At 35.4% G+C, this 72,089-nt stretch overlaps 1 protein-coding gene and 1 pseudogene across 1 annotated transcript; both read right to left on the bottom strand.

Annotated features, from left to right (window-relative positions):
• Positions 1–38,371: 38,371 nt before the first annotated feature.
• On the bottom strand, positions 38,372–40,912 carry LOC144256475 (tRNA-splicing endonuclease subunit Sen15 pseudogene; annotated as a pseudogene).
• Positions 40,913–50,083: 9,171 nt separating this feature from the next.
• Positions 50,084–51,046, bottom strand: LOC144256664 (olfactory receptor 14J1-like). Its single transcript, XM_077802036.1, has one exon. The coding sequence runs from the start codon at positions 51,044–51,046 to the stop codon at positions 50,084–50,086; it is 963 nt and encodes a 320-aa protein (XP_077658162.1).
• Positions 51,047–72,089: the final 21,043 nt, after the last annotated feature.

Here is a 72,089-nt window from a genome sequence, read left to right as displayed (position 1 = left end):
ACAAATAAAATTAATTAATTAATTCAACTTGCAGTACTACCTTTAGCATTTTTCATAAGGAAGGTCTGGTGGTAATGAACTCCACCCACTTTTGTTTTTCTGAAGGACAGCTTTGAAGACACAGTAATCACAGTATTTTTTTTTCTGTTAGCACTTCAAATATGTTGCCACATTCTTTTTTTGACCTATAAAGCATTTATGAAAAATCCATGCTAGGATTACTCAAACTTCCTAACATGTCATTGGAGTCTTTACTCTTGCTTTTGGATCAGAATCCTCTCTTTATGCTTGATTTTTGATAATTTGATTATTACATGTCTTGGTTAGTTTTGTGTGGATTGAATCGGATTGGAGAACTTTTATCTTTATGTACTTGAATATTTATCTTTTCCCCCCAAAATTGGAACATTACTATTATTTAATTTTCTTGAGGTTCATAGAGCTTTCTTAAAGAAATTATTTCAAATTATGTGTTAGGCTGTTCATATATGTCCATGTTTTAGGGTCAGCTACTGGGAGATTACTGTAGGTTTTTTTTTTTTTGGTGGTATTTTATCTCTTTGATGTGTGTGTGTGTGTGTGTGTGTGTGTGTGTGTGTGTGTGTGTGTTTTGTTTCCTTACATTGATTTTTGCACATTTGAAGATTAAGTAACTCATTCTAGTTTTTGTAGGTTGGCTTTGTCTGGGACACCCTTTAGCAGTCAGCCTGTCCAGAGGTATTGACCCATCCTTCTGGTTTTATTCCAAGGTTGGAATTGCTTCTGGAGTCCTTGGGCAGGATGGCCTGATGCCTGGGTTCACAGGTACATGGATCCTCTGGGGTTAACCTGATATATGAGTGTGTAGGGATGGCCCTGGAGTCTGGTTTCAGGGGACCTCAGACTGAAGCCTGGTATTGAGATGGGCATTAAGACTGAGTCTTCAGAATATTGCCAAGCTGCTGGGATGGATCTGGTGCCTGAGTCCATTGAGCTGGGTCTGGACTCTGAGTTCATGAAGGCTGAATTGGCACAGGGGTAGAACTGGAGCTTGAGTCTACATGGGGTGGATGTGTTTCCTGGGCCCATGGTGGCTGGCCTGGAGACTGATCTGCTAAAACATACCTAGACTCTAATTCCTCTGGTGCCCCTGACCATGGGACCAACCTGTACCTGTTGGAGCAGGTACAGAACTTAAGATCATCAGGGTTTGATCTGGTCTTGGAATCCTCACACTGCTAAGAATGTTATACTGTGCTAAGAAAAGGCTTGATCCCAAGGCCACTGAGGTTGACTGGTAGTGGACAAGCATGGAGACTGAATTCACTGCACAATTCTGGAGGTCAGGATATGGCCTGGCACTGGTGCTTCTCTGTGGCCTCCACAGGAGTCCACAAACACTGGTCTGGAATTTGTGGCCAGATGGACCTGCCTAGTCCAGAGCAAAGTCTGGTGCTCACTTTCTTCTCTTTCGCCATATATATGGTAACTCTGTCCAGGTCTCAGGGGTGTGGTCAGCCATGTGGTGAAAATTTGTTTTTCCTACACTTTTAAAACTCATCTTTTCTTATTTTTGCACTAAACCCAAATGCTCTATTCTCTCACCCACTTTCCTTTCATGGAGGTATTTTATATATGCAAAGCTGTTTAAATTGATATTTATATGAGCATTGGAAAGTCCTGTTCTGTCATCTTGCTGACATCTCTTGATGTCCTATTTTTCTGTAGCAAAAAAACTAATTGTACTTTGTCTTTAACAATCATGCTCACTCGATCACATCTTCTATTAATGATGTGGCGCCATTAACTACTGGGGATTTAATTAGTACACTGCTTCCCTTTTCACCCCACTTTTATAACTCTGCATCATTTCTCTTCTTTAAAAAAAAATCAAGTTCATTGTGGTATCATTTGAATACCTCAAAATTCAGCATTTTAAACACATATAAAGCTGGTATTGACAAATATTTATTGGGTATTACTGCTATCATGTTACTATACCTTTCCCTAACTCAAAATGCTTTTCTCATGACTCTTCAAATAACTTCCCTTGGCATCACTCCCAGCCACTGGCAACTGTTACCTTCCTATTAGCAAGAATTATTTTTCCTACAATATTACATGAATGGAATCATGAAGTGTGTTTATTATTTGTTTCTAGATTCTTTCATTCAGTGTGACACTTTTGGAATTTATCCTAATTATGGAATATGTAAATAATTGTTGCATCTCCACTAGTGAGTACTATTTCATTGTGTGGATACATCATTATTTGTTTATCCACTCATTAATCTGTGGACATTTAGATTATTTGAATTTCAGCTATTCTAAATAAAATTGATATATTCTTGTGCAGAAATTATCTCTTTATTCCTCTTTAGTAAATATATAAAATTATGTCTCTTGGTTCAAAACTATTAGCAAACCAAATATGTTTTTGCTCTTGCTAATTTCACTTTAAACAATTGTTGTTTGATACAGAATTTAATTTAAGACAATAAGCCATACCCTACAGGACAAGTGGAAATGATGTTGATTTATAGTGCTAATACTGATCCTAATTAAATGGAAGGGATAAGTGTAAAATTATAGGCATTAAAATTAAAACCCATAGTTCACAATTCAAGACTAATGAAACTGGCCCACTAGATATTTAAACCCCAAATCTTGAGACCAAAGTCAAGGAAGTAAAAGGGATAAGGAAAAAGCATCCAGTATTTTAACACTGCTGTCTAAGATTTAGTCATGACCCAAGAAAAGACAGCATCCCTCTTAGTGTCTTGTGACTCTTGTGAGTCACCTGATCTCCCAATCACAGGGATCCCCAGGCTCCTAGAGAACAATAGGTAGAAAACCAGTACATATTCATTGACTTGTTTTTTAAAATATGAATTTGATATACTCATTCATCCATGTATTTCTGATTAATTCAGTAATTCTACAGGTGGTCATTTTTATTAACGTAATTAATTTATTTATTAGTTTGTGCCTTATGATTGTACCAGGCAGATGGTGGTTGCTTGCTTATACAAAGTGAAAAGTCATTCTGCCTGAGCACTTAAACTCAAAATCAAGTAGCTTATGACAAATGACTGCTTTACAAAATGGGGTAACTCAGGTTTAGACACAGCCTGAAAACTGCTGTTTTATACATCAAAGAGTAACTCTGAGAAGGGCATAGTCTGCTCTCCACACCTATACTGAAATTTTGAAATCTGTCTTGAGATGAAGAATGAGTAAAGCAGGATTGCCTCTTACACAGAGATATGGCACACACTATACAAAAATAACTTTAAATAATATATAAGTTATTATTATTAGAGAGCTTAGCACCCTAGCAAAACAGTTTAGTTACTTCTACAATATTCTAAGACAACAATCACGATTAACAGCATTATATCCAGACTATCAGATATTTAAAGCTTTAGAGTAAAACATATAATATCATTGCAAAACAATAGTTATTTTAACTAGAGGTGAAGAACAAAGAAGCAAACAACAACAACAACAAATCAAACAAACAAAGAAAAACAACAAAACAGACTCTAGGACAAAGGAAAAATTGAATGAGCCAGGTGGGGTGGTTCATGCCTATAATCCCAGTGACTCAGGATTCCAATTTTAAAGTTAGCTCAGTAACTTAGTGAGACCCTAAGCAACTTAGACAAACCCTGTTTTAAAATAAAAATTTAAAAGATAAAAAGAGTTGGGGATGTGGCTCAGTGGTTAAATACTCCTAGGTTTAAACCCTGGTACCAAAAAGAAAATTAATAAATCTAGTTGTTGTAGGATTTTTTTAAAACAATGAAAAATATAACCAAATCAGCAAAATGATAAAGCATAAAATCTTCATTCTTTAAACCAGTTCTTTATAAACTTTACTAAGAGCAGATCAGCCCTTGTCACTATTAGATCCTGTAACAAGGATTTACATTCTTCACTTTTGCCTGCAAATTTCCAATGGATGGCTAAAAGCAGGATTAAAAACCTGGCATTTCTTTCTCCATTTTACATCCATACCCTTTGCCACTGAGTCCTATGCCCCTTGGATTTCAGGAAGACTGTCTGATCTTGATCAACATCTTTTAATTGTGGGATTTATCTTCCAGGCAACAGCAACTTTGCTATCAGGGATAAGACCCCACCTGACCAATCCTGAGTTAAGGATGGACAGGGAATACCTGATCAAGATCATCTGCTTTGGAAGTCATGGAATGTCTCCAGCTGTGCTGTAATCAAAAGTTCTCTAAGGATCTTTAAGATGGAATTAGTGCTTTTCATTTACACAACAAATCTCCCAGACAGACATTCTATGTCTCCATGTCAAGGGAGAAGAGATGCCTCCAAAGAAGAGTTTGAGGATTTCCTGGAGAGAAGGGGAAACTCACCAGCAGGGTTCTTGGCATAAGTAATGGGAACAGAGTTGCATCTCAAGCCAGTCAAAGGCATAGACAGAGGCTTATTTAGGAAAGCAGATAAAAATTCAAATAAGAATGGAAAAAAGTAAAGATAGATTCCTTTGGGGTAAAGCAAGGGAGAATATGGGCCATATCAAGAGTGAGAGATGGTGTTTTGGGGTTCTAGTGGGTGTGGGAAAATATATAGGAATGATATAAATCTGGTGATCTCCAGATGGGTTCTGGTGGTCTGGTCAATCTCTGGATCCTCAGGCTGACATAGTCTTTATAATCCAATCAATAGATAGCACTGGAAATGATAACACAGAAAAGCAGATTCCTGAAAGAAGATCCTACTGAAGCCAGAATTAGGCAGATAGGCAAGAGTCAGACCCAGAGAAGGGAGGAAATAAAATGTTAATTCCTTCAGAGCCTTTTCTCCACTCTTATCAAGATAACCTGCTCCTGCTCCAACTTGTTGCTAAGGTATCCTGTCTCAATAATTGTCCCTTCCTATAGAGAATTGTTAATTATGCCCACTTCCTGGCCAGATCACTCCAACTTTGCCTCTCCAACCCAGCTGATTCTCTCCTCTTGGCCATCCCACCTGGGCATCTCCTGTACTTAGTTACATACAGAGGAAAAAGAGAAATAAGGGAAAGAGAGCAGAAGAACAAAGGAAGCCTAGGACATATAAGAAGGCAAAAACAGCCTCACTCCTTGGGATACCAGGATACTGAAAGTCTATAAGCTGCAAAGCCTGAGTTAAAATGTAAAAAATCGGGCATTGTAAAGTTTCTAAGCTGCAAGGCCTGAGTTAAAAAGTGAAGGACCAGGTATTGTTAAGTTCCACTGCCACACCCAGAACCTGAAATTCCTGAGGCAGCTAAGACAACGCCCTACTGGCCATTTAGCCTAGGGCCCTGTGCAGCTTGTCACATACAGGGCCTGAACCAATCAGTTTGAATATGTACACCCCCCCCCTTAGGAGGGACCAATCACTCCAGCCGACCTGTTCCCGCCAATGAATTTGCTAATCATGTATGAGAGTTGTTGTTCAATTTTCCCGCACCTCATGCTGATTTGTTCTGATGTATACAAAGCCCCCGTCCTCCCCAAAAAGTGTACTTAAGCACTGCTTAGCCTCTGCTCTGGGCTCTGGGCTGCTCTCTCTTCTTGAGTGAGCCTGGAGCCTCAGCACACTGAATTGGATCCTCAATAAATCCCCTTCTGCAATTGCATGAGTCAGTCTCTTGGTGGTCTCTTCCTCCGACTTTTCGCTGGACCCTTACAATACCAGTTATTGCCCCTCCTCCCTCCATAGGGAAGTATATGTTACCCCTTTTAATAAGTTCTACTTTATATGCTTACCTCTGCATGCTTCTCTAATGTCATACTTCAACTTATGAGGGAGTAGAACTGGTCATCACTTTGGCAGTATCACTACCAAAGACTGGGTTGTCTTTTCAGCTCCTGTGTCTTCATATGAGAGGATTTCAATGTGCACACATGCTAAGTAAAAGTATAGCAGAATTTATTAGAAGAGAAAGAAGAAGGGGGAACTCCCTCATGGGAGAGAGTGGATCCTCTCAGAAAGAAAATCAACAACTCACTTTTTTGTGTCCCAGCTTTAACTTAAGTAGAAGAGAGATTGTTAGAAACTCTGTCCAAATACCACCTCTTGACTATAAATTGAAAGACACATTAGCTAAAAACCTAAAGGCAACTCTTGGTCATTTGGCTGACAGGTCCTAATTGGAACTGGTTTTATATAATTTGTGGTCATTGAGTTCCAATATTAATCATCCTGTTTTCTTAGTTCTGGAACTCTCTGGTCCAGGTTGTTTTTTCAGAATCTTATTTAAGATGATTTAGCAATTAGGTCCTTCTGAGAAAGCATGAGCTTATCTTCCTTCAAATTTATCTATCTTCTTCCTGTTGAAAGAGGAATAGTTTATAGAGCTGACTGAGATCAGGCAAGTGTCCTAAAGTAGCTATATTGTTAAATCCTCGGGGTTTCACCGAGGCAGGGCTGTTCATTAAGTGATTCACTCAGTACTAAGAATTTTCTTAAACTTCTGACCCACTGCTCATGTCTAACAACTAGCTAACAGAAAGCTCCTTGAATTACATATTCCTTAAGATATCACACCTTCCTTTACTAAATTGATTTATTGTGGGTTTAATTAACAGTACACAGGTAGATATATGTATTTCTCAGAAATTTGTGAGCAATAGGCCTGGGGGAGAGACTGTTTGGGGGAGTTAGAGGAGTGGAAAAGTATGAAAACCTACTGAATTAGAATCTTTCCCTTCTCCTTTCCTTATGCCTCCTTTTTATCTATTTCTTTTTAAATTTCTTATACCTCATCTATTCCTCTTAATGTCTCTTCCAAACAAATTGGCACTAAATAACCCCTGTAAAGGGGAAACTTTCCTGTCAAACAAATAGTTTAAGAACTCTAAACTGATTGCAGAGAAACTCCAAGTTGGCTGAAAAGCCCTGGACAACAGCAAACAAACAGAACTTTACATTGGTTTTATAGAAATCCCAAATAGACTAAAAAGTCCCATTTGACAGGATACGAATTACAAGGGTCAACATGTGCTGCCAACGAGACTAGGGGACAACTAAACTTTGGGCTCAAGGATTTTTAAAATTTAAATTTCTCATGTTATTAAAAGTGGCAAAGGGAAGTGAATTCTGGCTTCAAGGTAAAAGGAGAGTCTTAAAGCTTAAATTCAGTTTCACTGCTGCAGGTACATTCCTCACCAGTTCCCTTTCTACAGTTATTTAGTCACAGGAAGCATCCAAGAATGTGGTTGCTCTTGTGTTATTAGAACCCAGGCAGTGTCCCTGGGCTAGGTTTATGGTGATGTTATTGAGGGTAATTGAGATAATTAGCAATTATAATTATAATTCTGAGATATTGGCTGCACCCCCAGACTTGCCATTGGAAGACATGGTTTTCAGGTTGGACATTACTGCTAAATATTAGCACAACCTTAGTCGAGTCCATTATATTTCTATTGATTGAATTTTCTCTTTTAAAATTTGTTCCACATTTTTTGGTGCATTATAGTTGTACATAATCATATGATTTTTTGCTAAGTATTTGTACATGTGCATAATGTAACAGTATAATTTGGCCAGTATCACTCCTCAGCACATCGCCTCTCCTTCCCTGCCTCTCATCCCTTGGCCTCTTTCCTCTATTGATCTCCCTTTGATTTTCATGAGATCTGCCATGCCCCAGCCTTTCTTTTCCTTTTTCTTCTCAGCTTATATCTTAAAAAAAAATATACATCCTTTGATTTTCTGAGTTTGACTTATTTCTCTTAACATGATGGTTTATAGTTGCAATCATTTTCCTGCAAATGACATAATCTCATTTTTGTTTATGTCTGAATAAAACTCCTTTGTGTATATATAGCACATTTTTTATCCATTTATCTATTGATGGACACCTAGGCTGGCTTCACAGTTTGACTATTGTTAATTGTGCTTTTATAAACATGGCTATGCGAGTATCACTGTAGTATGATGATTTTAACTCTTCAGGATAAATATTGAGGAGTGGTGTAGGTGTGTCACATGGTGGCTCCATGCCTAGTCATTGAGGAAACTCCATTCCTATTTCCATAGTAGTTTTTATCATTTACAGTCCCATCAACAGTATAAATGTGTTCTTTTTGTCCACATCCTCTAAAGCATTTATTATTATTTGTATTCCTGATGACTGCCATTCTGATTGGTGTGAGATGAAATCTCAATGTAGTTTTGATTTACATTTTCCTAATTTCCACTGATGTTGAACATTTTTCACATATTTGTTTGTCATTTGTATTTTTTCTTTTGAGAAGGGTCTGTTTAATTTATTTGACCATTTATTTACTGTTTTTAAAATTTTTTTGAGTTCTTTATTTATTCTAGATATTAATCCTCTGTCAAAAGAATAGCTAGCAAAGATTTTCTCCTATTCTGTGAGTTTTTTCTTCACATTTCTATTTTGTTTTTTTGCTGTACAAAAAACTTTTTAATTTGATACCATTTCATTTATTAATGCTTGATATTATTTTCTGTGCTTCAAGGATTCTGTTGAGAAAGTTGTTGCCTGACATATATGCTGGCATGTTTACCCTATGTTTTATTCTAGGAGTTTCATTGTTTCTGGTCTAATTTCTAGGTCTTTGGTCCATTTTGAATTGATTTTATGTTCAGGGTGAGGGATAAAGCTTTAGTTTCAGTCTTCTGTAAACAAATATAGTTCTTTCACACTGAATTTCTTTTTATTCTTATAAAATGAATGTAACTGAAAAACATAAGTGGCTGGATTCAGTGACACATACCTGTAATCCCAGCAATGAGGAGGTTGAGGCACTAAGATCTCAAGTTCAAGGCCAGCCTGGAGAAATTAGCAAGACCCTGTCTCAGAATAAATAATGGAAAAGGCTGGGGAACACTCCTGGGTTTCATCCCATGTCCCCCCCCAAAAAAAAAAGATTGTGAAAACGATATTTGAAATTACTATTGAAAAATAACACATTGTAATTAGGGTGGATGAATGATTAAAGCTATTTTTGATACTTATTACATGTGATGCTATTTGATATGCTTAATGTGTATCAGGTTGTCATGAGAGAAGAGGGACTTTGAAGAGGGTTTAAAGAGAGAAGAAGGAAGTTGACTCAAGACCAGTGGGGTTCTTAACATATGTAATAAAAAAAAATTGTAGCACAGGTCATTCAGAGGAATAGGCAGAGTTTCTTTTTAGGAAAGTAGATACCTATACAAGCGAAATTGAGTACATCTTGAAAAAGACACCTTGGGGGTAGAGTAAGGTATACACATTCAAGAGAGGATGTGGGCTATTTTGAGAGTGATATGTGGTTTCAGAGATCCCAACTCTTCTTTTTACATAAACTTGGTGAGCATTGGTTATGAAAAGGTATATGGTAATGATTTCCAGACAAATTCTGGTGGTCTGGTAAATCTCTGTATCTTCAGGATGATGTGTTTTTTTTTTTAATTATTATTATTTGACCAGTAGATAGTGCCAGAAAGTTCCCTAAATTATAGTTTATTGAAATTTTCTCTCTCTCTTACCTAGTCAGTTTAATTAACAGTGTGCAGATAAAGTTACAAATTTTCCAGTAATTTGGGAGTAAGTGACTTGAAGAAGAGACTCATTTGTGGAATGACTGACATGGAAATTTTATGGAACTTCTGAATTAAAATTGTATTTCCTTCTGAACTTCAAGAAATGAGGTTTCTGTAATTTCTTTGTTCATCTACAATCCTTGCCTGACTTGTTGAAAGTTGAGGGATTTTTCTCCAATTAAAATATGAAATAAATGCAGAAATTTCAAGAAATAAATCTTATTTCCCTCTCCTTCCTTTATATATCTTTTCTACCAGTGATTTCTTCTATCCTACCTCAAACTTATTTGACATCCACAACAGCCACATGAAAGAGGTGTTGTTGTTAATAAGGGTCTATCTATTTTACAGGTCAGCAATTGCACACCAGAATTATTTCCTCATTCTCCTAAGTCAAACATAATGTAATAATTAATGAAACATTATTCAAACTCAAATCAAATTTTAATTCTATATTCTTATCTGCCACATGTCCATATATACTACTGTATATTGCAAATCAGCAGCAGACTTTACCATTTTCATGGACTATTTAAAAAGAATAAAGGACTGAATCAGTCTCTTTAAAATATTTTGATTATTTTTGTCCAAATAAACGCAAAACAAGAAAAATTTGAAATTTTGGACTTAAGAATTCTTTCTCCCAATCTAAAGAACATAAAGTAGAATAACTTTGGAAGCCCCTACAGTATTTATTTTCTCTCCAGGATGGTGGTTTCAGCAATTCTTAATCTTCAGACATGTTGCTTATTGAGACCTTTACCAAAAAACGCTTCTCTTGTTATACACAGAGCAAACATGAGCTGATTAAAGCCATCATTTTGCATTTTAATGCAATTAAAAGTAGTCTCCTGGAAACTGGCTTTTGTTAAGAAAGTTCTTGTTCTACAATAAGTCACTTGGGGCTCATTATAAAGATTACAGATAATTACATTAGTAAAGTGTTATAAAGGTTTTTACCAAGTCAGTAACCACATAATTGTTCAGGGAGTTCAAAACTCTTTTCTCTGAAGAGCAAGATGACTCATCAGAGTGAACATACTCAATACTTTCAGAGTTGTCTCCAGAGGTGTCAGCTTTGTTAGGGAGTCACTCCTGTTTCCATCTCAATTGTGCCTCCTGACTTTTACAATTGCTTCTGAAAGAGGTCTTTTGGGGCAAGCTGTTTATACAGCACACTGAGATAAACTTTCTCCAAGTTTAAGGCATCCCCCAGGGGTGGAAGAAATAAGTGGCTGCACACAAAGCACCATTCAAGTGTCAAGTCATTACTGTTGAAAAAGAAAGACATGTTAGGAAATCTCAAGGGTTTTTACTTTTTCTCTAATAGTCACTAAGCTCAGAATAAATAAAAATTGGAAACTTATTAACAGCAACTGTAGACACATATTTCTACACACACATATACACACACACACACACTTACATATTTAATAATATATATACATATATGCACACATACTACATAGTCAATCACTTATTCATTACTCTTATGGACTTGTTATTCTGATATTCTGAAACATTGAAATAATTGTGGGGAGCTGCCACATAGGAGCTGAGTGCCCTCTAGCGTTGAACAATGAAAATGCGGAGACTGGTTTTTACTGTGCAGGAAGTAGGAGGATTCCCATCTTGGCTCAGCAGGGAAGTGGACATTACCTAATGGAAGTATTGCCTTCTTGTTCTTTTGTAATACTATTCTTTACCTTTTTTTGGATTGTATGTTCTATGGAACAGCTTCTCTCAATAAATAGAATGATTTCAGGCATGTGTGTTCTTTTTTTTTCTCCTCTCTTACTTTCCTTGTGGGAGCTGGGGCTGGGCAGCCACCGCTGAATGCCAAGAAAAAGGTATTTTCTCTGTCTCTGTGTGATTATTTAGTGCCAACTCAATCCATCTGGAGTGACCCTGACTGATTTAGTTGCCTGTTGATGTATATAATAATCTATCATATATTAAGTTTTAATTAAACTACAGAATGAATAATAATTCAGATAAATATGATTTTAAAGAAAGTTTATAATTTTGTAACATGGAATATTTTTTCCACTTGATATTTATTTTGTGGCATTTTAAATAATTTTGTTCATTTTTATAATGTAACATCATGTTTTTCTACAATTTATTATTATCCATAAATTATGACATAAATTTGTCATATATGAATGAAATTTATCGGGTATATAGACTTATGTTTAACATTTGTTACTAGATCACAATTTTTTTCATCTACCTCTGAAAAGCTTGATATATATTATTGATATATATTATATGTATATATATGATATGATATATATATATATATATATAAAGCTATGTAAAAATTATGAACTCTACAAACTCTTCAACTCCAGGGCTATAATCATACCAACATACTATTTACTAATTAAAAGAAAAGAACTTGGAGGACTCAACAGACATGGTTTTGAACATGTTATTTCTTACATGTTTTTGGCAGTGGCTGACTAGATACAATGAAAGGTCACATCATGCCTATGAGAAGTGAGGGTCATAGGATAGTGTGCATGCCCATGTGCAATTGGATTTCTTCAGATATTTTCATGAATATACTCTTACTTTACAGTCAAGCTCACTCTGCATTGATCTTCACCTGAAAATCGGAGTCAAGAAAGTGGCCTCTCCATTTCCTTTGTATCAAATTCTTATCCTCCTTATCTCACTTAGCCCAGAACAACAAGCTTTTCCTAGGCAATCACTAGTGTTTACCCCAATGCAATCAATGCAGATATAGGTAATAAAATTGTATATTTGAAATATTTTATTACGTTATTCTAGCCCATAAAACATGAATTATCACACTTTAGAACTGACAGAGAGTAAGATTCTGAACAAGAAAAGAAAAAAAAATAGATGAGAACAGGACAAAGATAATAGTTCCATGAGAAATTATCTTCCTCTTTTATTGCTGCATCTCTTCTTTATAAATTCACAACTAAGTTGCCCTGCTCTACAGAGTCTTTTATGATTGTGTTTGGAAGAAGCAAGTTAACTATGGTGATTCTCTTCTTCTGATTTTTTTTGTATCAAAAATAAATAAAAGTATTTGCATAGGGGAAATGCATGGATGTGTTAAAGTTATGAGAAGAAGATAATTCCATGACATAAATTTCATATATTTTACAAAGTATATTTTATTTTTCTTTCTAAATAATATCTAAGTACCTATTCAGTTAACCTAAATTACATATGTAAATAAATGATTGAGTGGGGCAGAGGCAGATTATGAAAGAACATTCTCATGTTACTAATATAGTCCAGGACATATGCTTTAGCACCTTTCAAAATGGCAGAGGATACATTTTAAGATAGTGTGAAATGTTATGGCTTGAATGTGAGATGTCCCCCAAAAGCTCATGCATGAGACAATGCAAGAAGATTCAGAGGAGAAATGACTGGTGTGTGTGTGAGAGTCTTAACCCAATTGGTGAATTAATCCTCTGAAAGAGGTAAACTGGGTAGTAACTGAAGTTACTAGAGGAGGTTGGAATTGGGGACATGACTTTGGGTTATATATTTAGCTATCTGGCAAGTAGAGACTCTCTTTCTCTGCTTGCTGATCAACATGTGAGCTGCTTCCCTCTGCTACACTGTTTTGCCTCACCTTGAGCTCCAAAGAATGGAGCCTGCTCCGTGAAGATTGAGATCTCTAAAAGTGAGCTCCTAAATAAACTTTTCCTCCCTTAAAATTGTTATAGTCAGATCTTTTAGTCACAGCCAAAAAAAAAACAAACAAACAAACCTAAAACAGTGCTGAAATGAGCTCATTTATAAATAAAGTTAAGTTTTTTTTTAAATTTTAATATTGTTTAGTTTAGAACTCATAAATCAAAAAAATTAGTATTATCTCATTTGTCAGTTTTATTCCCTACAACAGAACACTCTTATAGTTAAACAGATTTGATAGTAGTCTTGTTTAGTCAGTTTTTGTTTGATTTTTTGTTTATTTAAATCACTGTGAACAAAAGATTTGACAAGAACAAAGTGGAGGACAAAAAGTTTATTTGGGGCTTGTTTTCAGAAATCTCAGTCTACAGATGGCCATTTTCATAGCTCTGGGTCCAAGGTGAGGCAGAAAATTATAGTGAAAGGAAGTGCAGAGGAAAGCAGTTCAGGACATGACAATTAGGCAGGAGAGAGATAGAGATAGAGATAGAGATAGAGATAGAGATAGAGAGAGAGAGAGAGAGAGAGAGAGAGAGAGAGAGAGAGAGAGACTGTTCTACTTACCTGTGACAGAATATATACCTAAAAATATATGTCCCAATGACCTATCTCTCCCAGTTACACCCTACCTGCCTATGGTTGCCACCAAGTTATTCCTTATCAGTGGATTAATGCACCAATTAGGTCTAATATTTCACAACCAAATCGTTTCACCTGTAAAATTTCTTACATGCATATATAGTATGTATTTGTATCTATGTATTATAATATGTCTCTATATATTACCTATGTATGTAATACTTATATGAGTGTCTAAAAGATGCAGGACTTAGAGGAATTTAGGACTTAAAATAGATTGTGGCCAAAATATTACTATATAATATATATGAGATATATGTGTACATATATACCACATATACATATATGCATGTATATATGATATACATGTGTACCTATATACACACATTTATATACATATACATATATACTATATAATAGCAGAAAATGCAATAGTGGTAACCAGGGTTTGTCATGGAAGGAAATATGTAGTGGTTGTTTAATAGGTATAAAGTATCAGTGATACTAATAGAATAATTTCTGGAGATTAGCTACACAGCAAAGTGCTTGTGGTTAACAATAAAATATTTTCCACTTCAAAATTTGTTAAGAGGGAATAGGAATCAAGATGGTAGACTAGAAGTGCTTCTGCAGTTTTTAACTTCTCCATTGCTTGGAATTTAATGTTGGAGAGCAGTTACTCAGTGAGCAGGGTGACTGAGGAAATATGTTGAAATTCAATATTTAACGTTCAGAGACTTGGAGAGACTCAGAGATGCTGATTTGGAAACAGAGGACAAGAAACAGTGCATTAGCACTAATATTGAAAATCACGCTTGAACTTGCTGCTTTGGGAAACATAAGTTCCTACATTTACCTTTCCCCTGAAAATCATAGAAAATATTGTCATGTTGTCCTGGCTAGTATCTACCTTGTGACCCAGTGTGGCCCTATCAGAATGCCATTGAAACCAGTCCTTTGAAAAATATATACCATGAGATTGCCACAGCCAAAAGTGGCATCTACCAGCAGGAGCAGAGTGTCTTTTAATGCCTGGGGATGTGGTGCTTCTCCCCAAGACCAAGGACTCCCCAGGCACACAGAGAACCTGGGCAGTCCCAGAAGTAACAGAGCTGGTGAAGCATTGTGGTTGTGTAGCAAGAGAGTTCCTCTAGTCCCAGGAGCTAAGTGCCTAAGATCAAGGTCAAAGCTGACAAGACTCTTGCACAGAGCCTCCTCATGAAGGGCATTATCACAGCAGCTAAGCATTCTGTGTCCTTGCACAGAAATATTCCCAAGCACCAGGCATGCCACAGCCATGAGGTCATCAGAGACCCCAATGTCAGGCACTGCTCTCCCATTCTCTGCCACCACTCCCCACACACTCTGTTGATCTGTCTTCTATTTATTTATTTTTGAAAATTAGTTCATTATGGGTACATGTATACAGGTAACTTCACTGTGGTATATTCATATAAGTACATAGGAAAGTTTGGTTAGATTCAGTCCACTGTTTCTCCCTTTTCCCATTCTTCTTTTCACACTCTCAATCCCCTTTGCACTGCTCCACTGATCTTTCTTCTATTTCCATGTGATTCCCCCACAGCTTTTTCTTCTTTCCTCCCTTATTTTGTTCTAGTTTCTGTATAGAAGGGAAGATATATGACCCTTAATCTTTTTGGTCTGGCTTATTTCTCTTATCATGTTTTTTGGATAGACAAAACATGTTAATGTTCCCCAGTTTCATCTACTTACCAGCAAATGTCATAATTTCATTTTCTTTATGGTTAAGAAAAACTGCATTTTGTGTATGTATGTATGCAATATATATATATATATATATTTTTTTTTTCACAGTTTTTAATCCATTCACCTGCAGATGGACACTTAGGCTGCTTTCATAGCTTGGCTGTTGTGAATTGGCTACTACAAATGGATGTGGCTGCATTCTGATGGTATGCTGATTTTGAGTGTTTTGGAAATATATCAAGGGATAGAATAATAGCTGGGTTACAGGGTAGTCCATTTCTAGTTTTTTGTTTGTTTGTTTGTTTTTTGAGGGCTCTCCATACTTCTTTCCAGAATGGTTGCATTAATTTGTAGCCCTTTCAATAAAGTACAAGTGTGCCTTTCCCCCACATCCTTTCCAACATTTATTATTATGTGTGTTCTTGATACTTGCCATTCTAACTATATTGAGATAAAATCTCAGTGTAAGGTTTTGGTTTGTTAATGATATTGAACATTTTTTCACATATTTGTTGGCCATTTGTGTTTCCTCTTTTGAGAAGTGTCTATTTAGTTTATTTGCCAATTTATTAATTGGTTTGTAGTGTTCAGTTTTTGAGGTTCTTTCTATATTCTGGATATTAATGACTTATCTAAGGAGCAGGTAGCAAAGTTCTTCCATTGTGTAGGCTCTCTCTTCATGCTTTAAATTATTTGCTTTTATGTGAAGAACATTTTTAATTTGGGCCTATCTAACTTACTGATTTTTAGGTTCATTTCTTGCCCTTTAGGAGACTTGTTAAGGAACATGATATTTGTGCCAATGTGTTGGGAGTGTTGAACCTAGTTTTCTTCTAACTGTTGTAGGGCTTATGGTTTAATTACTAAATTTCATCCTCTTTAATTTTGTGCAGGGTGTAAATGTAGGGTCTAGTTTTGTTCTTCTACATATGCGTACTCAGAACTATTTGTTAAAAAAGCTATATTTTCTCCAATATAAGTTTTTGGCACCTTTGTTGAGTATTTGATGACTGTAATCCATGTGGGTTTGTCACTGTGTCTATTCTATTCCATTATTCTTCATGTCTGTTTTGGGTGCCAATACTATGCTAACTTTGTTACTATAGTTCTTATATAGTTTGAAGTCAGGTATTGTTATTTCTCCAGCATTGCTTGCCTTGCTCAAGATTATTTTGTTTATTCTGGGTCTCTTATGCTTCCAAATGAATTTTAGAACTGTCTTTTTTAGTTCTGTCGTGAATGTCATTGGTAATTCTATGGGGGTTGCATTGAATCTGTATGACATTTTAGGTAGTATAGTCATTTTGACAATATTAATTCTGTCTATCCAAAAACATGGGAGATCTTTCTGTCTTCTAAGATATTCATAAATTTACTTTGTCCATGTTGTATAGTTTTTACTATACCTGCCATTCACCTCCTTGGTTGAATTAATTTCCAAGTATTTTTTTCTGAGGTTATAGTGAATAGAATAGTTTTCTTAATTCCTTTTTTTTTTATCAGATTCATTATTAGAGTACAGGAAAGTGGTTGATTTACATATGTTCATTTTGTGTACTGCTACTTTGCTAAATTTACCTAGTACTTCTAGAATTCTTCAGATGGAGTTTTGAGTCTTCTAAATATAAGATGAAGTAATCAGCAGAGATAATTTGATCTCCTGTTTTTCCATTTTATTTCTTTAATTTTCCTTCCACAACCCCATCTCTCTCTCTCTCTCTCTCTCTCTCTCTCTCTCTCTCTCTCTCTCTCTCTCTCTCTCTCTCTCTTTTTCTCTCTCTCTCTTTTTCCTGATTGTGTTAGCTAGAGTTTCAGTGTCTATGTTGAATAGTAGTGGTAGGAGTGAACATCCTTATCTTGTTCTTGTTTTAGAGGAAATGCTTTTCATTTTTCTCTATTCAGTATGATATTGGCCTTCTGTTTGTCATATATAGCTTTTACAATGTTGAGGTAATTTTTAAAATATGAATGGGTACTGTATTTAGTCAAATGCTTTTATTTTATTTTATTATTTTTGCATCTATTGATATAATCATGTGATTATTTTTCTTAACCTAATTTATGTGGTGAATTTTATTTATTGATTTGTGTACATTGAACCAATCTTGCATCTCTAGGATAAAACCCTCTTGATCATCATGTATTATCACTTAATGTGTTTGTGAATTTGGTTTTCCAATATTTTATTAATTTTTTTGCATTTGTGTTCATTAGGGATATTGGTTTGAAGTTTTATTTCCTTGATGTGTCTTTATCTGGCCTTGGTATTAGGGTGATACTGGCTTCATAGAGTAATTTGGCAGTATTCCCTCATTTTCTACTTCATGGAATAATTTGAGGAGGATTGGTATTAGATTTTCTTCAAAGGTCTGTTAGAGCTCAGCTCAGCTTTTCTTTGTTCAAAAGCTTTTGCAGCTGCTTCAATTTTATTACTTGATATTGGTCTGTTTAACTTTTCTATATTCTCATGATTCAATTTGGGAAGGTCATATGTCTCTGGGAATGGGTCAATATCTTTGTGATAACCTAGATTATTGGAGTATAATTCTTAAAAATAATTTCTAAAGATATTCAGAATTAGTGTCTTGCCGCGTCCCCTCGCCAGCAAAGGAAACACGACACAGGATTCTTCCTTCAGCAGTTTATTCAGGCCTTTATTTTGACATGTCTTCTAGCTTCTACTGCTACTTCTACTCCTACTGCTACTTCTACTGCTACTACTACTACTACTACTACTACTACTACTACTACTACTACTACTCCTGCTACGTGCCCCAGCCCTAATAAAGCAGATAAAGCCCCAATGCACAACTGCCACGTGGATCTTTCTCATAGGGTGTTTTACAGCTACGTGCCAACTCTCCCAAAATAAGGAGTTGTTTATCACAGGCCACGGCGCTTATCAGCGCCATCTTGTAATGGCGGCCACAGTACACAGAAACGGCTCACTACAGTGTCTGTGGTGATATCTCCTTTTGCATCTCTAATCTTGTTAATTTGAGTCTTCTTTCTCTTTCTTTTTGTGAGTTTGGCTAAAGGTTTATCAATCTTGTTCATCCTTTCAAAGAACCAACTCTTTGTTTCATTGATTTTTTTAATTCTCAATTTTATTGATTTCAGCTTTGATTTTAATTTTTTCCTGTCTTCTACTGATTTTGGTATTAGTTTGTTCTTATTTTTAATAGCTTTGTTATATTATTTATTTGGTATATTTTTATATTTTAATATAGTAACTCAGTGATATAGACATTCCTTTTATAAATACCTTCATATTGTCCCAGAGATTTTGATATGATTTGATATCTCTATTTTCATTTGTTTCTAATATTATTTTTTCTTCCCTGATTTATTCTGATTTAGTCCTCATTCAAAATTATATTTAATCTTCAGGTGTTAGAATGGTTTCTTTTTTATCTTGTTGCCAAATTCAAGTTTTATTCCATTATGATCTGATAGTATACAAGGTATTATCTCAATTTTTGTGCTTCCTGAGATTTGCTTTGGGACCTAGACAATGACCTACTTATAAAATATTCCATGTGCCACTGAGAGAAAAGTGAATCCAGTTTATGTATGAAATTTTCTATGTTCTCTATATATCATATATATTATTCTACATTTCACATTCTGATGTACAGATATATTATACATTTCCATATTATATATTCCATATTTTTATACTATGTCCATTTGATTAATGGAAATTTTAGTTCTGAATAATCTTTACTTAGTTTGTGTCTAGAGACCTATCTAGTGTTGATAGAAGTGTGTTAAAATTACCCAGTATTATTGTATTGTGGTCTATTTGATTACTTATATTGGAAAGTTTTATTTTATGTTTGTAGATGGACTGTTGTTTGGAACATAAATATTTGTAAGCATTACAAATATGCTGTTGGATGATTCCCTTAACTACTCTGAAGTGACCTTCTTTGTCTCTTCTAATTAATTTTGGCTAGAAGTCTACTTTGCCTGATGAGAGTATTTACCCATATATACTTTTGGTTTTTGTTTGCAATAGCATATTTTTTTCTTATCCTTTCACCCTTGGTTGGTGTATGTATTTGTGTATAAGATTAGTCTCTTGTAAACAACATATGGCTATGTCTTGCTGTTTAATCAAATGTGTCAATCTATGTCTTCTAATTAATGAGTTTAGACCATTTTCATTCAATTTATTATTAAGAGCTCATTTTTTGTTTCCTGCTATTCTGATTTGTTTCTAATGCTTGATTCTCCTTTAATTGATGGTTCTTCCAGTGCTATCCTTCCCTATGCTGGTTTTCAAAGTGGCATAGAGCCTAGTAGGCTATTGAAAGCTTAGGACCTGTGGTTGTGATTCTTCATGGGTGGTCCATGGTGCAGAAGTGTTGGAATAACTTTCAGTTGCAGCTAGCAGCTCCAAGAAGCTCCAAAGTGCTTGAAATATCCACATTAGTTCAGGCCTGACAGGAGTGCATGCAGGATGAGGTGAAACCACATCCTCAGCACTTGTGGTTAGCATTGTGAAACTACCAGGCCAGGAAAATGAGAGTGAGGGGCTTCAGGGCATGAAATCCCTGACTCAGTAAGCTCCCACCCTTAGGGACAAAGACCCTTTCAGATTGCTTTCCACCAGGACAGTAATATTTAGAGTTTCCTCCACAGTGCAGTTACATTAGGCAGAAGATGATTGGCTTATGGCTATTGTCTTGCTTATGTATGATTAACGGGCATGCCCACTCCAACCCTATAACAGTTGTGTGCATTCCAAAAATAAACTGAGCTACTGGATGACTACTTGAGGCTTGTCTCCAGCCAGTTCTCTCACCAGCTCCCAGAGTCTGTGTGTTGATTCCACTTCTCTACCCCTGTGACTGAGGTAGCTGAGCAACTAATTGACCACACCAGTGACAGGAACATATGCACTGAAGCATTCCCCTTGATTGACACAGATCAACAAGTCACTGTCTCTGCTACCCTGAGATTCAGTTTGTTCATGGCTTCTAGTTCTCATTACCCAAGATTGAAAACTGTGGGTGTTGCTGCCCTCTGCTGACTGGAACAGAGACAACCATCCCATCCATGTCCCAGCTTCTGCTGGCTGCTGCTGCAGCTGTAAATAACACCAATTCAACACAGTGAATTGCAGACTTCCACTAAGTGTTTGCAGGCTGTGTGGAGTGCTGGGTCTAGCTAGCACTTCCTGCAAGTTCACTGATGTTTGGTCTGATCCACACCATTTCCCATGTTTGTGGAAAGGGGGAGGGGCTTCATCAAATTTAATTTAGTAGCAGTCACTCTACAAGTTCCTTTTAAATAACTTATTGAATACCCCTTGGTTTTATTTCTTGCTATCTTAATGTGTGAAGATGGCATTTTGATTTAATTTCTTCTAGGTTGGCTGGCCACTTGTGGGCTCCAGGAAATGTCTGCCATGCCTAACACAGCTTTCTTTTCACAGCCTGGGTTCAGTTTTTAATTTTTTTTCAATGAACCTGTCACTCCAGTGCATTTTAATTTGGTCTGCTTTCCTAAGCTGTTGCTAAGGGCGTGAGCTTATGTCCTCCTCACCTCTATATGTATGTGTGTGTGTGTGTGTGTGTGTGTGTGTGTGTGTGTTTGCTCAAGGTCATCTGCAGACTGTGTGGAGTGTTGCGTTTGGCTAGCACTTCCTGTGAGTGCACTTATGTTTGTTCTGATCCACACTACTTCCTGTGTTTGTGGAAAGGGGGAGAGGCTTCAGCAACTTTAATTTAGTAGTGATTATATATATCTTATCTTCCCCCTCCAACATCATGGTGAAGCCAAAATTAAACAGTCAGTATAGATAGGTAAATTGAATCAGGTCAGGTCAAGGAGGCCCATTTGAGTGAGTCCAGGAAGTTGAAGACTGCCTCCTGAGGGACTGAATGACTTCAGAGATCTTCCTCTACCCTATCAAGATAACCTGCCCTACTTCAACCTGTTGCTAAGGTAACCCATCCAGGGAATTGCTCCTCCCTACATTGAGTTGTAAAAGTTGAAAATTAATGTGTCTTGGGCTGCTCCTTCCTGCCCTTCCCCCTTTAGCCCACCTGCTTTCCCACCTTTTGGCCATCCCACTGAGCATTCCTGGACATAGTCACTTATGCAGGACGAAGGAAGGGGAAGAGGAAGAGAGCCAAGAAGAGAGGAAGCCTAGGACATATAAAAAAGGGCAGAATGCCAGGATACCAGCTATGGCCCTCTTCTCCCTCCCAGGAGAAGTCTATGTGACCCCTTTTTAAATAAACCCTGCTTTATATGCTTGCCTCAGGGTGCTTCTCTAATGTTATACTTCAACATGTGAAGAAGCAGGACCCATCACTGGTAACCAGTGGTATCAATGGCACAGGTTCAGGGATGAGGACTTTGTCCTTATTTTCTACTCTGGTAGCCAAACTTGAAGTCTTTCCAGGGCTCAAACTATCTTACATTGGTCTCCCTCCTGCCCTTCCCCCTTCAGCCTACCTAAAGCATTTATTCTATCAACGACCTCTCCAAAAAGCTGTTCTTTATGGATTTCTTTCTCTGCTTTGGAGGGGAGAGGGGTCACTGCCTGTCTCTGCTTCACCACCTTCTCCAGTCCTGTATATATCTCTCTAAAATAACCATTGATTGAAATGGTCTTAATGATGCAATTAAGGCACATGTTAGAAAACTTAATTAAACAAAAAACCTCAAATATATGTTGCTTACACAACACAAACATAACTATCAAAAATACTGATTAAAAGTGAAGGAATAAAAAAATGATGTTCTATGCAAGTAGGATTAGTAACACTCATATTCAACAAAGCAGACTTCAGGCCAAAATTAATCAGGAGAGGCAAAGAAGGACACTGTAATGGCACCCCCCCCACACACACACACACACACAGAGAAAATCTTACTTAAGCTTCTCCAGAAATATTCATCATAATTAATTTTAGAACTATCGGAATCTCTACAAAAAAGTTCATTGTAGCTAAACTTCCTATTTTCCTGTTGCTCTAGTTTACTTGGCCACTATCCTAGAAGAGATCAGCACTCCAAGTGCCAAATGCCCCTTTTCCTAGTTTTTCACAAACATTTATCCATTATAGTAGTTTGTAAAATATGTGTTTATTAATTGCAAAATGTGATTTAAAAAGATAGATCCTTTAATAAGGCCTCTGGCATTTTGCTGGAGCTTCATAGAGATGTCTACATTTCTAAGAGAAGAGAAGTTACCAATTGGGCTCCATGGCAACAGCTGACAGGGGGAGGGTAAAAAAGGGGAGAAGAAGCTCTCCCCTTCTCAGGCACTATCCTTGAAGGGTTAACTTGCCCAGAACAGTGAAAGAAAAAGCTGATTTTATGTGAACTTCTGCAGACTGTGAACTTCTGAGCCCCCTCCTTTCTTCTCCCACCCCTCTGCCCTATCTAGAGTTTATATATTCCTCCCATGCTCCTCCTCCCTACCCCCTATGAATCAGCCTGGGTATAAGTTTCTGAAACTACCTGAACTCAGGGTTCAAGGGATTAATTGATTTCAGTGAAAGCTGTACCCTCTGAACCTGGCTGCAACCAAATAATACTGTTTCCTGCTATCATAGTGCCCTGCCTCATTTGTCCCCTAAAACAGTACTACCTATTGCTAAAAAGAATAATTCACCAAGAATATATGACAAATGTAAATATATATGTACTGAACATAAGCTCACCCAATTTCTTTCTTTTTTTAAGGTCATCAGTCATATTGGATTGTGATTATCCTAGTGACTTAACTTTATTACCCTAGTGACTTAACTTTATTGCCTCTTTAATTTATTTTTGTTCTTTTTAGTTATACATCACAGTAGAATGTATTCTGATGTATTATACATATGTGAAGTCAAAGCTTATAGCAGCTCAAACAACAGCTAAGCTATGGAATCAACCTAAGTGCCCTTCAAAAAATGAAGGGATTAAAAAACATGTGAGATATACACACACACACACAGACACACACACACACACACACACACACAATAGAATATTACTCCATCATAAAGAAGAATGAAATTATAGCATTTGCCGGCAAATAGATAAAACTGGAGACTATCATGCTAAGTGAAATAAACCAATCCCCAAAAACCAAAGGCTGAATATTCTCTCTGATATGTGGCTGCTGACTCACAATAAGGGGTATGGAGGGAAGAATAGAATTACTTTATATTAGACAAATGGTAATGAAGGAAAGGGAGGATGAATGGAAATAAGAAGCACACCCAATTTCTTTTTTTAATAATTTTTATATATGACAGTGAAATGCATTACAATTCATATTACACATATTGAGCACAATTTTTCATATCTCTGGTTTTATACAATGTATATTCACACCAATTTGTGTTTTCATATATGTCCTTTGAATAATAATATCCATCACATTCCACCATCATTTCTTTCCCTATGCCCCCTCCCTTCCCTTCCCACCTCTCTGCCCTATCTAGAGTTCATCTATTTCTCCCATGCTTCCCCTCCCTACCTCACTATGAATCAGCTTCCTTGTATCAGAGAAAATATTTGCCATTTGTTTTTTGGGGATTGGCTAACTTCACTTAGCATTATCTTCTCCAACTCTGCCTATTTGCCTGCAAATGCCATGATTTTATTCTTTTTTGATGTTGAGAAATAGTCCATTGTATATATGCCACATTTTTTAATCAATTCATCTACTGAAAGGCATCTAGGTTGGTTCCACAGTGTAGCTATTGTGAATTGTGCTGCTATAAACATTGATGGAAGCACACCCAATTTCATTGAACAATGAATACTCAGCATAAAGGGATTAGTAGGCCCCAATACAATAATAATGGATGAATTCACTACCTCACTCATGATAATATAAAAGTCATCTAGTTAAAATATCAATGAAACATATCAGAGTTAAAACTACACTATAGATCAAATAGATGTAAATATTTTATTTACAGAATATTCTATCCAACAGCAGCATAATACACATTATTTTCAGCTACTCATGAAACATTCTCAAAAGTAGACCATATTTTAGGCAATGAAAGAAATCTTAACAAATACAAAAAATGATTTTTTTGCATTTGTCAGATCATAATGGAATGAAACTATAAATCAATAGCAAGTGACACTATAGGAACTATGCAAACAAATAGTAGAGATTGGACAATAAACTTTTGAATAACCCGTGGGTTATTGAAGAAATCAGGGAAATTTTAAAAATTCATAGAATTAAGTAAAAATAAAAGCACAACATACCAGAATCTGTGGGATACAGTGAAGGCAGTTCAAAGAGGAAATTATACATCCCAAGGTCTTAGAAATAACAGGAACAAATATCGATGTATTAGGTACACTCATACATAGTTGGTGGGACTGCAAATTAGTATGACCTTCTGGAAAGCATTATGGAGATTCTTCAAAAAATCTAGGATAGAACTACCATATGACCCACCTATCCCAGTCCTCAATATATATACAAAAGACTTAAAATCAGCATACTTTAATGATGCTGTCACATCAATGTTTTATAGTAGCCAATTCACAATAACCAAGCTATGCAATCAGCCTAGGTGCCCTTCAAAAGATGAATGAACAAAGGAAATGTGGTATATATACACAATTAAGTCCTACTCAGTCATACAGAAGAATAAAATTATGGCATTTGCTGATAAGTGAATGGAACTGGTGACCATCATCCTAAGTGACATAAGCCAGACACAAAAAGTCAAAGCTTGAAAATTTTCTCTGATATACAGATGTTAGTTCAAAATAAGAAAAAAAAAAGAAAGAAAATGAGGGGGAATAAAATGAAAATAAAAGAGAGATCAGTGGAGTAGAGGAAGGAGATTGAAGGGGAGGGTGGAGGGGGATGGAATAAGGGAAGAAAGAGGAGTGGAATGAATGGACCTATCTTTTCTATGTACATCTTTAGATATTTCAAAAAACTATAAGTAAATAGTAGAAAGATCAATAGAGGGAAGGAAACAGAAGAGGGTAAAGGGTAGTACTGGGAACTGAATTAGAGCAAATTATATTATATGCTTCTAAAATTGTGCCCAAATGAATCCTAATGTTATGTATAAGTAAAATTAATTAATAAAAAGTGATATACAGATTCAATGCAATCCTCAACAAATTACCAATGACATTCTTTACAGATAGTAAAAACAATCCTAAATACACAAGAAATACCAAAGAACCAGAATAACCAAAGAAATCCTGAGCAATAAAAGAATAAATCTAGAGATTTCACAATAGCCAATTTCAAAATATAACACAGAGCCATAATAGCAAAAACTGTATGGTACTGGCATAATAGGAGACAAGTAGACCAGTGGAATAGAATAGAGAACACAGAAATGAACCCACACAACTAGATGTCATCTGACTCTGAATGAAGATATTAAATGCATACATTGGAAAAAAAGATAGCCTCTTAAACAAATAGTACTGGGAAAACTGGATACCTGTTTGTAGAAACCTAAAACTATCCCTATATCTCAAAATACAACTCAAAATAGATCAAAGACATAAGATCCATCAATTTGAAACTCCTAGAGGATAACATGGGGGGAACAGTTTAAGATATAGGCATAGGCAAAGATTTTCTGAATAGGACCCATATAGTCCAGGAAATAATAGGAAGAATAAAAAATATATTGCATAAAATTAAGAACTTCTACAAAGCAGAAAAAACAATTAACAGATTGAAGAGGGAGCCTACAGAATTGGAAAAAAATATTTACCACTTACTCTTCTGAACCAGAACTGATATCCAGAATATAGAAAGAACTTAAAAAAAAAAAAAAAAAAACCGAGCAGCCTGCAGCAGGGCCCCGGAGACCCAGGCCAACGGATTCGCGTGGCCTGCCCTGCGGCTACAGAAGGCGTGGCGCCTCAGTGAAGCCATTAATTGGCAAGCAGGGAGGTTAGGGAAGGCCATTAGGTGGAATCCCACCAGCCAAGCCCACACGGACCCTTGGGCCGAGCACGGGTTCTCAGAAGGGGAAGGAAGCGGTACAGTCCCATCCCCCACAGCGGACACTCCGCCGAGGCAGTCAGCGGCCACCATCCGGGAAAGCTGAAGGATACACCGCCACTCTCCTTCAGAGTGCGACATCAAAACAGGTCGGTGTCATTCAGCTCACCCCCCAGACAGCGGGAATTCGCATAAAATCTCTCCTAGGCTTGCCGGGAGAGGGAGTATCAAGCTGAGCCTCCATACAGGCTAGGGGGAAACCAGAGACACCTGACCTCCAACCCCTCCTCCCAGTAGCAGCCAAAAGGAAACCTGGCTAGCCAGCGCTGGGGGAGGGGCAAGCAGAAAAAATCAAAGTGATAGAGTGCCCGGGATCCCAGCAGCCTGCAGCAGGGCCCCGGAGACCCAGGCCAACGGATTCGCGTGGCCTGCCCTGCGGCTACAGAAGGCGTGGCGCCTCAGTGAAGCCATTAATTGGCAAGCAGGGAGGTTAGGGAAGGCCATTAGGTGGAATCCCACCAGCCAAGCCCACACGGACCCTTGGGCCGAGCACGGGTTCTCAGAAGGGGAAGGAAGCGGTACAGTCCCATCCCCCACAGCGGACACTCCGCCGAGGCAGTCAGCGGCCACCATCCGGGAAAGCTGAAGGATACACCACCACTCTCCTTCAGAGTGCAACATCAAAACAGCGGACACTCCATCCAGGCAGTCAGCGGCCACCATCCGGGAAAGCTGAAGGATACACCACCACTCTCCTTCAGAGTGCAACATCAAAACAGCGGACACTCCATCCAGGCAGTCAGCGGCCACCATCCGGGAAAGCTGAAGAATACACCACCACTCTCCAACAGCTTGCAACATCAAAACAGCCAGCAGCAGGACCCCGGAGATCCAGGCCAACTGATTCGCGCGGCCTTCCCCGCAGCTACAGAAGGCGTGGCGCCTCAGAGAAACCATTAATTAGCAAGCAGGGAGGTTAGGGACTGCCATTAGGTGGAATCCCGCCAGCCAAGCCCACCTCCCACGCCCGGAACAGGCCCAGCGTCCTGCCAGCATTGTAGTCACGACACCCCAATTGGAATAGGGACAGAGCAGAGCCGCCTTCCACTCCCGGAACAGGCCCAGAGAGCCGCCAGCGTGGTAGACACGTCACCCCAATAGGAGTAGGGGCACAGCCGCCGCCCGCACCTGCAAGGGAGACTTTTCAAGTATACAAGAGCAACATAAATAAATAGGGGGTAAATTTCAAAACACAACAGTTGCACCAAGCAGAAAGAAACGCGAGCAGTATGAAAAGACAAGGAAAGAAAGGACCACAAGCAATGCAGGTCAACTCAACTTTAGAAGAGGTAATAGCTGCAACAGATGGAATATCAGATAAAGAGTTCAGGATATATATGCTTCAGATGATCTGGAGTCTCAAGGAAGACATGAGACAGCAAAATCAGACAATGAAAGATCACATTGACAAACAAATCCAGGAAGTAAAAGATCAATTTCACAGGGAGATAGAGGTAATAAAAAACAAACAAATTGAAATTCTAGAAATGCAGGAAACAATAAACCAACTTAAAAACTCAATTGAGAATACTACCAGCAGAGTAGATCACTTAGAAGAGAGAACATCAGACAATGAAGACAAAGTATTTCAACTGGAAAAGAACATAGACAGCTCAGCAAGTCTGCTAAGAAACCATGAGCAGAACATCCAAGAATTATGGGACAATATCAAAAGACCAAATTTAAGAGTCATTGGGATACAGGAAGGCACAGAGCTCCATTCCAAAGGAATAAACAGTCTATTCAGTGAAATAATACGAGAAAACTTCCCAGAATTGAAGATTGAGACAGAATCCCAAATCCTAGAAGCCTACAGGACGCCGAATGTGCAAAATCATAAGAGATCCACACCTAGACACATTATAATGAAGATGTCCAACATACAGAATAAGGAGAGAATTTTAAAAGCTGCAAGAGAAAGAAAGCAGATTACATTTAGGGGTAAACCAATCAGGATAACAGCTGATCTCTCAACACAGACTCTGAAAGCTAGAAGATCCTGGAATAACATATTTCAAACACTGAAAGACAATGGGCTCCAACCAAGAATCGTGTATCCGGCGAAATTAAGCTTCAGGTTAGAAGATGAAATTAAAACCTTCCACAATAAACAAAAGTTAAAAGAATTCGCAGCTAGAAAACCATCTCTTCAAAAAATCCTTGGCAAAACTATACAGGAAGAGGAAATGGAAAACAACATTGAAAACCAACAATGGGAGGTAGGACAGTAAAGGGGGGAAAGTAGTCAAAGAGGATAACAAATCAGGTTTAGTAACATCAATAAACAAATATGGATAGAAGAACAAACCATATCTCAATAATAACCCTAAATGTTAATGGCTTAAACTCACCAACTAAGAGACACAGGCTAGTAGAATGGATCAAAAAACAAGACCCAACAATATGCTGTCTACAGGAGACGCATTTGATAGGAAAAGATATACATAGACTGAAGGTGAAAGGTTGGGAAAAATCATATCACTCATATGGACCGCGGAAACAAGCAGGAGTGTCCATACTCATATCTAATAAAATAGATTTCAAGCCAAAGCTAATCAAAAGGGATATAGAAGGACACTTCATACTGCTCAAGGGAACCATACACCAACAAGACATAACAATCATAAATATATATGCCCCAAATAATGGTGCAGCTGTATTCATCAAGCAAACAATTCTCAATTTCAAGAGTCTAATAGACCAACATACAATAATCATGGGAGACTTCAACACACCTCTCTCACCACTGGACAGATCTTCCAAACAAAAGTTAAATAAGGAAACTATAGAACTCAATAACACAATTAACAACCTAGACTTAATTGACATATATAGACTATACCACCCAACATCAAGTAGCTATACTTTTTTCTCAGCAGCACATGGAACCTTCTCAAAAATAGACCATATACTATGTCACAGGGCAACTCTTAGACAATACAAAGGGGTAGAGATAATACCATGCATCTTATCTGATCATAATGGAATGAAACTGAAAATCAATGATAAAAGAAGAAAGGAAAAAGCAAGCATCACCTGGAGAATGAACAATAGGTTGCTGAGTGATCAATGGGTTTTAGAAGACATCAAGGAGGAAATTAAAAAATTCCTAGAGTTAAATGAAAACACAGACACAACATATCGGAATCTATGGGACACATTGAAAGCAGTTCTAAGAGGAAAATTCATTGCTTGGAGTTCATTCCTCAAAAAAAGAAAAAACCAACAAATAAATGATCTCATACTTCATCTCAAAATCCTAGAAAAAGAAGAGCAAAACAACAGCAAAAGAAGTAGAAGGCAAGAAATAATTAAAATCAGAGCTGAAATTAATGAAATTGAAACAAAAGAAACAATTGAAAAAATTGACAAAACTAAAAGCTGGTTCTTTGAAAAAATAAATAAAATTGACAGACCCTTAGCCATGCTAACGAAGAGAAGAAGAGAGAGAACCCAAATTACTAGCATACGGGATGAAAAAGGCAATATCACAACAGACACTTCAGAAATACAGAAGATAATCAGAAATTACTTTGAATCCTTATACTCCAATAAAATAGAAGATAGTGAAGGCATAGATAAATTCCTTGAGTCTTATGATCTGCCCAGATTGAGCCAGGAGGATATAGACAACCTAAACAGACCAATAACAATAGAGGAAATAGAAGAAACCATCAAAAGACTACCAACTAAGAAAAGCCCAGGACCGGATGGGTATACAGCAGAGTTTTACAAAACCTTTAAAGAGGAACTAACACCAATACTTTTCAAGCTATTTCAGGAAATAGAAAAAGAGGGAGAACTTCCAAATTCATTCTACGAGGCCAACATCACCCTGATTCCGAAACCAGACAAAGACACATCAAAGAAGGAAAACTACAGACCAATATCTCTAATGAACCTTGACGCAAAAATCCTCAATAAAATTCTGGCGAATCGGATTCAAATACATATCAAAAAAATTATACATCATGATCAAGTAGGATTCATCCCTGGGATGCAAGGCTGGTTCAATATACGGAAATCAATAAATGTTATTCACCACATCAATAGACTTAAAAATAAGAACCATATGATCATCTCAATAGATGCAGAAAAAGCATTCGACAAAGTACAGCATCCCTTTATGTTCAAAACGCTAGAAAAATTAGGGATAACAGGATCATACCTCAACATTGTAAAAGCAATCTATGATAAGCCACAGGCCAGCATCATTCTGAATGGAGAAAAATTGAAGGCATTCCCTCTAAGATCTGGTACAAGACAGGGATGCCCTCTCTCACCACTTCTGTTCAACATAGTCCTCGAAACACTGGCCAGAGCAATTAGACAGTCAAAAGAAATTAAAGGCATAAAAATAGGAAAAGAAGAACTTAAATTATCACTATTTGCAGATGATATGATTCTATACCTAGCAGACCCAAAAGGGTCTACAAAGAAGCTATTAGAGCTAATAGATGAATTCAGCAAAGTGGCAGGATATAAGATCAACACACATAAATCAAAGGCATTCCTGTATATCAGCGACAAATCCTCTGAAACGGAAATGAGGACAACTACTCCATTCACAATATCCCCCCAAAAAATAAAATACTTGGGAATCAACCTAACAAAAGAGGTGAAAGATTTATACAATGAAAATTACAGAACCCTAAAGAAAGACATAGAAGAAGACCTTAGAAGATGGAAAAACATACCCTGCTCATGGATAGGCAGAACTAACATCATCAAAATGGCGATATTACCAAAAGTTCTCTATAAGTTCAATGCAATGCCAATCAAAATCCCAACAGCATATCTTGTAGAAATAGATAAAAGAATCATGAAATTCATATGGAATAATAAAAGACCCAGAATAGCAAAAACAATACTAAGCAGGAAGTGTGAATCAGGTGGTATAGCGATACCAGACTTCAAACTATACTACAGAGCAATAGTAACAAAAACAGCATGGTACTGGTACCAAAACAGGCGGGTGGACCAATGGTACAGAATAGAGAACACAGTAACCAATCCACAAAACTACAACTATCTTATTTTTGATAAAGGGGCTAAAAGCATGCAATGGAGGAAGGATAGCATCTTCAACAAATGGTGCTGGGAAAACTGGAAATCCATTTGCACCAAAATGAATCTGAATCCCTATCTCTCGCCGTGCACAAAAGTTAACTCAAAATGGATCAAGGAGCTTGATATTAAATCAGAGACACGGCATCTGATAGAAGAAAAAGTTGGTTATGATCTACACGCTGTGGGATCGGGCTCCAAATTCCTCAATAGGACACCCATAGCGCTAGAGTTAACAAATAGAATCAACAAATGGGACTTACTCAAACTAAAAAGTTTTTTCTCAGCAAAAGAAACAATAAGAGAGATAAATAGGGAGCCTACATCCTGGGAACAAATCTTTACTCCACACACTTCAGATAGAGCCCTAATAACCAGAATATACAAAGAACTCAAAAAATTAGACAATAAGATAACAAATAACCCAATCAATAAATGGGCCAAGGACCTGAACAGACACTTTTCAGAGGAGGACATACAATCAATCAACAAGTACATGAAAAAATGCTCACCATCGCTAGCAGTCAGAGAAATGCAAATCAAAACTACCCTAAGATACCATCTCACTCCAGTAAGACTGGCAGCCATTAGGAAGTCAAACAACAATAAGTGCTGGAGAGGATGCGGGGAAAAGGGCACTCTTGTTCATTGCTGGTGGGACTGCAAATTGGTGCAGCCAATTTGGAAAGCAGTATGGAGATTTCTCGGAAAGCTGGGAATGGAACCACCATTTGACCCAGCTATTCCCCTTCTCGGTCTATTCCCTAAAGCCCTAACAAGAGCATGCTACAGGGACACTGCTACATCGATGTTCATAGCAGCTCAATTCACGATAGCAAGACTGTGGAACCAGCCTAGATACCCTTCAATAGATGAATGGATAAAAAAAATGTGGCATTTATACACTATGGAGTATTACTCTGCATTAAAAAATGACAAAATTATAGAATTTGGAGGGAAATGGATGGCATTAGAGCAGATTATGCTAAGTGAAGCTAGTCAATCTTTAAAAAACAAATACCAAATGACTCCTTTGATATAAGGGGTGTAAACAAGGACAGGGTAGGGACGAAGAGCTTGAGAAGAATATTTACAGTAAACAGGGAGGAGAGGTGGGAGGGAAAGGGAGTGAGAAGGGAAATTGCATGGAAATGGAAGGCGATCCTCAGGGTTATACAAAATGTCATATAAGAGGTAAGGAGGGGTAAGTCAAGAGAATACAAATGGAAGACATGACTTACAGTAGAAGGGGTAGAGAGAGAAAAGGGGAGGGGAGGGGAGGGGAGGGGAGGGGGGATAGTAGAGAATAGGACAGACAGCAGAATACATCAGACACTAGAAAGGCAATATGTCAATTAATGGAAGGGTAACTGATGTGATACAGCAATTTGTATACGGGGTAAAAGCGGGAGTTCATAATCCACTTGAATCAAACCGTGTAATATGATGTATTAAGAACTATGTAATGTTATGAACGACCAATAAAAAAAAAAAAGAGCTAGTAGAAAACAAATCAAAATATAATAATTATTCAAGATGGTAGGAAATAAAGTTGGATTTTTATAATGAAAAAAAAAAAAAAAAAATTTCCCCAGACCTCATCAAACCAGTCCCATGGGCATTAAATTACAAAGTACTTCCAAAAGTACTTCCTTGGCCCATTTCTTCACACTGTTTTCCTTCAATATCCTAGGGTAGGAAACAACTGACCATGGAAGAGTTGGGGACACCATCTCCCTCAGTTTGTGGGGTCTGTTCTTGTTCTCATGGGGTTCTATCCACCTTAGGGTCCCTCCTCTGTCCTATTCCTCTCCTGGATCCTAATAGGAAATTTGGACTTTCCATTGAAATTTGCATTCTTTCTCCCTCTTTCTTGCTGGATCAACCTGACTCTTTTCTCTAACTATTTTACCTATTTAATACTGGTACCTACTAACACAGAGGAGAGAATTAAAGGTCTGACACATTCCAGAAAGTTCTCAAGATATGGACCTACCTTAAGTTTTTTCCATGTGACTTATATTCTTTCCTCTCGTGTCTCACCTTCTGACTGTGACATGTTTTTTTTTTTTTAAAGAGAGAGTGAGAGAGGAGAGAGAGAGAGAGAGAGAGAATTTTTTAATATTTATTTTTTAGTTCTCAGCAGATACAACATCTTTGTTGGTATGTGGTGCTGAGGATCGAACCCGGGTCGCACGCATGCCAGGCGAGCGCGCTACCGCTTGAGCCACATCCCCAGCCCTGTGACACTTTTTTATGAGCACTCTAGCTTTTGTTGTATATACTCAGATATGACACTTAAAATATATAGCTATCATGTAGACAGAATAATAGCCCCGAGGATATCCTTATCTTAATCGTAAAATCTTGAAAACAAGACACTTTACATGGCTAAAGGGACCTTAGAAATGTGATTACAGATTTATACAGATAACAGGTGTAAAGCAATACAATCACAGGAGTCTTTAAAAGAGGGAGGCAGAAGTGTGAGAACAGGAGAGAGATTAGAAGACATTATGTTGTTGGCTTAAAGAAGGAAGATGCCAGGAGTCAACAGAAGTGGGCAGTTTTTACCAGCTGAATGGGTAGGAATTGTGTCCTCAATCCTCCAGAAGGACTATGGATACCTTGATTTTGATTCACTAAGACCTCTTTCAGACTTCTGACCACTAGAAAAATATGGTTACAAATCTGTACTATTTGAAGCCATTTAATTTTGTGATGACTTTTTTTATAGTAGTCATAAGGCACTGAACAATCAGAACTAACATTGATCAGGATCCTCATCAGCTAAGCCAGGTGCTAACTAGTTACATGCCGGTTTGTGGGTAAATCTGCATGGTGTAGAGATGGAGAGCAGAGGTGACGGGGTTGACAAGGAGGCTAGGGCAGTGATTTCAATATATTTATAGTCAAAATGGGTATGCCGGTGAATGTCTACTGGCTATACACTTAAGGACAAATAAATCTAAAGAGTGTAAAGTGGATTCAGGCATGACTCTTAAATTTTTCTTCCCTAACGCTTTGATATTAATCCTTAACAAAGTATCCAAGACAATGATTCTAATACATTTCTTGATTCTTTTCTGTGTGTCCTACAAACTGAAAATTTCATCTACAGGTTGTTTACTTCCCCTCTCCTGTTTCCTCCCTTTCTTCTACTCTGCCTCTCCTATCCCCATTTGAAATTCAGTGAAATAAAGGGGAAAGAGAATCAAGGACTCACTCAAGGTCACACAGAAAGTTATCAGCCAAACTGAGCCCTGGATGTGGGTCAATCCTGTCCGTGATGATGTGTTGTTAATCCTTCACCAAGTGAGCAGCACTTTGTTGTCATCGTATTCTTGAAATGCCATTATTGCTCTGCCTGCCTCTGTGGGGTCTTCCTCTGAATTTTGAATAAAATCCAAGATTCCTTCCATTGCCTTCAGGGCCTGCATGATTGGACCCTGACCCTTTTGACAATCCATCTGTGCACTGATCCCGATGGCTTTCTCTCTGTTCTGCAGATGCCAAGTTCTGCCCAGGCTGCGGTACCATTGGAACACAAATGTATTGTTCATACTGTCTACAGCAGGTCCCTATCCCACACTAGTTTGTGGAATACACTTTCTGGGTTTGCATTGATTTAGTGCATATGTGCACCTTGTTTGAGTTGTCTCTGTAGGATCCGTTAGTGCCAAGCTCATTTATCTTATTCACTGTTGTGGCATGGAGTCTGGCACATAGTAGGCCTTTAATAAATGCTCACTGAAGATGTCTGTGGTCATTCTTCATGGACTCACCCTGAGGCTGTACCATCATCCTCAGGGCACAGAATTGCTAATTCGTCATATACACCACTGAGACAGGCTGTCAATCAGATGCTGGGACTGAATAAAAGAAAGAAAGGTGTTTGGTCAGTTACATAAAATATCACACCCGGCACTTAAAGGAAGTGGAAAGTAGCTTTGTGACCTCTGTGGTAATCAGCTCACACTGTGAAGCAGGAGATTTGAATCTCCTTATCTACTTCTAGATGAGAATATTATGTTTCATTTACAGTTACAGCCTTCTGGACTGAAATATCATATTTTATGAGTAATAGCATCTGTAAGTAAGATAAAAGACATCACAAAAGAAAATGAAAGCATTTAAAATACAACAATTACTGAAATAAAAATCATCTTTATGACAAAAAAAAAAAACAAAAAAAAAAACCTCCAAACCCCAAATAACACAGTCAGTAAATCGGCAAATGAATCAAATAGTCACTTCTCAAAAGAAATATAAATAGCTAAAAATTACATAAAAACTCTTCAATAATTTTAGCAATCAGGGATATGCAAATCAAAACAACATTGAGATTCCATCTCACCCCAATCAATGACAATCATCAAGAATGTGAATAAAAGTAAATGCTGATGAGAATGCAGAGAAAAAGGAACTATTATACACTGTTGATGGTAACATGAAGTAGTACAAACACTATGGAAATCAGTATGGACTTTCCTCAAAAAGCTAACGAAACAAGTACAGAACTACAATATGATCTAGCTATACCACTACTTGGTATTTATCCATAAGAATAAAAGTCAGCATACTTTAGTATTATATATAAATCCATGCTGATAACAGCACAATTCAAAATAGCTAAGTTATAGAACTAGCCTAGGTATCTGTTAACAAATGAATGGATAAAGAAAATATTATATGTATGAACATAATATTATATATATGGAGTCTTATTCAGCCATAAATAAGAACAAAATTAAAACATCTGCAGGAAAATGGATGGAATTAGCTAGCATTATGTTAAATGAAATAAAGCAGACTACAAAAGACAGGTATTTCATGTTCTCTTTCATATGTGGAAGAAAAAGATGATCTGAAAGTGTAGGGAGTCTATGAGAGAAGAGAAAGTGAATCAGGGAAGAAGAAAGGGGGTGGAAAGGGAGGGTAATGGAGGGAAGTAAATGACCAAAATATGTTATATGCATGTACAAATATGCTGCAAGAAACTCATTATTCTGTATTATTAACATGCACTAATACAAATACTAAAAAAATTAAGAGGTCCAATCTCACATTAAGTACTCACACATACATATACACACACAAAAAAAACAAGCAAACACAAAAATCTAAAGGGACATAGGAAACTTCTGAAAGTAATGGATATATCTATTAACTTAATTATGGTGATGATACCATAGGTATTTATATATGTGCAGTTGCATCAAATTGTGCACATGAAATATGTGTGTTTCTTTATATTTTAATTGTACTTCAATAAAACTGTGATCAAATTAAATTCAAGAGAAGACTGTCAAAATATCAGGTTATATATCCCTAATATTTCTGTTTAGTCATGTTTATAGATAACCTCCAGAAAAATCAGATTAACTCACATTTAGAATAAGTATATTAACATGGAAACACACATCCTAGTGACCTGTGTTTGAATTGATCCTGTTATTTTTGTATTCTTTGTAATCATAGTATTTTTCATGTGACAATTAGTCTCACAATTATATCAAATATCTGAGGGGTAAAATTATTTTATTTTTATCCATGGAAAACAGTCAATACAAACATATTTCCTTTATCCACTTTACAAAATAATTTATGACAAAAGAGTTGCTTTTATTTTATTTTTTTACAGATTTTGAGGTTTTTTTATTTTAAAATATTTCATTATAAAAGTAACATAAGTAAAAGCTAAAATATTGAGGAAAGATAAAGTTTTCCATTCATTGCTCTGCCATCCTACTATAACCAGTTAGTAATTTCATCCACTTTGTCAGATTCTAACATGTACTTGGTGTGTTACTTGCAGCCAGGATCACATAATTTTAATGAGTACATAATATACCCTTCATAGATCTGTTTATTGACTATTTACCTTGACCAAGGGATGACAAAGTACAGCCCCACATTTGACTTCTGCTCTAAACTTCAAGTGATTCATAATTTAAGTTACAAAACAATACTGTTTTGAAAGTCTTTGTGCATATTATTTTCATATTTGGACAAGTCAATAGGAGGATATTAACAAAAGAGGAATAACTGGGTCTAATTAACAAAGATATTTTTAATCCTGAAACTGTCCCTCACTCTCTTATAATATTCCAGCTATGATATAATAAGGATGGTGGTGACAGGATGGAAAGGAAGGCCCAACACTCTCGAAAGCACTTCTCTGGCCCCTATTAATGCTGACATATGAATTTACACTCATGACAAGCATATTTTCAATTCTGATTTAAAGTCAAACCAAAAGGAAAATAACAGTAAGTGCAACAGAAAAACAAACCCACTCAAATAAATCTTTTACTTTATACAAAAGATGGAAAAGCAGGCAGAAATAAACTCTCCACATTTCACAATGTACATGAAGTACCAGCTCAAGCTAGCTACAGAGGTCAGAAGGCCCTGGAAGAGCAGAATAAGGGAAGAGGTGGTGGTTTCAACAAGGAGCCAGCAGCAGCAGGTGAGTGTGGGTGATGAAGAGGTACAGCGCTTCCACCCCTCTGAACACATCCTCAATATAAAAGTGAGTAAAACTGTCTCTAAACTGTCTCTTATAATTAAGAGTTCTAGAGCAACAACTCTATGGTTTTAAGCAATACAAATTCTTTTAACTGAAAAAGTTTTATTCTTCAGAAAGAAAACTTATGGTATGAGAAAAGCTAAATTGACTCTGACTATCTCTGAGATAAAAGATAAAGCAGAACCAATCTTTTATGAATAAAGTGCTGAGAAGTACAGATGTCATCTTCTAAGGGTAATATTCTGAGGGTCTGGCAGCATAAACCCTTCAATGACTTTATAATAGACTATTGTAGAATCGGACTCCAGGATGGCCAGAGTGAAAGACATCGGTAAATCCGGATTCCCTCGTAGTTTTTGAAATGCCTTCAAGATGTCCCTTATCCTTTGATAGCTGAGGGAAGCAGAGATGGGTGTAGGCAACACAGTCTGTAACCCTATCTCAGTATCAATCAGGCACATGATCCCACACAAATTACATCATACCAACTTTTACTCTCCATGAGGTCCATTTAAACCAAGAATGCTATATAAACTTGAGTGGCATCTCCAATATTTAATTCCATCATTTCTAAATACCTAGGGTGGGTGCTCATCCAGGCCTATGCCAGAGTCCACTTGTGAGCGCCGCCGCCATCGCGAACACCGCCCAAGTCCAGACCCCACTACAGCCTGGGGTCAGCTCAGAATCACCACTCTCCTCCAAGCCCGCCCACGCGGCCTCCCTTGGTGCACCAAGAGTTGCTTTTAATGTATAATGTTATAGTAGTGCATGGTGACCATAATTTGGTTTTTTAAATAATTCAAACACCACTTTCCAAGACTATTTTGCAAAATAAAACAAGGTGAAGTTTTACATTCTTAATTTAAAAATAGCTTTTTTATTTTTGGATCTTGCCAGGTTCTCCCCTTCATGAATAAATAGTACTAGTTTGCATAAAACTCAACCTAAAATGTTAGTTAATCTTAAAAAAGACATTCCTTCTTCTCTAGGACCAATATGTACATATTTAAAGATAGGCAAAAAGTAGGCAAATTATAATGGGAAACAGTGTATTTTTTTCTCTTCATCTTAGGATAGGTTACTTCTTCTATGCCATGCTGTTATTCTAATTCTATTGTGGGGGAATGCTTCTCTTTGAATCATCTCCTCACTAATAAAATTCCTTAGCACCTTTGAAATATTTTTGAAAAGATCTCTTATACCACTACAAGTGTTGATTCACTGCATTGATTGACACAGAACACTCTGTGTCAAGGTTTTCTCCCAACACTTTCTCTTATCATTCTTCACTTCAAAGCTGCTCCTTCTTTCCCAGTTTGGAGTGGCAGGTGAGGGACAATGTCTGTATTCTAAGTTCCTTATTTTTCTTCTGAACTTTTATTTCTCCCCTATTATAGAAAAATTACTTTGCTCTTTGTGGTCTAAATCTCCTTTACTGAAAAATTATCTACATATTGTTTTTCTCCTCTATTTGTTTTCCAGGCAAGTTCTTAAGTATTGGACAGATACATCTGTGTTTTCTTCCCAGCACCAAATTTGGTTGTCATCAGGGATCTATGTCCAGATGACCCAGTTTTTATACTGGTTTTCATATTGGAATAATCAATACCAGGTGGATATCTCTTCTGCCACATTGGCCTTAGACCTCCATGATTTTACTCATTAATTATTGTCCTTAAATTACTGTTGATCACCAACCTATTATGAGACATTTTGGTGTTATCTGGAACTCAGAAAATACAAATGTGTGTAAGGTCAAGTCTCATTCTTCCACCTTCAAATAATTTATCATACAAGGAGAGAAACAAGCAAGTAGGAGACAATTAACACAGAATGTAGTAAGTACAACCATTGTTCTGAAAAAGACTTCCAAAAACAGTGGAGATTTTGTTCACAGCATGAATGCCACCTATACTTCTACTATGAGACTCTATCCCACTTTCACAGATGTTTGATCTTGGAGTGCACTTATATAATTCTCTGTTTCAAATTCTCCCACTATGTCTCCTCTTTCCAATTTATTTCTTAATGTAACATTCTATCTTTTGATATATAATTATGTGGATTTTTTGTCAAACACAGTCACATAACCATAGCCATTGCCTTCAAAGTTCTCTTATGCTTCTTTCTAATGAAACCCTCCTTCTGCCGAGCTTCTAGTGACAATGGATCATTTTTTTTTCCCTTCAGTTTTCCTTTTCTAGAAAGTGTATTTAGGTAGAATCATATAATATGTAGCCTTTTTCTTTAATTTCTTTGGCTTCAAAGAAGGTCTATCTTGGTGCTGGGGATGTGGCTCAAGCAGTAGCATGCTCGATTGGCATACTCTCAGCACTGGGTTCGATCCTCAGCACTACAAACAAATAAAGATGTTGTGTCTGCCGAAAACTAAAAAATAAAATAAGTATTAAAAACTCTCTCTCTCTCTCTCTTTTTCTTTAAAAATAAAAAAAGGTCTCTCAAAGGTATTCTTCCATATATTTGTTGGACATTTGTACTTCTTCTTTTGAGAAATGTATGTTTAGTTTATTTGTTCATTTATTGCTTAGATTGTAATTGTGGTGCTAATTTTGTTTAGTTTCTTTTATATTCTGAATAATAATCCCCTGTTGCAAGAACATTTGGCAAAAATGTTTCTCCCATTTTTAAGGTTCATTCTTCATGCTCTTAATTATTGCCTTTGCTGTATAGAAGCTTTTTAATTTGATGTTATCACACTTAGTGATTTTTCGTTTTATTTCTTGAGCTTTAGGAGTCATATCGCCAAGTTGATGCCTGCACCAATAAGTTGGATTGTTGACCCTGTGTTTTCTTCTAGTAGTTACATAATTTCTCATCTAAGTCCTCTGTCTTTGACCTATTTTGAGCTGATTTTTGTGCAAGATGAGAGATAGGAATCTAGTTTCATTCTTCTACATATGGATCTCCAGTTTTCCCAGTTCCATTGTTAGAAAGGCTGTCTTTTCTTCAACATATGTCTTTGTCAGCTTTTCAAGGATCAGATGACTCCATCTATGTGGATTTGTCTCTGTCTGCATCATCAATTCTATTCCATTGGTCTTCATGTCTAATCATCCTACTATAGTTCTGTAGTATAATTTGAGATAAGATATTGTGATGCCTCCAGCATTACTTGTATTGCTCAGAATTTCTTTGGTTATTATGGGGTTTTTATTGTTCCATAAGAATTTTAGGACTGTTTTTTCCTAGTTTTGTGAGAATGTCATTTGCATGTTGATGGGGATCACATTGAATATATTGATTGCTTTTGGAAATATTAGCCATTTTAACAATATTAATTCTGCCTACTCAAGAACATGTGGGGCCTTCCAACTTTGTAAAGTCTATTTTCTTTCTTGACTGTTGTATAGTTTTAATTGTAGAGATTTTTCAATTTATTGGTTACATTTATTCTTAGGCATTTTATGTTTGGGGAGATTAGAAAACATTATCAACAACCATAGCAATTAGGAAAAAGCAAATCAAATCTACACTAAGATTTTATCTCACTCCAGTTAGAATGAAAATCATCAGGAAAAAATAACAGTAAGTGCTCTCAAGGATGTGGGGGCCAAGGTACATTTATACATTGTTAGTCAGACTAAAAATTAATATAACCACTTTGAAAATCAGTATGGAGATTCTTCAAAAGTGTGGAATGAAACCACCATATATCCCACCTATTCCACTCCTTGGTGTTTGTCCAAAATAGCTAAAATTAGCATGCTTTATTGATACATAGATACCAATGTTTATAGCAGCCAAGATGTGAAACCAGCCAACCCATCCATGTATCCACAGAAGAATGAATAAAGAAAATGTAGCATATAAACACAAAGGAGTTTAACTCAATTATAAAGAAGAATAAAATAATGTTATTTGGGTAGAACAGGAAAATATAATGCTAAGTGAGAGTGATGGGACAAATGTTTTCTCTCGTATGTGTGCCTATGTGCATGAGAGAGATTAGAATGAAAAAGAGATCTCATTGAAATAAAAGGGAGACCAATAGGGTAGAGGAAGGGAATTGAGAAGGAGGGCGAAGGGGCAACAGGATAAGGTACTGGGAAATAAAATTGACCAAACTATACTCTGTTGTATCTCCTTGTATGACCATACCTCAAAACTCCAACTTTTATATATAATTATAATATACTGATTAAAAAATAATGCTAGAAGAGGATCCAATAAAGTACGGGAGAGAAATTAGGTATAGGGTGAAGGAGAGGGGAACAGGAAGTACTGGGAAATGAGTTTGATCAGATTTTGTCATGTGCATGTAGAAATATGTCACAATGAATTTCAGTATTATGTATAATAATAATCTTCAAAGTGTTTGTGCATGTTTTTAATTCTTAAAATAACTTGGCAAATATTTTATGTGTAAGAAAACAGGAAACTAGAAAAACTAATTTAAAGAGCTAGTAAAGAATTAGGAAATTTGAACAAAAAGCTAGAGTGGATCTTATTATTATTGTTATTTTTATAGTTTATTATTTTGGGAGAAGGAAGGATAAACAACTTGAAACCTAGGGATAGCCAACATTTAAGTTAACTTTTATTCTTTCTAATTAATTCTCATGACTTATTTAATACTGAATACATTCATCTATTTGGACTGATTTTTATTTTTCATTTTAATATTAATAGTAAAATACACTTAAAATAATGTACATTGTTAATTTTATCTTTTCTAAATGTATAATTTTTTTTTCCCTGTAAATGAACTCACAAATCAGGAAATCTTGAGTACAGAAAAACTAGCAATGAGTTTTGGCCTTTTCCATGGCAAAGAGTTGGAAAGAATTTTCTGTCCTCATGTGTTTAACTCAGTGGATCTAAGAAACTTAAATCAAAGAACAAATCCTGGGAAGAAAGTGGTTGGTTTCTAGTTGGGATGTATATGGGCGATGGGAACAGCAATGAGTGACATTTTATGGAAAATAGTCCAAGTAGTATATCTGAGGTCCCTCTTGATTGGGGCTAAGCTTTTAGTTATGCTTTAAAAATACTTTTAAAAAATAAATTTGCCTGTTTATTGTCTGTTCCCCAACTGTAAGACAGAACAAGGGATGTCAAGCTCTGGTAAGATTAGTGGAATGAAATCAGGGAATACCTACACTTGTGTGTTGATGTTGGTATCAGCAGTAGCCTGGTGCAGTAGCCCTGGATTTTTGTTTTTACTTTTCTTTCACAAATGCTATGGTATAGGTAATAGAAATTAAGGAAGGAACCTCTAAAAAGAAAAAAGAGCAATGGACCTTTGGAGGTACTGAACCAGTTTAGTGTAACTACTCTATCCCAGGCAGATTGATGATTTAGGCAGATTGAAGAAGATACACCAGGCTGTAGGAAGATATGAAATATCTTTATTGATGGATAGGAGAGCATAAAGTCCTGTTCATCTTATGTACAGGATTGTAACAAAGTCTGCAGCATGCAGACTTCATGGGTTATATAAGACTACATAGGGACTGTTGCTTCTGACTTCCATAAGACAGTGCTCCCTAGACATCTGGGTAAGGGAGCCTGATAAACTCCAATTTCTTTATAGCCAATGTTTCTTGAATCCAGAGTTCCCAGGGTCAGCATTACCTGGTAAGAGGAATTAAATGGAATGTGATTAGGTTCAAGTTTTAGCAGCAGCAATTCTCTTCTCTGCATTGTGTAATCCCTATCACTCCCTAAAATCAGCAAGAGGCAGAAAAGAGGGGTACTTTTGGTCCCTGTTTTAAATATCTGAGTAGTCAAAATAACTAATCCTTCCAGAGTAGTATGAATTTACTTAAAGCAATGATATATTTGATAAATGAAGCCATTAATAAAAAGAAAATAAGTTGACTTGATTATAAAAGTTGAGGCAGAATCAATGCACTAGAAAATGAAAATGACTTAAAATAAGCTTGATACATATATACCCAGTGGGTGAGATAATGTGAAATAAGGAAAACATTTATAACTAATAACAATAGACGAAGGCAATCAAGAGAAAAATCTACTCATCTGGAATATATGTTCACTCTCAGAAAATGTTTAAAAACAAATGAAGAAGTGGAAAATGTGAAGACCAACACTAAGAGATATGTTGTGAGAAGAAACAATGATAGTATATAATAATAGAAAAATCTAGAAAGAAGACAAAACAGTAGACAGTATTCAAAGAAACAATTGAGAATTCACAGAATAAATGTAGTGCAAGATATGTTCCCTGAGAAGACTATAACCTGAAATTTAGATTGAAGGATGTTTACTAGAGCATGACTGATGTACTGTAGAAGTGAGGATCAGAAAGCAGGACTGGGAGGGAATGAGCCGCAGTCCGCTCAGTATCAGTCTCAGGGAGTTCTGGAGCTATATGGGTAATTCGGCATTGTCTTCAGTTATTCTGCCTGTGGTTAGACCTTTATAGTGGCATTGGTTGGCACTGGGTGAAGGCACCCATGAGATGAGTATGGTCATAAGTGAGACAGCTTTCTGGAGCTGAGGTAATCCCCAATGCAGACTGGAAGCTGAGGACTTTTTATCAACAGCATTTCCAAATTCCTTCATAAAATGCTCTTGGAATGGATTCATGGACCCAGTGGTCTCACAGCAAACAGAACCAATCCAGATTCCCATTCCAAAAGAGAGAGCTTACTTGTGTGTTAATTACGTAGCACACTGGCTTTCAAATTAGCTTTCAATAAACCTTTGTAACTTCCAATTTTATTAAACAAAATGTATTTTCATTAGTAATGGAGACACAATTTCATTTTCTGTTTTGTTATTATTTGTTCCTATAACCATCTGTCAGATGAGGAGGTGAGGAAAGCTCACACAGTAATTTTATTTTAACAGGGAAATTTTAACATAAAGAATTATAAAACAATCATGATAAACTAGAATACTGACAGATTGGATAGAAGTAAGTTAAGAACTCTAAGGAATATAGGGATAACCAAAATAAGAAAAAACCACAAATAACAGGGAATAGAGTACTCAAGAATACGCATTCCCTCCTGAAGCTGAGATAGAGCACTCAAGGTGTTGTGACCACTGCTGAATCCGACTGTCTGATAAAGTATCCCCAGGAGGCAGATTTTGCGATGAAGATTAGGATGCAGAATACTTATTAAGGAATACCTTCTGGGTAAAATTTGTATAGGCAAGGGAAGTAAATAGTAGGACTGGGCAGAGAAAAAATTTGCGTTGTGATGCATTACTGATGACTGCTAAATGGATTTTTGAGGCTAGAACTGTCCAAATTTGGGCTGAGATGGCAGGCTGTTTTAGTTCTGCAAGCAGTCATTGGATGAAGGTAGCTCCAAGAAGAAGTTGGCCTTGAGCCAGGAAACTCTGTAGTCAAGACAAATCCCTGAAGTGCCAATGTTTCTCATTATTGTGATCTGGCCATTGCACACCCATAACTTTGTGATTTCTTTCTTACATGTGTATTCAGGAGCTTTCACAATAGAATTTTGCACAATTGCTATGAATCTGAAAGAATATAAATGTCACTCAACCACCTATTTGATACAGCTATTTCTTGTATTTGTTTATTGGAATACTATACAATAATGAAAATAAATAAATGATAGCTAATGATAGGAAGCTAATTAAAGTGTACAAACAATATTGAGCTAAAGATACATAATAGAATAGAAAGCACACAGTATGTTTTCTTTTATATAAATTTCAAAATCAAATAATAATTATATATTTAAGGGATATACATTAGTAGCTTAATACATTCAGGAAGAGCAAGGGATAGAAAAACTAAAAGGTCAGATTAGTGATGATGTTTTAAGAAGAGATTAGGAGGACTGAGATTAGAAATAGACATTCAGAGGATTCCGGGAAGGGCTAGGCTTTAATTCATCCTCTTCTTTATTTTTTTGTTTTTTGAGGAAAAAAATATCTTAGACTCAATTCCATTTTATTAATCATATGTTTCTATAATCTCTTAACACTCAAGCAGTTTTTACAGTTAAATTTCACATTGAAGATAAACACTATTTGGCTTAGGAACAGAAAGCTGAGTCACTTGTATCCTTCATATCAGATACTATATTTTCAACAGTTTCTAGTAGGCTCTACTTCTTGACCGGAATGTTGGTGAATTGCCTTGGTCCATAGTTTTATTATGAACAATTATATGTCCCTAAATTGAATAACCTAGAAAAAAATGAATAAATTCCTTGACCCATTCAACTTATAACATTAAATAATGAAGAAACAGGCAAGGTAAATATAGCAATAAGCACTTAGGGGATAGAATCAGTGTTAAAAAGCCTCCCACCAAGGAAAAGCCCAGGATCTGATGGCTTCACTGCTGAGTTCTGTAAAACATTTTAAAATATTAATTCTTTTCTAACTTATCTAAAAAACTGAACAGAAAGGAACACCTTCAAACTCATTTTAGAAGGACAGGATTAGCATGATACAGAGCCAGATGAAGGAGGAGGAAGAGAAGAAGGAAGAGGAGGAGAAGGATGAGGAGGAGGAGAAGGAGAAGGAGGGCAGGGGGAAGAGCAAGGGGAGAAGAGCGAGGGGGAAGAGGGGGAAACAAGAAGACAAAAACAACTGTGTAGGCCCATTTCCCAGATGAACATAGACACAAAAATCTTCTACAAAATAATAGAAAACTAAAGTTAACAGCACATTAAAGATCATTCAAGCCCCACGTGGTAGTGAATGCTGGTAATCCCAGAGACTTGGGAGACTGAGGCTGGAGGATCAAAAGTTCCAGGCCAGCCTCAGTGACTTAGAGAGGCCTCAAAATAAATTTAAAAAAAAAAAGGAGAGCTGGTAATGCATCTGAGTGGTAAAGCACCCCTGAGTTCAATCTCCAGTATAAAAAAATCATTCACCAACCTCTATTCAATATAGTTCTGGAAATCCTAACCAGAGCAATTAGGCAAAAGAAGGAAACAAGAGACATCCATATATGAAATGCAGTTAAATTGACTCTGTTTCATAAGTTGAATTGATTGTGTCCAATAGAAGTAACATTTCTTTTTATATGAGAATAAAATATTTTATTTAATGCTATAGCTACAGCTGCCTAACAAAACAAATATTTGTTAAATGAATAAATTAACAAATGAATGAAGGAATGTGGAGTTCTCAGTTCTCTCAAAACCCAATTATGTTATTTTTTCATCTTAACCAATTAGGGGAAGGGACTTTTAATATAATAATACAACAAAACTGTTCATGTGATGTTGCCAAAGAACAATGGAGCTCTGTGGCAGAACACAAGTAAACCTGGTAGTAAAATGTATATTCTTACCTAAGAAACTGAAAACAGAGAAGAAAATGTGGGGAAAAATTGCTTCTTCCTTTCCTTAACTATAATATAAGAAAGGTAAGACTGAGCTAATTGAAATGTAACATGTAAAAAGTGAATTTAAGACATTTTATTTGGGACTCCAGTTGTTCTCACCTCCTGCTTGGCCATAAATGGCAACCCCAAATCCTCAAATTATAAGGTTATACAATTCAATCCTACCTTTTTGGCCTCTTCTTTCTATCTCCATCAAATTTTTTAAAAAAAGTAACAGGGCTGGGGTTGTGGCTCAGTGGTAGAGTGTTTGACTGACATGTATGAGGCCCTGGGTTCCGTTCTCAGCATCGCTTGTTGTGCCTATCTACAATTAAAAGTTCTTGAGAAACAAAAAAGTATATTTATAATTATAAGACCTTATTTCCTTTCCCTATTTTTAATTTAAAAAATGAGCTTATTGCAGAAATTTGGGTAAATCCCAAGCCTCTTGGAAGGGTAGATGATTAAGCTTGTGAGCCCAGATCTATGTTTTGAGGTCTGGATTTTCTCCTGCTGATGCTGAGACTGGATTCCAGGCCCTATTGTGATTGCTCCCCAAAGCTGAATAACTTGGCCACTAACTTGGGTAGAAAAGGATGCCACAAAATGCAAGCTTGCTCAGACTGCTCTTGTGTAAGGTGAACTTTCAAGTTGGAGCATCTAGTGCTACAACCAGGTTCATTGCTTGCATTCTAGGTGTAAGGGAGCCTGAGGAAGTGGGCTTTTGTATTCTCACTTGGGAGGTAGCAGTAGCAATGAAGAAATCCTCATAGTTCAAAGACCCTTGGTAGTTGCATTGTATGCTTATCTTGAATAGAAAGTGAGTCAGTCAGGTTTTGGAAATCACACAAATTAGAGAATGTTTTATTTTCATAAAGAGAATTAGCAGAAATTTTATTTAGAGAAAACAACAAAACTTTTGGTATTTATTGGAAACAAAAAACAAGTTTCACAGAGCACAATATTTTCCAAGTTAATTTGTATATTTTGAATGACTATTGGTCTCAAGACAGACAATAATTACTGAAATGAATGAAGACATTAAAAAATGTATCTACGAAAGTAATAGAAGACAAGAAAAATGTAAAGAGTAGCTCTTCTACTCAAATCATGCATTAAAATCAATACACTATTATTTAATTTACTGTATATATATATATATATATATATATATATATATATATATATAAAATAAAGAGAATTGAAAAAAATGGAATGGAAATTGAAACATATACGTATTTTATAATTCAGTGGGCTTATTAAAATAATAGGTCAGAGAAAGAAAATTTCAGAAAATTATGTTAAAATATTTCACTGGGGTGAATCTTAAAAAGAAACAAATATAATTCACATGTTATTGTTGTATGTTTGAATGGCCTGAGAACAGAGGAGGTAAAATATCTAATTATGCATCATTTATGATTATGTCTTGATTACCTGGACTGGTTAAGCTTTGTTTCCACAACATTAAAAGCTCATATTCAGCTTACTTGATATAAGGTTTGCATTTATAAAATGGCCTGAGAATTTGAAAGAAAAAGGACCTGAGAAAATGATTTTTCCATCATAAAACAGAATTGTAATACTTATAAAACTTTTCATAAAATAGGAAATGTGTAAAGCCAAAATGAATAATATGGAAAATAAGTATTGTGAATATATTTAATTTCTTGAGATATCACACATTTGAAAATAATTTCAAAAGGTAAAATATTGTTATTATTTTTAAAAGACCCCACAATTTAAATGCTGTATCTGTATTTTTGTGTTGCAGGCACCTGATATGACTTCAAACAGCTAATAGTTCTCTCTGAATATTTTTTGCATGAATTAAAAAAATCATGTAAGACATAGAGTAGAAATGACTTGGCCATATATTGCTAATTATAACATAAAATAATATTTTAGAAAGAAATATGGTCTCAATAACACTGAACAATTTGTACACTTTGACTCCACAACCAATACTTTGAAATTATGAAAACTTCAATTTTCAGCATTACCTATAAGAGATAAAAATTGAAAATAACTAGTATATGTGAAAAAGATAAATGATTATTTGTATTTTCAGATGAGTTTAATTGATTATGTTGCATTAAAGAAAATTAGCATAGTAAAACTATGTGGTTAAACATAGTAATGGCCTATAAATTTAAACCAATATGCAAAATTGGTATATATTAAGATAAAAATTAAGGTGAATATTTAAACTTAAATAGATTAAAATGAAAATAGTTGACTTGTTTGGTGGGTGAAACTGTGGGTAAATATTATCACTTTTTATTTTTATTGTTGTAATACCATTTATACAAAAGTGTTTAAAACATGCTATGATTGTTAGTGTGTCTGTGTAAGTATGTGTTTGTGTGTATATGTACTGGGATTAAAAAAAGAAGTAGTGGACCTATATTACAAGGTCATATGTGTTTACAATTTTTCTTAATTAAAAAAAAACAAAAAATTATTTCAATGAATACAATGTTCAATAAATTAGGAAAAAAGTTTCTTCAATGATGATTATTATTTTACATAGTTTATCTATAGAAAGTAATGCAATTTCTTCATTAACTTTACAAATTGATGGATCCAATTGCCAAAAAAATTCCTTGCATATAATGAAGAACCACTAACAACAGGACAAAAGTGTTTTTTTCCCAGAGAATTTTCTGTCCAAAAGTAAGTTTCTTAGCGCACCCTTCATGGCCTCATTCCTCAGACTATAGATAATAGGGTTGAGTGTTGGGGGTATCACTGTGTAAAAGATAGATACCATAAGGTCAAATGCAGATGGAGAATCTGAAGTTGGTTTTAGATATGCACAGATGCCTGTAGAGAGAAAAAATGAGACAACAAAGAGGTGGGGCAGGCAGGTGGAGAATACCTTAGAGCGGCCTTCAGCAGAGGGTATTCTTAGAACTGTGGAGAATATGTGAACATAGGAGAATGCAATGGAGACAAAGCAGGCTAAAGCTACCACAGACATAAAAGCAGCTACTCCAATTACTCCTAGGTAATCATTGGAACAGGAGAGCTTCAGTAATTGGGGGACATCACAGAAAAATTGATGTATTATTTTCACCCTACAGAATGTGATAGAAAATGTGGCTGCTGTGTATAAGATTCCTGAGATGCCTCCACTCACCCACACAGCTATCACAGCCCACCTACAATTTCTGGGATCCATGATGACCTCATAGTGCAGTGGGAAGCAAATGGCTGTATAACGGTCATAAGACATGACTGTAAGAATAGCTACCTCAGTCCAGGCCAAAGATGTGAAGAAGAAAACCTGCAGTATGCACTGGCCATATGAAACATAGTTATCATCCATCAGTGAATTGTCAATGGCCTGGGGGACTGTGACAGAAATGAAGGAGAGGTCAAGAAGGGAAAGTTGCTTCAAGAAGTAATACATTGGAGATTGGAGGTGCTGGTCCAGTGTTGTTATGGTGATAATGATGAAGTTTCCTGTCAAAGCCACTAGGTACAACACCAAGAAGAGCAAAGCATACAAGATCTGCAGTTTTCGATCATCAGAAAACCCCAAGAGTAGGAATCCATTCCTCGTGGTTATGTTTGTCATAATCATTTGGAAAATGCAAATCTGGTAGCAGCTGGAAAATAAAAGAATATGGGAAATATAATAGAAAGACACTAAAATAATTATTAATCTGTTCATCATTGTTTATTTCAATCATTTAAGGACCTGTTGTTTATCAGCTGTGTCCTAGATGCTGGGAAATTAAAGGTGATAACACATGTTTCTTAAGTAAATAGAGCTTACAGTTTACCCTAGTAAACTAGTAGTTAGAATACAAAACAGGTCCTATCAAGAAAAAGTCATTGTGTTTGCCCCAGGGATAAATGCTATTCCATTGTCACAGGTGAAAGCTTTTGCTTTGTTTTTCACCAAAAGAAACACAATAATGAGCTCTTAAGAGTTTTTGAATAGTGGATGAGTTATATTTGAGTACACTGGCTCATTTTAGTAGATGAAATGGCCCTTTTTAGAAGAAATTTTGGAAATTCAAACATGGGCTTTTTTGTAAACCGGTGATCCCTGTTTTCGTTCTAGCAAACAATATGGTCATTACAATGAGAAGCCAAGAGCCAAAATGGACAGTGTTATTGCTCTTCCAATTAACATTGTATCTAATGGACATGTTGAAATCAAGAGCAAAAATACTTTTACACAGTAAATACTTAAATACCACTCACAGATTGTCTAATTTAATTACATGAGATATTTTCTGATTCTAACAAATTCTATTTATATCTTCATTTTATTGAATTTGTTGAAGCTATCAAATAGTTATTGATCACTTACTACAAGCAAAGACACTTGTAAAGGAAAAAGACTGAATGCCCTGAGGTGGTTTTTAAACATGGAAGGAAAAATACTCTAATACACAACTTCAGAAAGAGATTTGTGGAATAAAGCAGTCTTCATTTCAGAGAAGGGATAAACCAAGTTTGGGTTCATGACCCGGGCTTTTGATCTTTATGAGATGGAACTATCCAAGCATACATTCTCCCCTTAACAAAATGCACATTGGTATGTGAGGATTAATGAGACATTAGTAATGATTCTCTTATATTCCTGCACATTTTTCCTTTCATATCTTAGTTCTATGCAACAACTGAAGAAATTGCTATATTGGCTTTTTTGGACTTTATTCTAAACCACATGAAATCTCACTGAGTGTGTGTGGTGAGCACTCCCTCCCCATTCCTTATCAGTCTTTTATTAAACCATCTAACGCCAATCTATCCTGCTCACCACCCAGACTTCTGCTGCCTCTGTTTCATGAAACTTCTCTTTCCAAAAAAATGCATCTAAGGATCATATTTCTATTTCCTGCTGCTTTTAGACTATAATAAAAATGGCTGTAAAATTAACTAAATATTTTAATCTTGTTTTAGTTGTCACAGTTGAAAGCCTCTTTTCTCTTACTCTGTGAACATGAATTCCAAATTTAATTTAATCTACCTATAGTGTCCTCAAACTTATTGATTTCTGTTAACATTTCATACCACATAATAGCAGAGAAAATTATGAGTGAAGCTATACTTCTAACAGAATTTCTCTAGTCCAAGTTCTGTTTTATTGTTCCATTTTGCCCTGTACTGATAAAATTATAAACAGCATGATTAACCATACTTAATTTTGATTAATTTAATATTTTAATCTGCCAAAAACACATATGTGGTTATCAACAGACTGGGAAGCAAAAAAATAATAACAATCTTGAGCATTCATTTTAATAAGACAGACACCATACTAGAGTACATCATAAAAATATATATCATTTAATTCACACAGGTATTTTTATCTTTTTGGAGATGAACATCTTAATCTTCATTTATACAGGAAAAACTTAATGCCCAGAATGCTTAAGTAACAGAATTGATGTTGAGTTCCAAACCCTTGAACTTTGTAGCTCATACTGCTTTCTTACATGTAAAAATCTATAAAACTTAATCAAAGGCATGAAGGAATATTGGGGAAAAAGCCACAATTACATTCAGGCTTTTTATTCCTACAGACACCAAAGATTATTTGAAGAAGTTTTTTTACAATGCTTTATTTATGTAAGCAGATAAAATATTAACCTTTCACAATTTACTGGTTTTCCTTAAGTGGCTCATTATTTTAACACACTTATGTGAATTAAATATATGGATTTTATTAATTTGCTTATTTTCTGGGAACAAAAATTTCTTCCCTGAAAGAATGAATATTCTTGCTTTTTCTAAAGTCAATTTGAAGAACATAGGTTCTGTCAAAATTTTCATAAAAGCTTACTCTCTTTTCTTACCCAAGATTGGAAAACTCACCACAGGTGTCTTTTGTATGCAGTAGCTCTTAAAACCGATCACCAACTTCTGACACTTCTCATCTGTAATCACACAGATTTTAAATATATGTCATTTCCCTCGAGAATGTGTGTGTGTGTGTGTGTGTGTGTGTGTGTGCGTGTGTGTGTGTGTGTTGTTTTTGTTTTTGGAGGGGGAGCGGGGAGCATCTTTCAAAATGGAAACTAGTACTAAATAATAAATCTTCATTTGCTCTACCCCTCTAGCACCTGGGACTTGGAGTCCTAACATTTCCACACAAAGAAATGTTTTTGTAAGTGGTGGTAGATGTTTGTTGTCCCTGCCTCAGTGGTTCTCAAACTTTAATAGGTATGTGAGTCACCTGGAGAGCTTATTAAGACACTGGAACCTAAGAACTACACTCAGAAATTCTGATTCAGAAAGGCTCAAGTGATCCCCAGGAATTTGAGTGGCTACCATGCTTCCAGGTGTTGCTGCAGATCTGAGTACCATGCATGGAGAACCACTTTACTAGCTAAATCATGTATTTCTAAGACAAACAGGAAACCTTGAACTTTAAAAAAAAATAATATTTAATGTCAGTCCTCCTGGAAAACTAAAAATAAATGTTTATGTTTGAAATTGAGACCTACCTATCGAATCTCCAGTTTTGAACAACTATTTTGGTCATTCATTATGATTAGTAACAATAGAAAAAAATAGTAAAAAAAAAAAAATTCTACAAGGCCATCCTAAAACAAATGTAGCAACTACCTGAAATCCTCTCAGGTGGCCCATTCTATTAAAATTTATTATTGAAATCTTTACAATACATCTAAAAGTAATTGAAAATAAATGTAAGCCCACAATATACTTTTGGTTTTCTCTGAGATCTCTTACCATCTTTTATGGACATCGTTATTATTTTTTAGTAATTACCATGTGACCAAAGATTTTCTCTAAAGCTATGTGGATACTTACTTGTTATATTGTAAAGGCTGCATAGCATTCTGCTCAGATTACAAATCACAGCTTGCAGGGTTTTTTTTTCATTTTTTAAAAAAGTTTTATTGAGTGCCTGTTTTGTACCATGCACTTTTCTATTTTTTGTCATTTCTATTTTGTGTCATAAATAACATTTTTCCACGTTTTTTTAATGCAACCATTATTCAATTCATGCAAACATATAAATGGCTCTGTTAAAATTTTCTTTATTATAAATAAAGAATTGTGGGCTGGGGATGTTGCTCAAGCTGTAGTGCGCTCGCCTGCCATGCGCGGCGCTGGGTTCCATCCTCAGCACCACATACAAATAAAGATGTTATGTCTGCCGGAAACTAAAAAATAAATATTAAAAAATTCTCTCTCTCTCTCTCTCTCTCTCTCTCTCTCTCTCTCTCTCTCTCTCTCTCTTTAAACCAAAATAAAGACTTGTGCTAGCATGATCAGTCTTATAAATATTATATTTTCTACAGTTGATCTTTCTTAAATTTAAATTGAGATGAGGTTATTGTTGAAAATTTAAGTTCAAATATTGAGAATTCTTTTTAAAAATTATCATGAAATGTTATATTGCTTTCAACATTATTTTCCCTGATCTCACCAACACAAGGAATTTATCATTTGTTATTTTTTGTGCTAGATTACATAAAACATATTGTGTAATAGTATTCATGTAGCAATTAACATCAGATTGCTCAAGTTTGGATTCTGGTTCTACCATTTACTTTTTATGAGGAAACTTTGAATAATTCATCTTTCTGCATCTTTGATTTCTTATCTGAAAAAAAAATGAGCATATTGATTAGATAATTAATGAAGAACATTCAGCAGAGACTCATAATTAATTAGGCACTTAAGAATAAGTATTATGACCATTGATGTTTTATTTAAAATGTTACCACCCAAAATTTTTACAAAAAAAATAAGAATATAAGAAACACTTTCTATTTTTTTTGTTTTGTTTTGAAAACAAAGTTAGACAAAAACAGTGTACACATACATATAAAAGGGAAAAATAACTTCGTATCAATGCATACAGAAAAATTTCATAAAATTCAACAGCCATCCATAATAAAATGATTAAATTACTGAAAATGAAGAGGGAAACTTTGATCTGACAAAGAGAATCCTAACAGAAGCTATGGTATTCATCATACTTAATAAGGAAATATTTAATATTTTCCTTGTGATTATAGAAATAAGAATGACCACTAACAACATTTCTACTGGACAGTTCAATAATATAAGAAAAGTCACAAAGAATTTATAAAATTTGGAAACAAATTACATAGTTTTGTACATAAAAATGCAAAAAGAAAATATATGTAAGCTATTAGAATTAATTAGTAGTACAGTATAGTCAATGAAATTATAAAATTATAAAAACCATATGTTTTGGTATCTTTAAAAAGCACCTAGTGTTAAGAATAAATCTAGGGGCTGGGGTTGTGGTTCAAGTGGTTGCGTGCTCACCTGGCATGTGCGAGGCCCTGGGTTCAATCCTCAGTACCACATAAAAATAAAATAAAGATATTGTGTCCACCTAAAATTTAAAAATGAATATTTTTAAAAAAGAATAAATCTAATTAAATATTTTGAAAGACTTTACATTATTGAAAAACCAGAAAATTTTGCTGATAAAAATTAAAGCAGACAAATAAATTTGGGGTCACAGTATTTTAATAAATTGGAAGTTTTAATAATGTTGAGATGTCAATTATTCCCAAATTGATCTGTAAATTCAATGTAGTTGTCATTAAAATTCAACTGGCTCATATGTTTATGAAAGTTGATGATTCTATAATTAATATAAAAGTACATAGAATAAAGGTCACAAAAAAGTCTAAGAACTTACATCAGTGGATATCAAAACTTACTATAAAGCTGTGATATCTAGAACAATCATTTAGAATAGAGGATCCCTGATCAAATTCATACAGCCATTCATCAGATTTAAGATAAATATTCCACTGCAATGAATTGTGAAGAGAATAGTGCTATCGTTTGGATCTTAAATATTCCTTAAAGGTCATGTGTTGAAGGATTGAATTACAGCCTGAATTCAAATTGGGAGGTGGTGGAACTTTTAAAAAGATAGGGCCTTGTGGAAGGAAGTTAAGTAATTTGTGACTTGTCCTCCCTAAAGGGGATATTGGGACTCTATCCCCTTACTCTCTTCATTAATGTTTCCTAACTGCCATAGGTGAGAAGCTCTACTCTACCACATATTCCCTGTGATGATGTTTTGCCCCACTTTAGGCCAAGAGCAATAGAGTCATTAGACTATGAAGTGAAGAAGCCTATGAAACTGTGAGCCAAAATCTTTCCTCTTCATTAGTTGATTATCTCAGGAATTATTTCACAGTGATAGAAAACTGACTAACAAAAATGTTCTTTCCAATAAACTTTGCTGGGACAACTGAATATCTATATGGAAAGAAGCCATGTTCTCTATCTCATGTTCTTCATAAAAGGCAATTTCAGTGTAGTGAGAACTAAAACAAGAAATCCTCCTAAAAAAATTATCAAACTGAATAATCATGGAGTAGAAAAAATTTGTTGAAGGCACAAAATACATGAACCAGAAAGATGAAGATAAATAAATTATATTAAATTAAAATTGAGAACTTATAATATTGAATCATAATTTTAAAATTTATTGATGATTACTAATTTTAAATGTTCAGAACTCTTTAAAGTAAACCTTAATTGCAATTAAATATTTCAAATGGTTTATCTTGCTAATCCCAATCCAATTGTATTAGCAATGAGAGATTATCAGAAAACAATGAATATTAAATATTTCAAATGGTTTATCTTGCTAATCCTAATCCAATTGTATAAGCAATGAGAGATTATCAAAAAACAATGAGATTTTAATTATAAAAGTATTATTTATCAAAGTGTGAAAAGCATATAAGCTGATACTTAGATGATAAGATATGGCCTGAAATATTTATATTAGGAATGAAAACAAATTGAAAAAATGTTGAAAAACCACAAATTTGGCTAAATAATTAGATTTACAAATCTCCAAGTACAGGTGACATATTAATATAAGAACAGAAGTTGTTGAAATAGATGAATAAGTAAATAAAGGATATTTTAAATTGTCACTAAATTATTATTAAACTGCTAAAATTTTTAGCAAGATTGCTAATTAAAGATGACAATACTCACAATGATAATTTATTAGTGAAAAAGGGGTAATTCAGGTAACTATAAAGTTATAAAAAATTGTGGAAATTTATGCCAATATTTAAAAAAAAACAGTTGATTTGACTCAATAACCATGAAAAAGAAATAGAACACTAGTTTCCTTACTATGATATACACATTCTGAGGGGACTTCCACCTAAGGCCTTTGTACTCTGTTTTCTCTGGCTGGAATGTTATTTCCCATATATCTACTTAACTACTTTCATTTAAGTTTTCCATTTCCATTGGTATTAGTTGCATGGGCTCTCTTATGCATGGAGGAGGTCCATGGAACAGGGTAGAGGAGAGTGTGACTGTGATCAGTAATCAAGACCTTGGGAGATGAAGCAGGAAGCAGGCCTGATTTTATTGCACAGTTACCAGTATATATACTCAGGCAGTAGCTAAGCAGATTACAGGCAGCTACCAATACAATTTCTGGCCAGCTGTTCTTGCAGCGAGCAATCAGGAGTGAGCCACAGAGCAAGTGCAGGGACTGCAACACAAGGCCTCACGCCCAGGGTTGTCCCTAGGAGGTAAGCCCTGCTCATGCGCCTAGCATGAGGGGAGTGGTTTGCAACTCAGATGTCCTAATGTATGCCATGTATGCAGTACTCCAGGCACTTGTCCCCACAGTTGGTGAAAGGCTTACGATATAAAACAATTACTTTCCTATACTATCTTACTTGCCTCTTTTTCTTAATTTCTGTAACATGTGTTATTAACATAGTACATTTTTACATACTTATTTGTTAATAGTTTTTTGTCCACAATACACTGCACAATAAGGATGGAAATTTGTTTTCATTTTTAAATTTTCAATAGAATACAAATAAATTAACTTGAATGAAAGATGAATTAAAGAATAAAAACTGGTGATCTCAATAGATTAGTTGCATGAAAGTCAACATAAATTTATGATGGAAAACAGCAAACTTCAAATAGGAGAACACTTTTTTAATTCAGTTAAAGGGCTTTGGATGGAATATTACTTTAGTGTGTTCTGATAACCCATCCTCCTGATACTTATATCCATTGCAAATGACTCTGTACTTAGTCATGTGATATATTTGGCCAGTGTGACAGATGCAAGCAGAGCTTTGTAAGCTCTTGAACTACTGGTTTATTTTCTCAGGACATATATTCTTCTAATAATTCTTGGAACCAAGCCATCATGCATGCTCTGATACGAGAAGCTCACTGTACCCTTGTGCAAAAGACCAGAAGAGAAGAATCAACAACCAGCCAAGAGTTTCAGCTGCCCCCCCCAATCAAAATCTTGAACCATCTTGATTGGACTAGTGACAAGCTGTCTTTAACTAGCTCAGTTAAAACAAGCCCTTTTTTGTATTTTTTTTTTTTAATTTAGAGAGAGGGTCTTACTGATTTGCTTAGCACCTCGCTCTTCTCTGAGGCTGGCTTTGGACTCATGATCATTCTGTTTCAGCTTCCCAGGCTGCTGGGATTACAGATGCATACCAATCAGTGGAGTAGAGAAAAGGAATTGGAAGGGGAGGAGAGATGGGAAAAGGGAGGAACTGTGGACTAAATAGGACCAAACGTTCCCATGTATATATATCTATATGCCAGAAGGAATTTCACCTTTATGTATGTCTATAATGCACTAATTAAATAAAACTGTAAGAAAAGAGAACAAAGATCCATGGAGTAATGGAGAAGGGAAAAGATGGAGGGAGGCAAGGAGAGAAAAGAAAAGCACTGGAGATTGAATTGGAGCAAATTATATTCCAAGATTGTATAATTATGCCCAAATGCACCCTAATATTATGTATAACTATACTGAAATAATTAAAAATAAGATTTCATCCCACCCCTATTAGAATGGATACTATAAAAAAAGTAAGAAATTCTGGCAAAGAAATAGAGGAAGAGATACGTTTTTTTGTTGTTGTTGTTGTTTGTTTGTTTAGAAAGAGAGAATATTTTCAATATTTATTTTTTAGTTTTTGGTGGACAAAACATATTTATTTTATTTTTATGTGGTGCTGAGAATGGAACCCAGTGCCCTGCGCATGCCAGGCAAGTGCGATACTACTTGAGCCACACCCCCAGCCTGAGACACTTTTGTAAACTATTGATGGGAATATAAAATAGTACAGCCAATTAGTACAGCTAATTATAGTCCCACTAATGGGATGAAATATTTCTCAAAAAAATAAAAATTAAACTATTGTATGATCCAGAAATCCCACTACTAGCTATATATCCAAAGGAAATGAAATCAGCTATTTTAGAGAGAGCTCTACTCCCATGTTTACCACAGCACTATTTACAATAGTCCAGATATGAAATTAACTTAAGTGCCCATTCACAGATGAATGGATAAAGAAAGTGTGGTATATATACACAATGTAATGTTAGTCAACCACATTTAAGAATGAAATCCTGTAATTTTTAACAACATAGATAAGCCTGGAGGCTTGTTAAGTGAAATAAGCCAGACACAGAAAGACAAATATCACATGATCTCTCTCATATGTGGAATCTAAAAAGTGGATCTTATAGCAATAAAGAGTATAATAGTGGTTACCAGAGGCTGAAAATGGTAGGAAAGAGGAGGGGATGAGGAAAGGTTGGTCAATGAGCACAAAGTTACAATTCATTTTGGCTTATGGTTTCAGAGGTTCAGTCCATGGTTTGCTAACTTCAAAGCTCTGGGCCTAACATGAGGTAGAACATCATGGTGGAAGGGCATGGTGGAGGAAAGCTGATTAGCTCAGGACAGCCAGGGAAAATGTAATCCCCAATGGCTTAATCCAGTGACCTACTGCCTCCAACCACACCCTACATGCCTATATTTAGCACCCAATAATCTATTCAAATTTTTATCCAACAAATAGGTTAATCAACTGATTAGGTTACAGCTCTCAGAATTTAATAATTTCACCTCTGAACATCCCTGCATTTTCTCATACATGAGCTTTTGGGGACATCTCACATCCAAACCATAACCCAGTACATAACTGTTGTCTATAGTCACCTGACAGTATAATAGCAAACCAGAACTCTGTACTCCTATCAAACTGTAATTTGGCATCCACTGATCAATCTTTCTCTATTCCTACCTGACCACTTCTCTCCTCAGTCTCTGGTAATCTGCATTCTACACTCTACTTCTAGGATATTCACTGTTTTAGATTCCACATGAGTAGGATCTCACAGTATGTGTATTTCTTTCCTGGCTTAATTCTCTTAACTAGATGACCTCTATGTATACATAACATGTGCTCTTTGTCATCCATCAGCTTGTTTGGACCTTTAGCTTGTTTCCGTTTCTTGGCTATTGTGAATATCATTGCAATAAACATGAGAGTGCAGAAGTCTTTTCTGATTTTGTTTGCCTTTTATTTTCATTTTTTTCCTTATATAATTAGTTGGGCTTTGACTACTAGCACTATATTGGAGTAAACAATAAAAATGGCTATCATTGTGTTGTTCCAGATCTTTGAAATCAACCTTTCAATTTTTTATCACTCAGTTTAATGCTAACAATTGTCTTCTTATACCTGATCTGTATTATGTTGGAGTATGTTTATTTTATACCTAATTTGTTCAGCATTTTTATAAGGAAGAATATTGAACTTTATCCTATAATTTACTAGTAATATAGTTTCAGTAACATTAGGTAGATGGTCCAAAACAATAGTTAAAAAAAAAATATGCTGAGAATAGGAGATTTGTATTCATTCCCAACATTTTTGAAATTGTCTAGTGTTTTTGTAGTAGATGACAATATTTGTTCTAATATGAATATTTTTACCTTATTTAATATATTTTCCTACTATTCCAACTATGTCAAAAATTATATTTCTATTTAATGGCTTATTGGATATTTAAAATCTTACTAATGTAATATTTTAAACATTTACAATATTGTAAAATTGCTTTCAGGAACACTAAAGTATTTCTTCATTAATCTTGTTTACAGTGTTATACTATTTTTATTTGCTGGCTTGACACTAATGTAGTATACTTCACTTAGCTTGTTATAGTTAAAGCTTCATCTCAGGGTTTCATAAATTGACTTCCAGACCACTCACGTATAATCAAATCAAGCCTTTATTGAAGCACACCGGTGGTGGCTGACCAGAACATAAAGCTGTTCCTCTGATCAGCCCCGTACAATTTCAAGGGCACTCCTTATAAGCCTTAAAACTGCAAAGGGGATGTTCCAGGGGTCTAGCCAATGCAAGCAAGCCAGGTTACAGAAGCAGGACAGTGCAATCAAGCGGAGGGAAGACTAACCAATAACAGTTATCCCAGTCACCCCAGTTACAGAAACAGAGCCCCGTTACCTTAGTTACAGAAACAATGCCCCATTAGGTAGTTCCGTGTTCTTAAATGTTTCTATAGCAAAAGGAAAAGAACATTTTGCCCCAGTTATGACTCTTCTACTTAGCATGGTTGTTTTACAGGATGAAGTCATAAAACAAAATGGAATCACATTTGCTCCTAGTATCACAGCTATGTATTTAAGCACATGGCCTCCTAAAATCTCAGGAAGCATCCATGAAGAAATATTAATTGCTATTATAAAATTAAAACTTCAAAATTCTCAGGTTTTTCTTTTGACATGACTGTGATTTTGAAGGTGAGTCAAATATATTCCTAAAGCTTGGGAGACATACCTGGAACAGTTTCTCACAGCAGCCAAATATTTCTCTGAAGACTCATGTTTTTGTTTAATTTAATGCAATTCCTATAATGTAACATATACATGTTTATTCAAATGAAAAAGATTTTTATTTAGTGTCCTCAAATACCTTAAAACGCATGCCTTCTGAGGATGATACTGCTTTAACAGAACGCATAAATTAACATAATACATAATTTTCTTAATACATATTATGATACATTTTATATTTCATGTTGCTAGGAGTCCCATCTAATAATTAGTTGTGTGAGAAACTCTCTGACTAAAAAAAAATTAATAATTAGGATACATTTTTTTGATTATATTAGAACTAAAAAAAAAAGTGGCCTTCAAAAGTATTTCCAGAAGCCTTTTTTTAATGTTCATATCCAAAGACTGGTATTGAGAAGCAGAATACAAACATAAGTATTACATGGACTTGAGAAGGACTTTTCTTAAAAAGTATTGCTACATGATAAGGTGTTCTAAGGAGACCCATCTGAGGAAAAGGCAGCTTATGTGTTAGGAGATAATCGGTGTTGTAAAAAGAAGCAATTTTCAGATGCAAATGAACATGTTAGTAGGAGGAATCCCAAAAGTCATGCTGATGTGTGGGGAAGAAGGAGAACTTCATATAAAATCCTATGACATGGAGAATCTCAATTTGTTAGAATATTTTACTTTTGGGTGGATTTTGTCCATGTTTTGTATAGATCTTATCTTAAACATTTGCATTTCTAGGTTTTCATAATTTCTGAGAGTATTCAACCCAGGAAAATCATTAATATTTCCAGTCATGCTAATTTAATTTAGGTCCCAGGATTCACACCATCCAAGCATTTATTTAAAGAGTCCAATTAAATTCACTGAAGGATTTACAAAAGATTGTTCAGTTCATGTTTATCAGGACCATACGCAACATCTTATTAAGGGATCCTAACCCATTATTTTGAATGAACTACAGAGAAGTAAAGTGCGTAAAAATCATTAGACTCATTTATATAAAGATAACACTTTGGACAATATAATCATCAATAAAGCTTACTTTAAAGGAAGAAAGGAAGGCTGAAGTATAAAAATAAGGGAGAATGAGTGGAGAGAAGGCTGTGCCTTGATTTGAGTTACTCTTTGATGTATAAAATATCAGTTTTCAGGCTGTGCCTAAACTTGAGTCACTTCCTTTTGTAGAGCAGTGATTTGCCACAAGCTACTCCATTTTGAGTTTAAGTGCTGAAGTGGAATGACACTAAAACTTGATATAGAAGTGAACAATGTCTATCTGCTTGGCACAACTGTATGGCACAAACTGATAAATTATCATACTAGTAAGAATGCCCACCTGTGAAATTATCAAATTAATCAGGAACAAGTGGATGCATAGGTGTATCAAACTCATATTGGAAAAAACAGGCCCACAAGCCTATTCAATGCACAGACCACCCAGTGATGTGACCCCTTCATTTGAGACCCATAAAAGGAGGAGCAGCTTGAGACTGGACATAGCAGGACCCTGGATTTTGATATCATCCCTTCTAAAAAGTTGGAACAGTACTACCATCAACTCTACATCTCATGGATATTTAGTTATGATGACAGAGTACTGGATCAAACAAATTAAGAAAAGGCAGAACTTCAGGTTGAACAAAGGACAGCAGGAAGAAGGCAGATAAATCTGCAGCTGAGGCAGAGCTGATGTGTTCATCTTCATCACACTAAACCTGATTAGAGGCATCATGGGGACTTTAGTCCTTCATAAAATCTGCATGATGATGGCGTATCAGCACTCTTTTACAGCTTTTAAAATTTATTTCGGGTCCTATTTAGAAATATAAAATATAGAAATTATATATAATTATATATAATAATTAATATGTTGTATTCTCTAAGAAATTGGACTGACAGCACTGTCACTGGATTAGATAATTATTATAGAAATAGATTTTGATATGCAGTTGTGAAATAATTTTGTCCTTATACTTTTAGAATAAGTTTTTCCTTATCTATCATGGTCATAGGAAGACTTCTGTGTTGCAGAATTATTTATAGAAGGATATCACTTAATCAGCACTCATGTAATTCCTTACCTAATTAGAATTTTAAAAAGGACAATTGTGAATTATTCCCTTTGTCTTATCTGGATTTCTTTCTTGCTAAATATTTTCAAAATATCATTCTTCAATTACCTGTAGTCAGATAATGTTTTTCTAAACCTGAAAAAAGCTAAGTTTCTTCTATTATATTTTTAAAAAATCTGTATCATTTTCACAATGTTCATATTTTCCTGACACCCTTGTCTAAAAAGACATAGCTATATGTTCCTGTATCTGAGATAAGCTTACATTTTTGTGAGAAAATCAAATTACATACTTCACTCAAGGGAACACTTAAGTTATTAGATGGGAATATATAGCATATATTTTGACTTTCTGAATAGTCGATACATGCCTAAATAGTGGAGATTTATGGGCACATGGGTAAATTGAGCAAGGATAAAATAAACTCAAAAATTGGATAAGAAAAATAATGAGAGAAAAAGATAAAAATATAAATGCAGCAATATTCTGTCTAACGACAGAAGACTCTTAGGTTAAGTATCTGCTGAATATGTGAATATAAAAAGAAATAGAAGAAAATGGGAAATAAAGATGTAAGACTAATTTAGGTAATTCAGTTTATTTTCCCAGAAAGGACTATGGGGAGTTCTTGCCCTTCTGGCTGAATAAGAAAATTACAGGGATTAGAGCTTAATTTACCAAAATAAGAAGTAAAAAAAATATGCTTTTGACTCTCATGAGGATGAGAAACTGGAGCCAAGAGACAGAAGTATCTATAGGTCTTAAGAAAATGAGGTCTGCAAAGAAATGAAGGGGGAGGAGGGAAAAATTATCTGACCATAAGGCTTAAGAAATCGTGGAGCTCCTTACTTTGAAAGTGTACATTTCTAATATAGTCTTTGTTAACTTCATAAACATGAGTCTGATATAATGTGTTAATAAGACAAAATAAGAACAATAATTAGGTGTTCATTCTACCACTAACCCAGTTTAGATATTTGCTATGATTTTCACTCCATGCTGTCTGTTGGATTCCCTTATTCTAAATTGTCATAGAATTAAACAATCTTTGGTTTGTCTGAATGATAGGTGTTTCAGAGCTAAATCAGTTTCTACACAAAATCAATGTTATAGTATCTACAATTTTATAATGCAAATAGCAATTTCAATATTAAAAAGTGGTAGAAACATATATCTAAAATATTTAAGAGGTAAATAACATAAATAGTGACACATGTATTTTTCCCATAGCTGTCCTCATAAAAAGATATTGTATTAGAAGGATTTGCAAATACCAAAATGTTGATGTCAAATTTTCCACTAGCCTAAATTGTAATCAATTTTATACATATATACAATACTCCTTATAGTATATGCATTTGGTTCCCTCAATAAGTTTCCAAGGTAAGAATATTTTTTAACTAAAGAGAGAAAATTTAGGTACAAAGAGATTATAGTACTTGCTCAAATTAATAAATCCAGTAAAATCAGAAATAAATATTTGAATGACATCAGATTTTAAATTTTATATCAGAATGTTTTTCATAATTCCATTATTGTTCTCACAAGCAAAAGTACAGGTGACTTGTAGATTCACTTTTTTAATATTTTTTCAAATATTTTTACTTTATAGTTCTAACCTTAAATAATCCTTTTAGCTCATACCATGAAGACTGTCAAGGTAAGATAACATTGGTCTTGAATAAACTTCCCTCTCTGAATCCCTTCTGCATTTACCTGGTGCTGTGTTGCAGTCCATCAGTTTGTGAGGGTTGTGATGTGGAGAGAGATAGAAAACTGCCCTGTGGCTCAAACATGATCCTCAGACCAGTCCACTAACCAGGCACTCTTCCACTTACTGGAAGGTCAACTTTAAGAAACCAGTTCTAATTTATGGCCATCCATAAAACCCGTGGATCCACAGGGAGCTTTCCCATGAGTTTCCATTACCATTACTGTCTTAGACTCATCCTCTACTTAAGCCTCTGACATTCAGCATAATTAGTACTTGCTTCCGCCAACATGTCCAGGAGAGAAGAACCAGAGGGACTCTACAAGGGAAGAAAACTTTGGAAGCAATCAATGAAAGTTTTCTGGCAAAACACATGATTTGGGCCCTCATATATAGAGAATCACTTAAGAAGAAATTAAATCAATTCCAATAAGACCAGATCTCAGAGGTTGTGAAGATTTTTATAATATAGGTTATGAAATATGCAAAAAATTCCTTCATATATAGTTGCTATTTTAAGAAAAATAGAACAATTCATAAAAATTTGAAATTCTCTATAAAATATTACTTTTTATGTTTCTTACCACAATAGCTCTTTATTTTCACTATCCATTTATATTAATATGCTACTTTGTAATCATTAGACATATATTATTTATTTGATAAATATTGCCACTGTATAAATTAAGAAAGTATACTCTTTATTTTATTATTTAGCTGGTGACAATTCCAAACCATCAACAAATTTAAAAAGGTCACACACACTCAGAAACCAGGGACACAAACTGATATTACCAAATTTGATCTATTCCAAATTTTCTCCTTCAAGCTATTGAACATAACTTATCTAGATTCCTTAGATTAAAAGTTAAAATTAAAATTCAGCATGCTTTGGTTATCATCTCCATTACATTAGCTTTTCTCTTTAATAATATGTATGGAATATTAGAAATATAATGACATAAAACTGTAAGATTATTAACAAATACCAAATCTGTTTATTAATAATGAATATCAGGCTTTGCATTTCTTTATCACAAAGCTCCGCTTATTATAATGAAAGTTTGAATATAGAAATGTAATAATGTCAGGTGAAATATCTACAATTACTCAAAAGATCTAAGATCAATAAAAACTCAGAAGGCTTAAAATGATTGATGTATTTTAAATGTTAAAGTAATATTTTGGCAGAGACAAATATCCTAAAGTGAAACAAAAACACAAGTGACAAAGTCCCCAGGAATTACTGTGAAACATGTGAAATAAAAAAGGCCAATTTCCTCAATATCTGTTTGTTTGTTGTAAAAGACCAACAGTTCCCTGAAACACCAGCAAAGGACCAGGAGAGAGGTTTATGTGATTTTCACATGTGTAAATTAAAGGAAATACTTATGTGTACAAGAAATACAAATTAAAACCACAAGAGATACATTTTTAACATCTGGAATTCACAAAGAGCAATATTTTATTTATGTCATGCTAGAGTACCATTTAACTTTAGCTTTCTTGTAAAGCAACTTAGAATTATATATCATATGTAAAACTGAACCTGCTTACTTGAACAGCAATTTCATTTCTAGACATTCACCTAGTGAAGATTCTCTCATATTCATGAAGAAGTGAATGGCACAAAACCTTCATTGCAATGTCTTTCTGCATTAGCAGAGAGCTAGACATAAATTATCACTATTTCTGAAGTTGTTAATACCTCTATAATGTAATATTTTGCATTCATTAAAATAATGATGGGTGTTCATAGTTACAGAACTGGAATGGTTTCCAAGATATATATTTCAGGAGAAAATAAAATTACAAGATAGAATTTATAACATGCTGGGTGGGCTCTCTCTTGTCCAGCAAGGAGGTCCACAGAACAGGGTAGAGGAGAGTGTGGCTAGGGAGTCGCTATTCAAGACTTCCAGAGACCAAGAAGGAAGCAGGTCTGATTCTGTTGCACAGTTACCTAGGCAGATTTTAGGCAGCCACCAATACACTTTCTTGCTAACTGTCCTTGCAGCAACCAGTGGAGGAGCAGGCAGTAGAGCAAGAGCAGGGACTGCAACACGTGGCCTCACCCACTCAGGGCTGTGCCAACAGGGTAAGTGATCTGCCCATAATGAGCCTAACATGAGGAGAGTGGCCTTCCCCTCAGATGTCCTTAACATATGTCATGTATGCAGTACTCCATACACGTGTCCCCATAGCACATTTGTTATCTGTTAACCTGTCAACATACATATATAAAGAAACATTTATAAAAACACACTTGTGGATACATTCAAGCACCCCATGTATGCTAATATATTCCAGGATATGTTGGAAACGATGGTGAATGAAGAGAAATGAGGAGTGGAGATGTGATTTGTTTGTTTGTTTTTTTCCATGAATATCTCTATTGTATTTCTTATCTGATAATCTTTATGCTTTGTTGTGTTTATGAATATAATGAGGACAAAATAACAACACTACAGTACCTTTCATGGGAGGTTTCCTGAGGAGTTTATGTAGTGTATTTATAATCATAAAAATATATGCATAAGATCTGTAGTAAAAAACCGAGATTTTACCTTTATGATTATCCTTTACTATGCATCTCTCCTCTTTTTATACTTGATGTTTTCACATTTAAATTTATTTCTCTAAGAAATATGAATACAAAATTTAAACAGTTCTACATGGATTTTCAAAAACAACCACAGTTAGTATGCAACCCCTACTCCACCTCAATTTCCTCTTCTCACAAAGTAAGATTTGGGGGCTCTTTTCGATTTCTATTTGTCAGTTTCTTAAAATTTTCCAAGTTAATTTAACATTTCCAAAAACAGTTCTTTTAAGTGTCAGTGCTGTTCCTGTGCACTTGGGATGCATCAGCAAACAAAAGATCCTCCTTCTCAAAGGTTAAAATCCCAGGAGAAAATGAAGATAGTAAGCAATGAGGCTAAAATTTGTTATGTGGTATGTTAGAAGATGATCAGTGCTACAGATGAAAGAAACAACATATTGGCATAAGAAATATCAGGTGGGTGTGATAACTGTAAATGAAGTGGTCCAGAGAGGTCTCCTTGAAAAGATGTGATTTAAACACCTGAAGGTAAAGAAATTAACCAAGCATGTATCTGATATCTAGAATTCCAGAAAAGAACAGCAAAATCTTTATAGCAGGAGATATCTTGGTGCATTTTAATTATCATCAGGAGGCCAGTACAGGGAACCAAGAAGAGAGAGAAGGGAGATGTTGCCAAAATAGGAGGGCATCACATGAGACTCCACAGGCCATTGCAAGAACTTAGAGAATTGGGGTTTTAAAGGACTGAAGAGAGTCATTATGTACCTTAATTTCAGATGAAACTGTAATGTTTAGAATTCCCTGGAATACTGGAAGAGATTAGAGCAAAGAGTAGACTACAACAGTAATCTATGTAAGTATTCAGGCTGTTCACAAACTAGGAAGCTTATAAACTATAGGGATTTATTTCTCACAGTTCTGGAGGCAGTTAAATCCAAGATCAAGATGCCATTAGATTTTGCATTTGATCATGCTATTCAGTTTACAAATAGAGGGGATGCTTTTGGTTTATAAAAGAAGTCTTCTCACTCTATCCTAATATAGTAGATGAGAAAAGGCAGCTCTTTGAGCTCCTTCTTTAGGACCTGTTCTTCAAGGGCACTAATTCTATTCTCATCTAACCACATCCCTAATGTCCCACCTCATAATACCAATATGTTAGTGATTAGGATTTCATCATTTGAAAGTGCAGAGGCCACAATGATTCAGCCCAAGGAAGTGTGATGATAGTGATTCTGAGATGGGTCTGATATTAATTTTAAATAATCCAGTGTTTATTTTATATTCATAATAGAGTTTTAGCAGGTAAGCTGCATAGTTCACTGTAATACATTTTCCTTTCTCACATAGCTTTTGATTGTTCATTGAATTAAAAGATGTGTTTGTATGCAAGTTTATGTATAAGTATGAGTGATTTTCTCTGTACTTTTCCTTAATATACTCCATAAAATTATAAGGCTCCTCGCAGAATGATCAAAGACATCAAGAGATCAGCACTTTTTTTTTTTTTTGGATTGACTTTGCTGGAAGCAAAAGCCAAACATCTTTTGTTCCAACCTGGATTCTCTTTACATATCTTCCTGGCCTTTACTTTTACTCCCTCCCAAGGTGTTTTCCCTTTTATTTCCTGTATTCAGTCCCTTGTTTCCAATTCTTTGCTTTTTGCTTCGTTACTTTTCTTTCTTTTTAGTGAAGCATGGTACCCAGTATTTTCTTGAGAGTACTGGCCCAAGAATAAATATAAAATATGAGAGCATCCATGTCAAAAAATTTCTTAATATTTCATAATATTTATTTAATTGATATTTTGTCTCGGCGCAGAATTTTAAGAAAGTAATAAACATCTCTCAACATTTTAAAATTGTTGTTTCATTATAGTTTAGTTTCCAATTTTTCCCCTTAGAAACTGAAATGCCATGTTAATTCCTCAGCCTTAATATGTGACTTTTCAGTCTTTACTGAAAAGTTTTTATTATTTTTTTGCCTGATTGCTCATGATTGCAATCTTACTATGCTATATTTTTGTGTCTTTCATTTCTTATGCACCAATTGACACATTTTAAAGGTAATTTTAACCACTCCTATATGAAAATATTATTTTCAGAAATAATCATAAAATTAAACAATGATAATGATCAGAAAATAAGTGTAGTAAGAAAACATTGTCTTTTATTGAACTATAAAGATGTGCTACTAGAAAAATGGAGAACAATGAAATGAATACTATAATATAAACACCAAAACAACTGCAAGAATACAATTGTGTCACTAACACAGCATTTTAATTTGTTCTTCAATTTTAAAACAAAAGTCTAAAGAAAGAACAAATCTCAGTTTTAAGCATTGTAGTCAAATTCAGTTAACTATTTTAGGTAGAAATTAAAATCCACACTTAAACAATGCAAATACCTTCTTTCATTGTTTAAATTTTAAAGACAAACAAAGATTTTAGGTGGTCGAATCAGAAGACAAATATAAGTATTTCAAATTTTCCTAATTACTGTACTATCAGTTTGTTTTTCTTTTTAATGTGAAAAATGCTTTTTTAAAAAGATCTGCCACAAAAGTTTGAAGAGAAGGAATGTTGTCAACTAGTTTATGTCCAAATCTGAGCCAAGGAAGGACAAAGAATTGCTTAAAGACACAGGAAGCTGAAACAAGCTGCAGGGATCAAGATGGCTACTGGCCATTTGAACCAGCAATCTTAGGCAGCCACATTTTGAAGCATCATCAAGAGGCAGCAAAGACAGCAAACTTCCTGGTCCACATCATTCCAAGGGAAATGCAGGTGTTCAATCTTTAGACATATTGTTGATGATCTATGCTCTTTTATGGCCTTCTCTCAATTACTACCAATGAATTACTCTATGACCTGACACTTCAAAATGTCCTCATCTAGAAAGCCTAGGACAATTCTGAAACCTCTCAGGTATTGAGTGGGAGGTTCAGAAGCTCTGAAAGCCACTACTCTTAGAGAAGGTGTGCTGGGCTTAGTGTTTGTTGAACATATAAACATATAGGTTGTCATCCTTTCATGTCCCTTTGGGAGCTTGAAGTAAGAATCTGGAACAATTAAGCTAAGAAATAAAACTCACAAATAAAAATGCAGTAGAAAACATCAATAGCAGAATCAATCAAACAAAAGAATGAACCAATAAGCTTAAAGTGAAGATAATTGAAAATACAAGGTGAAGTTAAAAAAAAGGAATAAAAAGCCATGAGAACTACGGAGAACATCAAATTAATAACTTTTGGGATTATAGGAATTCCCTTGAGAATACTCATGGGCAGAAATCTTATTAAAAGAAATAGTAACAGAAATCTTCACAAGCCAGAGAAGGATACAAATATCCAGGTATAGGAAGGTCCAACATTTCCACTAAGATTCAACTCAACTAATAATTAATCTCTCAGAGATAAAAGACATAGAAAGGATCCTGAAAGCAGCAAGAGATAAGAAACAAATAATTTAGATGTTTTTAATTCACCTGAAGGAAGACTCCTCAGCATAAATCTTATAGGCCAGGAGATAGTGGGATATATATATTCAAAGTGCTGAAAGCCCTAAACAAAATCTGCCTATAAGATACTGTACCCAGCAAAGCTATC

The sequence above is a fragment of the Urocitellus parryii genome, chromosome 8 (genome assembly GCF_045843805.1).
Source record: "Urocitellus parryii isolate mUroPar1 chromosome 8, mUroPar1.hap1, whole genome shotgun sequence".
Classification (NCBI taxonomy): domain Eukaryota; kingdom Metazoa; phylum Chordata; class Mammalia; order Rodentia; family Sciuridae; genus Urocitellus; species Urocitellus parryii.
This window is presented reverse-complemented; position numbering and strand designations above follow the sequence as displayed.

Bases quoted from the DNA above. Each gene is read 5' to 3' on its own strand.
- LOC144256664 (XM_077802036.1), bottom strand. From the start codon at position 51,046: ATGATTATGACAAACATAACCACGAGGAATGGATTCCTACTCTTGGGG.